The 72,089-nt window shown below is 39.9% G+C and overlaps 8 protein-coding genes across 8 annotated transcripts; 6 read left to right on the forward strand and 2 right to left on the reverse strand.

Moving 5' to 3' along the window:
* The first annotated feature begins 5,513 nt into the window (after positions 1–5,513).
* Positions 5,514–6,461, forward strand: LOC117379894 (olfactory receptor 142-like). Its single transcript, XM_033976595.2, has one exon. It carries the CDS (start codon positions 5,529–5,531, stop codon positions 6,459–6,461), a length of 933 nt encoding a protein of 310 aa, XP_033832486.1. The 5' UTR covers positions 5,514–5,528.
* A 10,215-nt stretch (positions 6,462–16,676) lies between these two features.
* LOC117380469 (olfactory receptor 49-like) lies at positions 16,677–17,600 on the reverse strand. Its single transcript, XM_033977283.1, has one exon. The coding sequence runs from the start codon at positions 17,598–17,600 to the stop codon at positions 16,677–16,679; it is 924 nt and encodes a 307-aa protein (XP_033833174.1).
* A 5,142-nt stretch (positions 17,601–22,742) lies between these two features.
* LOC117379897 (olfactory receptor 10A6-like) lies at positions 22,743–23,672 on the reverse strand. The gene has a single exon (XM_033976597.1). It carries the CDS (start codon positions 23,670–23,672, stop codon positions 22,743–22,745), a length of 930 nt encoding a protein of 309 aa, XP_033832488.1.
* Positions 23,673–25,111: 1,439 nt separating this feature from the next.
* Positions 25,112–26,044, forward strand: LOC117379898 (olfactory receptor 11A1-like). Its single transcript, XM_033976598.2, has one exon. The coding sequence runs from the start codon at positions 25,118–25,120 to the stop codon at positions 26,042–26,044; it is 927 nt and encodes a 308-aa protein (XP_033832489.1). The 5' UTR covers positions 25,112–25,117.
* Positions 26,045–28,559: 2,515 nt separating this feature from the next.
* LOC117379899 (olfactory receptor 1-like) lies at positions 28,560–29,504 on the forward strand. The gene has a single exon (XM_033976599.2). It carries the CDS (start codon positions 28,569–28,571, stop codon positions 29,502–29,504), a length of 936 nt encoding a protein of 311 aa, XP_033832490.1. The 5' UTR covers positions 28,560–28,568.
* Positions 29,505–30,454: 950 nt separating this feature from the next.
* LOC117379900 (olfactory receptor 11A1-like) lies at positions 30,455–31,387 on the forward strand. The gene has a single exon (XM_033976600.1). It carries the CDS (start codon positions 30,455–30,457, stop codon positions 31,385–31,387), a length of 933 nt encoding a protein of 310 aa, XP_033832491.1.
* An 8,123-nt stretch (positions 31,388–39,510) lies between these two features.
* On the forward strand, positions 39,511–42,712 carry LOC117379901 (olfactory receptor 142-like). Its single transcript, XM_033976601.1, has 2 exons — positions 39,511–40,444; positions 42,603–42,712. The coding sequence occupies exons 1-2, from the start codon at positions 39,511–39,513 to the stop codon at positions 42,710–42,712; spliced, it is 1,044 nt and encodes a 347-aa protein (XP_033832492.1).
* Positions 42,713–51,844: 9,132 nt separating this feature from the next.
* LOC117380471 (dentin sialophosphoprotein-like) lies at positions 51,845–53,860 on the forward strand. The gene is made up of 3 exons (XM_055225794.1): positions 51,845–51,935; positions 52,012–52,045; positions 52,154–53,860. Exons 1-3 carry the CDS (start codon positions 51,924–51,926, stop codon positions 53,653–53,655), a joined length of 1,548 nt encoding a protein of 515 aa, XP_055081769.1. The 5' UTR covers positions 51,845–51,923; the 3' UTR covers positions 53,656–53,860.
* The last annotated feature ends 18,229 nt before the right edge of the window (positions 53,861–72,089 follow it).

The following is a 72,089-nucleotide window of genomic DNA, read 5'->3' on the forward strand; positions in this document are numbered from 1 at the left end:
AGCGCGTTGACCCGGAGGAGACAGTCGGGCACGTCAGCCAGGTAGAAGGACTTGGACATATTCGCTTCATAGATTGAACATGCACCAAGGTTTTGTCCAATGTTTAACAACTCTTGACGATTATACACCAGCAGTGAGTTGACGGTCCTCTTAAAAGTAGTTAAAATCAATATAAAACATATAAAACCATGCAGAGCCAAGCGGCTGCACTGAACTTATTTTTGCCATGTTTATCTGCCATGCGTACAAGGCGGGTCTGTGAAAATAAAATCTACATTATTCAGGTCCGTGGTGCAAAAAAGGTAGGGGACCACTGCTGTAATAGACCTTACCAGGAAGGCTGAGGAGTGTGATTCCCCTATAAATGGAATACATCCTCAGGTTCTCATTCTTATACAGGGGGATCACCACCCCGGTCTGCCAGTCCAGAGGTATTGCATTTCCATCAAGGAGCTTTCTAACCACCTCGGTGACTTCAGCCAGGGTGATGGATGAGTCCGCCTCCGGGTACCCAGTCTCTGCTTACTCCTCGGAAGACGTGACAGTGGGATTGAGGAGATCCTCAAATTATTCCTTCCACCGTCCGACAACATCCTCAATCGAGGTCAGCAGCTCTCCACCCGCAATGTAAACAGTGTTGTTGAAGCACTGCTTCCACCTCCTGAGCACTGCTCCCTCCAAGCTGCGCGCGTGCGCACTTGCGCACTGCTGACACGGTCTCCATGCAAAGAAAATCTGTGCTGCGCACAAAAAAATCGAACAGGAGTTGAAAATAAAATTAACACACAACAATTCATTCTGCACTATTTTTCAGTGTGAGTCAGTGAGTGTGACCGGGGACGAGCTGTTCCAGACAATTATGTGATTCACAGACGTATTTGCGCAGCTTATCAACGTCATTGACAGGCGTCCTCATGCGCCACTATCAGAGTTTTAGCCAATGTGGCTGACGTGGAGTGAAGACTTGCTAATGATTCTAAATTTTGTTTAACCCCTTAACGTTCTGACGGCCCGCTCTTGGGCAAAGATCCGCGTGTAAAATTACGCGTGCGTAAAAATTGCGTAATTGCGTAATTTTACGCACTGTTTTGCAGCAGTTTTGCGTTTTAAACATGACGAAACGGACAAAACGACCGAGGACCCTGTGGATGTTTGTACAAGTTAAACTAGACATCTCAGACCCGGAGAGGTTTGTGGAACTGAGTGAAGATCTCATGGTGGACTCAGGAGGAGAGGACCTTATGTTTTGATGGACTGGATGCTGTTCCTGATCAGTAAGTGTGGTTTATTCTGCTGTTGAATTAATTGTGGTTCAGATGTGTATTATGTGTAATTATTAGCATTAGCTAATGCCAATCTCCACCCCTCCGACCACCACCAATCATTCACGCACACACCACTTGGGTGAAGTGTCTTGCCTAAGGACACAATGACAGAAGTTGGTCTCTATCCTCCAACCTCTGGAACAGAATGGTAGCGCTTTTCCACCTTCAAGGTGCTCAAAGCGCTTTACAACAAGGAACCAGTCACCCATTCACACACACATTCAGTGTGCAGACACTGAGGGCGAGGTGGGTTAAGTGGCTTGCCCAAGGACACAACTAGAATCGCACCGCCAACCTACAGATCAGTGGATGACAGATGATGACAGTCAGTGTGTCAGTGTGAAAGTCATTCGGGCCAGAATGACTGTCACACTGTCACATGTACAGTGTATTATTAGTTTCCAGTGTGTGTTTGTTTACATTTTGAAGTGTGTGTGTTTGTTCACTGTTTGCAGTGTGTGGTTTGTAAATATATATTTATTTTGACCCATACCACTTGTTTTGAATATATTTTATATACAAATACACATTGTATATTGTGTTTTGATATGATATGTAAATGTACAGTAATAGAGCAGCTGGGTGTGCAGATACAGATTCCTCTGTGTGTATTGGTCATTAAATACTGTCACTAGTTTATGAGTTGTAAAAATCAAGCAAAAGCTTCACACAATGGCTTATAGTCGTAATAAAAGTCAGAGCTTTATCATAAAAATGTTAAGTGTTTTCAACATTGGAGTTTACAGTTGGCTTGGTTTGGTTGGAAGCTCATGTTTTACCATAGTTAAAATTAAATATTTATACTTCCAATAGCATTAACATACTACACAGGTCATGAGCTAGATTTTTGCCATTTTCATTGTATAAGTGGCTAAAGCACTTAATTAAAAGTCTTATAACAGAAATGTAAATGCGGTAATTTGATTCTTTTAATAAACCATTTAACTTGGATGGACAGCATGACCACAGTGCGCACGTCTGTTGTTGCTCACAGTGGTCTATGGGACCGTTCAGGGAGTTTGTGTGTTTCCTCAGACTCGTGAAAAATTAGAGGGAACATTGCTTACGACCACAGCTATGAGCAGCCGCACCGACAATACAGGCAGAAAACATGGACCACTCGGAATCCATGTCTGCAGCCTCCTCCAGGATCTGGTAGAAGCTCTTCCGGAAGTGCGAGTTGAAGACCCCCCCTGACAGAGGGCTCCGCCAGACGTTTCCAGCAGACCCTCACGATACGCTTGGGCCTGCCAGGTGTGTCCAGCTTTCTCCGGAGGAGGAGGATGCCAGGTGGTGATCGGTTGACAGCTCTTTCCCTCTCTTCACCTGAGTGTCCAAGACACGCGGCCTTTCAGATCACATGACAACAAAGTCGATCATCGACCTCTGACCTAGGGTGTCCTGGTGCCATGTGGACTGATGGACACCCTTGTGCTCGAACATGGTGTTCATTATGGACAAACTGTGGCTGAGCTGCGGAGCAAGGAGCAAGCCCACACCAGCTCACTGCCTCTCCCCGCAGGCAATGCCAGAGAAAGAGAGTCCTGCCCCTCTCAAGGAGTTGGGTTCCAGAGCCCAAGCTGTGCATGGAGGTGAGGCCGATTACTCTAGCCAATAGTGTTCAACCTCCCACACAAGCTCAGGCTCCTTCCCCTCCATGACGTGACATTCCATGTCCCCAGAGTCAGTCTCCATGTCTGGAGATCTGGTCGCCGAGGCCCCTGCCTTCAACTGCAGCCCCGATCTCCTCGCACCAGCCTTCAATGGCTCCTCTCGCAGGTGGTTGGTCCATGCGAGGACAGCCCCACGTCTCTCCTTCGGGTTGAGCCCGGTCGGGCCCTGTGGGGTAAGGCCCAGCCACCAGACTCTCGCTGGCGAGCACCCACCCCAGGGCTGGCTCCAGGGTGGGGCCCCTATATAATCCTTGAATTTAAATTCAAGAATGGGACAAGGTTCCATCTCCATATGTCAGATTTATTTGCTAAGGATTGTGGGCCATAATTTGCATTTGACAATTCAGAGATGTATTTCATGAGATTTATTCCTAGGTATTTTAAAGATTCAGCTTGTACTTGACTTGTCGAGATTTAGAAATGGAAGAGTTCATAGTCATCACTTGTGTTTTAGTTATATTTCATTTGTAACTGTATAACTTCCCAAGATTATCTGTATAATCCCTCAGTCATCCAGGTTTGATCCACAGTGAAAGCCAAAAGTAAAATCTGTCGATTAGACAAAAAGTTGTGGGAGTGTTTTGCTGCTCATCCAAACCATTTCTTCAGTTCTTTCCAAGGTTGGCCAATGAAAACTTCAGCTCCACGAATTATTCGTCACGGTCCCCCAAAAAGACCAAAACATCATCAGCAGGCATTGCAACTTTTTGTTGCTCCTCAGCCACAGCAATACCTTTAATCTCTTTGGTCTGTCTGATGAGTTGACCAAGGGGCTCCATATAGAGAGCGAATAGAAAAGGGGACATCGGGCACCCCTGTCTAGTCCCTCTCTTCAGGGGGAAGAAGTCTGAGATATTCCCATTGACCTTAACACAAGCTAAAGAGATATAATTTGTGAAATTAAATTTTCTTGAAAGCCAAACTTTTTTAGTACTTCGTACAGAAAGTTCCATTTGAGTCAAAGACATCCAATTGGACCATTACTGTTTGAGTGACAGTGGCTGGTGTTCGGAGGGGTTGACACTGGTGGTCGGCGAGGCTGATGGTGCAGATCGGCAACCTCGCTATCATCAGTCAGCCCCAGGGCACCTGTGGCTATAATAGTAGCTTACTATATCACCAAGTGTGGAAGTGGATGAATAATGACTATAGTGTAGAGCTTTGAGAGTCTTTGAAAAGCCTTTATTATTATTGAGTCTTGTCCCTAATTACTTGTTCTATCACAGGTAGAAAATGTCTTACATTGTCTACTGTGTGTTTTTTCTGGATAAAACCACACTGCTCTGAATATATCAAGCTAAAATAGCTGTAAATAAATTATAGACTAGATTTAGCTGATGGACTGATAGCAGCTACAATCCTGTTGGTCTTTAACCTCCTTTGGAATGAAGGAAATAACAGTGTCTTTCCATGATGGAGGTATTTTACCATTTCAGATTATCTAATTAAATGTTTTTAACAATATGGGCGACAATTCATCTTTCAAGGTTTTATACCATCCCGGGGTATAACCATCAGGTTCTCCAAACTTCCCTATTTTTAGTTTAGAAATTGTCTTAATTTTATAATGATTGTTTGTGATTATTCATGTTTTTATTTGTTGTATTGTGATTATAACATCTTTCAAAGCACTTTGAATTACTTTGTGTACAAATTGCTGTACAAATAAACTTGCTTTGTTTGCCTTTAAATGCTAGGGTTGTTGGTTCAAGCCCTGACTCAGCCACTTTTAAATTGTCTGTATGGGCAGTCACTCTCAATTGCTTCATTCTTCTCTAGATTATTTTTAGATCCATAGTGCCCAAAGCTTTTGAAAGGTGATTGGTTATTGATTTGTTTCACTTAGAGGCGGGTCTTTGGCTGAACAAAATTAAAGCAGGTTTTAGCACCTTGATCTGGTCTAAGCTGAGATGAGTACCTCCTCTCTCTCAGCTTTTAAACAGTTGTAAATGTTATACCTTTGTTGTTGTCTCAACTCAGCAATCGTAATCCTTAAATATTTTTACAATAACGCATCTAACTGAAGAAAAGAAATCCAGTTTATTTTCCTTGTTTGTCCCAGGGTTAAGGCTGTGTTTTATAGATGTTTTAGTATTTGCTTTTTCTTTGATAAACTTTAAATATAGAATTTTACTGATGAATCTGAAATGATTGAATGTCATTGTCTTCAGTGCTGCTAAGTCCAAGAACAAAATCACTATAAAATCCTTCTTATTTTTTGAAACAAACTTCTTAGAGCTTATTTTAAAGCTGAATCCTTTCATAAAGTGTGATGTGTGTTTTTAATTGAAGTCATGTAAATGTGGTTATCAAACTATGATGTACACACAGGTTGCTGATGTTTTGGTTTACACTTATTCCTGTTAAAGCCCTTCTCTGAGTCAAGATTATGTGTGTGTGCTGTAATTTACTACTTTTTCTAGTCATTTTATGCTAATGTTGTTCTTGCTTTAGTCCCTGCTTAACTCATCTTTATTATAGTCTGCTAAAGTTAAATTTAATGGTGAGTTTTCAAACCAAAAGGACAACTATGGCTAACTTCAGTCAAGTTTCCCATTTCACCCTGGGAGCCTACTTTGACACTGGCCCTTTTAAATGGCTGTCTTTCTTCATTATAATGTCTGTGTATATTCTTATAGTGCTTTCCAACCTGCTCCTCATTGTTGTTATATGTTTGAACAGGACGCTACATGAACCAATGTATTTGTTTCTCTGTAGTTTATTTGTGAATGAACTTTACGGCAGTACTGCGTTGTTCCCATTTCTCCTGCTTCAAATTCTCAAAGATTTTCACACAATTCCAGCTCCATTTTGCTTCTTACAAATCTTCTGTATCTTTTCTTATGGAAACATAGAGTTTCTCACATTAGCTGTTATGTCATATGACCGATACTTGGCTATTTGTTTCCCTCTGCAGTATCACTCAAAAATGACTCACACCAAAGTTTTCATCCTCATTGCTTTGACCTGGCTCTTGTTATTTATAGCAGTCATTATTTTGATTTCTCTCAGTGCCCCCTTACCATTGTGTGGAAATATTATTAACAAAGTGTATTGTGATAACTATTCTGTTGTAAAACTGGCCTGTTTCGACACCTCTGTTAATAATATATATGGGCTTATTCACTTGTTCCTGATCACTGTGTTACCATTAAATCTGATTCTTTTTACTTATTTTCGTATTTTTAAAGTGTGTTTCCGAGGCTCCAAACAGACACGGCAGAAGGCTCTCAACACCTGCACACCTCACCTGGCCTCTCTGCTTAATTTCTGTTTTGGGGTCAGTTTTGAAATAATTCAGAGCAGGTTTAATATGAGTTCTGTCCCAAATCTCATCCGAATTATACTTTCTCTGTACTTTTTAATAGTGCAGCCGCTGTTTAACCCCGTCATGTATGGACTGAAAATGTCCAAAATACGGAGCTTGTGTAAAAAGACACTTTTGGGTAAACTAATTTTCTAATTTGGAAATGTCTGTTAAGCTGAGATTCATTTTTATTTCTTTTGTAAATTGTATAATGTAATTGTATGTATAAATGTTTATTTAATCATTTGTTTCCATATATGATGAAATAAATAGAATATTAAAAACAGTTTGCTGCATGGTTTGAACTTTGTCACTGTCCATTCATCATTATCTGTATGTCCTGAGTAAAAAATGATAAATAAATAAGCCTCACAGTTAGTAGTGAAAAAGATGCTATTCAAATGTTGGAGCTGAGAATATGGGAAATGTTTTCATCACCTTAATGTTGGAGGCAATAAAAAATTGTACAGTCGGGCATGATGACAGTAAAAATGTTTGAACCATGATTTTTTCATTATTTTACTTAACAGTGTAAGGACACAAACATATGAGTCATATGTTTCAATTAAATGACAAATTCTCAAACTGAAATTAATTAAAGTGGTTTTTACGTTGGTAAAGAGACAGGAGAGTGGGGGTCACTGTATGAGAGTTAATTTTGGTTGTCTTAACATCTGGGGAATCAAAGATACAGACTCGGGGTAAAGGTTTAACAGAGTTTATTACAAACAAGAGGATGGAAATGCTGGTTGAAGGAGCAGGTCATAGCTAGCTTGGTCAGAGGCTAAGGCGTTCGAACCGGTAGTGGATAGCTGGGTCGGGGGCAGAGAAAAAAGAAAAAAAAAACAGACTGAGCCAAGTAGAACCGTGGCACAGAGGATACACTGACAATCTGCCGCTGTGTGTAGGATTCTTGGTCCCTTTGTACTCCCAAGGTGAAGGCTTGATTGCTGATCAGTTGCAGGTGTGTAGTGGTTGGTGCCAGAGTCTCTTCCCAACTCAAGGCATGGACACAGAAAGCAGGGGTAAAGACAGCATGGGGATCTTGACAGTACTCCCCGCCCCCCTAAGGGACCAGGGTCCAGAATACGAGCCTTGGGCACCCAAGTGCACTCTTCTAGACCATACCCCTCCCAGTCCACCAGGTATTGCAACCCCCTATCTCGCCGGCGAACTTCAATGAGCTGCCGGACTGTGAAAGCCGGATGACCATCCATAACCCAGACGGGAGGAGAGGGTTCAGATGGAAGGCACAAGTCACTGGAGATAGCAGGTTTGAGTTGAAATACATGAACAGTGGGGTGAATGCAGAAGGAAGGTAGGTAGTTGAAGGCAAACAGCAGATGGGCTGATGGCTTTAGTGATCTTGAAGGGCCCCAAAGAGTGAGGAGAGAGAATGGATCAGCTTGGAGTACGGCTGCCCTGGTCTTTCTCCAGATCTTTTGGCAGAGTTGGAGTTGGTGCTGGACAGAGGCCACTGCCAGATCCTTTTCCTCAGCCGGGAAGTGTAGAGGCTGGTAACCGAGAGAGGCTTAAAAAGGGGACAGACCAGTAGCGGAAGTTACCAAAGTTATGGGAATATTCAATACAGGAAAGGTACTCCAGGTAGAGGGATTGGAGGACACGACACAGTGTTGGAGGACACGACACACTGGAGGACTACAGGAGCCAGTGCAGAGACCTGAGTACAGGACTTATGTGCTCGTACTTCCTGGTTCTAGTCAGGACTTCCTGGTTCTAGTCAGGACCCAAGCAGCAGCGTTCTGGATGTACTGCAGCTGTTTTAACGCACGTTTGGAGAGGCCAGTGAGCAGGCCGTTACAGTAGTCTAACCTACACAGTCTCCAGATCTTGGTTTGCCCATTCAGTTTGTCCATTAGTCTGGGGATGAAGGCCAGAAATAAGAGTTACAGTTGCACCCAACCCTTCACAGAAGTAATGCCAAACTTGAGACGCGAATTGTGTTCCTAGTGAAAGGCATACCCTTGGAAACTATGTCCAAGAGTATGCCATGAGGCCTGAAAACATGGTGAGTAATATAACCTTGGCGGTAGGTAGTTTCGGCAGTGCAATGAAGTGGGCTGCTTTACCTTGAGACGGAGGGAGGCCGGTCACAAAGTCCACTGCGATGTGTGACCAAGGGGGTTTCAGAACAGGCAATGGTTGGAGCAGACCATAGGGTGGTGTTTGGGTAGCTTTGCTCCTGGCACAACCCTGGCCGCTCCTGGCTCTGGTGCCCTTGTGGAAGGTTGGCCACCAGAAATAGCTTTTGAACAACGAGAGCATTTGGTTGACCCCAGGATGACAGGTGAATCGAGAGCAATGGACAAGTTCCAGTACCTTAGAGCGGGCAGCATCTGGAACAAAAAGGGGGTTCAAAAATGATGGGTTCAGGAGGAGTAGGAGTGTCTTACTGGGAGAACTGGCTTAGAGCACATCAGGCTTAAGGCAAGGCAAGTTTATTTGTATAGCACAATTCGTACACAAAGTAATTCAAAGTGCTTTACAGAATAAGAAAGACATTAAAATCACACAAATAAAAACATAATAAAATTAACATTAAAACAGAAGAGTGCAGAATAAAAACCTTTCAATCGTATGCACAGCTAAACAACAGTTTTGAGCCTGGATTTAAACATTGTCAAAGTAGAGGCCTGTCTCACATCTTCAGGGAGACTGTTCCAGGTTTTAGCTGCATAAAACTGAAAAGCCAATTCCCCTGACTCTGGGCACCAGCAAGAGGCCTGTCCCTGAAGTCCTCAAATTGCGAGATGGTTCATATGGCACTAACATTTCAGAGATGTACTTTGGTGCTAGGCCATGGAGAGACTTGTACAGAATCAGAGCTGCTTTAAAGTCTATTCTTTGAGCTACAGGAGCCAGTGCAGAGACCTGAGTACAGGACTTATGTGCTCGTACTTCCTGGTTCTAGTCAGGACCCGAGCAGCAGCGTTCTGGATGTACTGCAGCTGTTTTAACGCACGTTTGGAGAGGCCAGTGAGCAGGCCGTTACAGTAGTCTAACCTACTGGAGACATATGCATGGATAAGTCTCTCTAAGTCTGGCTTTGACAGTATACCTTTGATTTTTGCAATGTTTTTAGGTGGTAAAATGCTGCAGATGTTACTGATTTGATGTGGCTGTTAAAGTTCAAGTGTGAGTCCAGTATTACCCCTAGATTTCTAGTCTGATTTGAAGGTTTTAGAGAGAGAGACTGGAGGCGACTTCTAACACTTTCTCTATGTTTCTATGGGCCAAAGAGGATGACTTCAGTCTTGTCTGAGTTTAGTTGGAGAAAGTTGTTTTGCATCCACACACTGATCTGTTGGATGCAGTGACAAAGTGAATCCACTGGTCCATATTCTCCTGCTGCAGTGAGACATAGATCTGAGTGTCATCTGCATAGTTGTGGTAGGACACATTATTGCTGCGTATTCACTGGCCTAATGGCAACATGCAGAGATTGAACAACAGGGGTTCCAGGATTGACCCCTGGGGCGCACCCACAGGTCAGGGACACCTTATCTGAGGCACATTTTCCAATTTCAACAAAGTACTCCCTGTTTTCTAGATAGGACTTGAACCAGTTTAGTGCCATACCATTGATGCCCATTAACATCGTGGGACCATGAGTGATAAGTGAGGATAAAGTTAAATCTACTGAAAAAAGTGACCAGCGGGCTTGGAGTGAGTTCAGATGTTTAGTGGACTGTATATACATGTCGTAACGGGTGGGGTTGGGAGGACCAAAGACGTGCAGACTCGGGGCAGATTTACAGTGTTTATTTACAAAATGGTGAAATTCAGTCTTTAATAGTTCATTTAACACACACGGGGAGCAGGGAGCGAGAGGCAGACCAGGCGGGAGTAGTGCAGAGCAGGGACGGAAAACCAGGACCAGAACGAGGACAGGATCAGGACGAGACCAGGGCAAGCCAAGCAGGGATGTCCAGAGCGGGCACGGAGACAGCCAGGGCCGGAGCACGATGGGACCAGGGACAGGGCCAGGGAAGACCCAGCAGGAGTAATCCAGAGAGTGGGAGACAGGGCAGGAGACGGGAAGCAAGCCGGAGACCAGGAGGCAAGGCAGAGGGGTGGACTGTACCGGAACTGGAGTGCAGAGGCAGGAGCAGGAATGAGCGAGAGCAGGAATCTGGAAGGTGGCAAAAATCCAGTGAGTAACAGGCAGACAGGTAACAAAATTGCAAAAACTAAGCTGGAGCATCACGTTGACACACGGATGATCTGGCACCGAGTGTCTTCTCCCCGCTCCTCTTATCCACGGCAGGTGGTGATGATTACCCTGATGGGACACAGGTGCGCGCGGGAGGGGCCGAGAGTTCTGTCTAGCTCCAGGTTCAGGCAGGTGAGGGAGCGGGGAGAGCACACAGGGAGGCAGAACAGGAGCAGAGATACATGCCTCATGACAATACACCAAATTTTTATAGTCTGTCCAAACCAGGAAAGGATGCACAGCCTCCTCCAACCAGTGCCCTCATTCCTCCAGTGCAAGTTTCACCGCTAACAATTCTCTGCCCCCCACATTGTAATTGCATTCAGCAGGTGTAAGGCGCCGTGAGAAAAAGGCACACGAGTACAAACGATTGTGTGGATCAAACCTTTGAGAGAGTACTGCCCCAAGTTTCATCTCTGAAGCGTCCACCTCCATGACGAACTGGTGAGAGGGATTGGGCTGACCCGGGACTGGAGCAGAAGTAAACAGGTCTTTCAGCTTGGTAAAGGCAGACTGGGATTTTGGGGTCCAACAAAACTGTTTGGAGGGAAAGGTAAGTTTAGTCAGGGGTGCTGCAACACTACTAAAGTCTCTGATGAATCGTTGGTAAAAGTTTGCTAATCCAATAAACCTCTGTAACTGCTTTCTGCTGCTGGGCATCAGCTACTCAGTCACCACTTTTTCTTCTTCAGATCAATCTTAACCTGTCCACTCCCAACAATAAAGCCCAAAAAACTGACCTTATTGGAGTGGAATTCGCATTTCTCCGCTTTCACATAGAGCTTGTTCTCGAGGAGTCTCTGAAGGACCTGGCGCACATGTTGCTGGTGTTCGTGTGGGATCTTAGAAAAAATAAGAATATTGTCCAAATACACAAAGACAAAACGATTAAGAAAATCCCATAGCACATCATTAATAAGAACTTGGAAAATGGCCGGAGCATTGGTTAAACCAAATGGCATGAATAAGTATTTGAAGTGTCTCAGTGGAGTTTTAAAGGCTGTTTTCCATTCATCTTCTTGCGCACTAAATGGTAGGCTTTTCTGAAATCCACTTTTGTAAAGATGGTGGCCACGTGGAGTTGTGCAAAAGCAGAGTTAATGAGTGGCAATGGATATTTATTTTTAACGATTATATTATTGAGGCCCCTATTGTCGATGCATGGTCTTAAGGTTTTGCCCTTCTTGGCAACATATAATTTGATAATCTTTACAAATTCTTCTTCAATTACTGTCATGTTTTGAGGGTTGCAGTGCCTGTTGGAATAGTTGAAATGTTGGTTGAAGAAATCTAAAGAAGCGTGCTTGCTCCAAATCTTTTTGGAGCAAATCTTTTTAGTTGTTGAGCAGTATATTGAATAATTGTTTTTTCCCTTGCCAAATGAAGGGGGAAATCTATTTGTCCCATTCCCCAAACTCTGTATCACTCACTTCACAGGCAAAGTTCTGAACAAGTATAATAACCTTGCATCAACAATCATTTTCACCTATATAATCCTTGAATTTAAATTCAAGACGGACAAGGTTCAATCTCTGTAAATCATATTTTATCACCAAGTATAGTGGGCCAAAATTTGCATTTGACAATTCAGAGATGTCTTTCATGAGATTAATTCCTAGGTATTTTAAAGATTCAGCCTCCCAATTGAGTTTGTACTTGTTTTGTAGATATTTTGAAATGGAATAGTTCATAGTCATCACTTGTGTTTTAGTTATAGTTAATTTGTAACTGTATAGATTCCCAAGATTGTATGTGTAATCCCTTACTCATCCAGGTCTGATCCATAGTAAAAGCCAAAAGTGAAATCTGTCAATTGGACAAAAAGTTGTGGGAGTGAAGATGCTTGATTGAAGACGAATGATTCCTTACACTCCTCCAAAAAGACCAAAACATCATAAGCAAACATTGCAACTTTTTGTTTGTCTCCAGCAACAACAATATTTTTAAGCTCATTGGTCTGTCTGATGAGTTGACCAAGGGGCTCCATATAGAGAGCGAATAGAAAAGGGGATGTCGAGCACCCCTGTCTAGTCCCTCTCTCCAGGGGGAAGAAGTCTGAGATATTCCCATTGACCGTAACACAAGTTCTTGGTCTGTCATAAAGGGATATAATTTGTGAAATTTAATTTTCTTGAAAGCCAAATGTTTTCAGTACTTCGCACAGAAAATTCCATTTGAGTCAATGGCTGTTTCAGCAGCCAATCGAACCAGTACTGCTTAAGTCTTCTTCTTCTTCTATCACATGTAAAACACATCTTATATTGTCTACTGTCTGTTTTTGCTGGATAAAACCACACTGCTCTGAATGTATTAATTTGGATAAAAGAATTTCAAGTCTACAAGCTAGAATAGCTTGGTAAATAAATTATAGTCTAGATTTAGCACACTGATGGACTGATAGCAGCTACAATCCTGTTGGTCTTTACCCTACTTTGGAATGAGGGAAATAACAACATCTTTCCATGATGGATGTATTTTACCATTTCAGATTATCCAGTTGAATGTTTTTAACAATATGGGCGACAATCCAAGATTTTATACCATCACGGGGGATAACCATCAGGTTCCCCAAACTTTCCTATTTTTAGTTTAGAAATAGCCTGATGGAGTTCTTTGGTTTGTTCATTCTGTGATTTTGTTAACACTGAGTCAATAATATGATGATTATTTGTTTTTATTTATTTATTTATTTATTCATTTGTTATAATTTGTTGTATTGTGATTTTAACATCTTTCAAAGCACTTTGAATTACTTTGTGTACAAATTGCTATACAAATAAACTTGCTTTGTTTGCCTTTAAATGCTAGGGTTGTTGGTTCAAGCCCTGACTCAGTCACTTTTAAATTGTCTGTATGGGCAGTCACTCGCAATGGCTTCAGTCTTCTCTAGATTATTTTTACTCTTTGCGTGTCTTGTCTTTGAATCTGTTTTTGTTGCTATTTTTCTTTTTCTCTTTTTATTTCTGTATTCAAGCACCCTTACATTTGACATGTTAAACAACTCAGGCCGTTTTAATCAAAGTCTTTAAAAGGGAAGATCCATAGTGTCTAAAGCTTTTGAAAGGTGATTGGTTACAGATTTTTTTCACTTAGGGGCGGGTCTTTAGCTGCACAAAATTAAAGCAGGTTTTAGCACCTTGATCTGGTCTAAGCTGAGATGAGTACCTCCTCTCTCTCAGCTTTTAAACAGTTGTAAATGTTATACCTTTGTTGTTGTCTCAACTCAGCAATCGCAATCCTTAAATATTTTTACAATAACGCATCTAACTGAAGAAAAGAAATCCAATTTCGTTTCCTTGTTTATCCCAGGGTTAAGGCTGTGTTTTATAGATGTTTTTAGTAATTGCTTTTCCTTTGATAAACTTTAAATATAGAATTTTACTGATGAATCTGAAATGATTGAATGTCATTGTCTTCAGTGCTGCTAAGTCCAAGAACAAAATCACGATAAAATCCTTCTTATTTTTTGAAACAAACTTCTTAGAGCTTGTTTTAAAGCTGAATCCTTTCATAAAGTGTGATGTGTGTTTTTAATTAAAGTCATGTAAATGTGGTTATCAAACTATGATGTACACACAGGTTGCTGATGTTTTGGTTTACACTTATTCCTGTTAAAGCCCTTCTCTGAGTCAAGATTATGTGTGTGTGCTGTAATTTACTACTTTTTCTTGTCATTTTATGCTAATGTTGTTCTTGCTTTAGTCCCTTCTTAACTCATCTTTATTATAGTCTGCTAATGTTAAGTTTAATGGTGAGTTTTCAAACCAAAAGGACAACTATGGCTAACTTCAGTCAAGTTTCCCATTTCACCCTGGGAGCCTACTTTGACACTGGCCCTTTTAAATGGCTGTCTTTCCTCATTATAATGTCTGTGTATATTCTTATAGTGCTTTCCAACCTGCTCCTCATTGTTGTTATATGTTTGAACAGGACGCTACATGAACCAATGTATTTGTTTCTCTGTAGTTTATTTGTGAATGAACTTTACGGCAGTACTGCGTTGTTCCCATTTCTCCTGCTTCAAATTCTCAAAGATTTCCACACAATTCCAGCTCCGTTTTGCTTCTTACAAATCTTCTGTATCTTTTCTTATGGAAACATAGAGTTTCTCACATTAGCTGTTATGTCATATGACCGATACTTGGCTATTTGTTTCCCTCTGCAGTATCACTCAAAAATGACTCACACCAAAGTTTTCATCCTCATTGCTTTGACCTGGCTCTTGTTATTTATAGCAATCATTATTTTGATTTCTCTCAGTGCCCCCTTACCATTGTGTGGAAATATTATTAACAAAGTGTATTGTGATAACTATTCTGTTGTAAAACTGGCCTGTTTCGACACCACTGTTAATAATATATATGGGCTTATTCAGTTGTTCCTGATCACTGTGTTACCCTCAAGTCTGATTCTTTTTACTTATTTTCGTATTTTTAAAGTGTGTTTCCGAGGCTCCAAACAGACACGGCAGAAGGCTCTCAACACCTGCACACCTCACCTGGCCTCTTTGTTTAATTTCTCTTTTGGGGTCAGTTTTGTATGGAAGCCCGTTTCCGCCATGAAAAAAAAAAATAAAAGCCCCACAGAAAGTCGAAATTACGAGTTTTAAACTCGTAATTATGAGTTTAAAACTCGTAATTATGAGTTTAAAACTCGTAATTATGAGTTTAAAACTCGTAATTACGAGTTTAAAACTCGTAATTAGGACTTTTAAAACTACTAATTATGAGTTTAAAACTCGTAATTAGGACTTTTAAAAGTATGAATTATGAGTTTATAACTCGTAATTTTGGGAATGTAACATTTACAAAAAGTGAACCTTATCAATTTTGATTAAATGAATTTGGTATTTTAATAATTTCCTCAATAAACCAGCGGGGTTGTGACCAGCTGGCACTCTGCTCAGACCAGGAAAACGAGCGCTCACAGACACAGAGCACAGCTCATGAGTGGTCAGAACAGCACTCAGGGCCCACTGATTTGTTCAAGACGCCAGAAACTTTACTGGAGCTTAATTTATTCATTTTTTAAAAGTATGTAGGTGATAAACATAACAGTCCTCCTCCTGTCTCCTCTGCTCTGTACACTCAGTTGCAGTGTGCTACAAGCTCAATTAAGACTTTAAAAGTTCTAATTACGAGTTTTAAACTCATAATTACGAGTTTTAAACTCATAATTACGAGTTTTAAACTCATAATTACGAGTTTTAAACTCGTAATTTCGACTTTCTGTGGGGCTTTTATTTTTTTTTTCATGGCGGAAACGGGCTTCCATAGTTTTGAAATAATTCAGAACAGGTTTAATATGAGTTCTGTCCCAAATCTCGTCCGAATTATACTTTCTCTGTACTTTTTAACAGTGCAGCCGCTGTTTAACCCCGTCATGTATGGACTGAAAATGTCCAAAATACGAAGCTTGTGCAAAAAGACACTTTTGGGTAAACACATTTTCTCATTTGAAAAAATTGTTTGTTAAGCTGAGATTCATGTTTATTTCATGTGTAAATTTTACACTGTAATATTTTGTATAAATATTTATTTAATATTTTGTTCTCATATATGATGAAATAAATAGAATATTAAAAATACTTTGCTGTATTGTTTGATCTTTGTCACTGTCTGTTCATCATTATTTGTATGTTCTAATATGTCTTAGGTTTAAAAAAGAGAGAGAAATAAATAAGCCTCACAGTTAGTAGTAGTGAAAAAAGATGCTATTCAAATGTTGGAGCTGAGAATATGGGAAATGGTTTCATCACAATAAAGTTGGGGGGTAATAGAATTTTCTGCAAAAAAAAAAAGTACAGTCAGACATGATTACAGTAAAAAATATTTGAACAATGATTCCTTTAACAAAGATACTTTTACTTAGCACTGTAAGGACACAAACTATTTTTGAATTAAACAAGAAATTCTTAAACTGAAATTAAAGCAGGTTTTACATTGGTAAAGAAAAGGGAGAGTGGTGGTTACTGGACGAGAGACAATTTTCTGGCTATGACAGTAAAGTAGGAATTACACTGACAGGTTTTGAATAGATTTTATTTATTTAGTTTTTTACCAAGAATGTTGGATCACTGTTCATTTACATTTGCATATTTACAAATGATACAAATTTACAAATTTCAAGTTATTGGCTCACTTTCCAAAAAGCAGCATTCTAAGGATAAGTCGGACCTTGGTCATCCTGAGTCCATACAGGAGGGGGTTGGCCAGGGGCTGCACACTGAGCCAGTATAGAGACAGGAATATTCGCAGGGGGTTGGACAGACTTCCCATATTAAAGCGGCTTTGCACTATTTCGAAGAATGCCCCAAAGGAGAAGTTAATCAGGGAGAGCAGGTGAGGTGTGCACGTGCTTAGTGCTTTCTGTCGAGTCTGCCTAGACCCATTGAAACATACACGTAAGATTCGAATATATGTGTAGATAATGAGTAAAACGAGGCCCAAGATGACAGAAAACATATGAGTAAGTCCAAAGACATTATTGAGACGGGTGTCAAAGCAACTCAGTCTCACCACCCAGTAGTTATCGCAGTAAACTTTATGGATGATGTTTCCGCAGAGGGTGAGTGGAGCAGTAAGACCATATGTTATAAACAAGTTCATCATAAGAGGGTAGCACCAACTCAGAGCTGTCAGAAATGCTATTTTATTTGGCGTCATTCTTGAACCGTACTGAAGGGGGTGACAAATAGCGAGGTAACGGTCATATGACATAACAGCAAGCATTGCAAACTCAATCCCACCATAGGAATACAAGACGAATATCTGTAGTAAGCACACCAAGGTCGAAACTACATGGACATCTTGAAGGACCTGGATCAAAAGTACTGGGAAAATTGCAGCACTGCCATACAATTCATTAAAGAACAAACTACAGAGGAAAATAAACATTGGTTCGTGAAGGTTTCTATTCAAACATATAAGGACAATGAGGACTATGTTGCATAAAAGAATAGCGCTGTACATGAGCAGTAAAACTAGGAAGCATAAGTATTTTAAAGATCCAATGTCTATGTAAGCTCCTAGAACAAAATGAGTGACTGGAGTAGAGTTCATGGTCCTGTCAATTGCAGTAGGTGGAGTAGCCAAAATTTGACTGAAGTAAGAGTAGTGTTTCTTTAAAATAATACTAATCAAGTAGAATAAGTGACAACAAGAAAAACAGTTTGGAAATAAAAAGTATTTGAAATCTGATTTATGATCTATTCGTACAAACCAAACATTAAATAATGCACCGACTCTAGTATTTTCCAAAGAATGGACACAAACATTTCAAAACTAATTAAATCTGAAGGTAAGGTGTACAAAGAGCAAATATTTGAATAATCTATAGTTGTTCGTGTAAAGCTTTTGTCACTTGTAGACTCACAGTAGGAAGAGGAAACAAACTTTTCACTCAAGAGTATCGTAATATCACTGAAGAATTAAATGTATGGTGTCAAAAACTTACTCTGAAAAGAACAAATTCTTCAAAAAATAAATGTAACTGAATCACCGAATCAGTGTACATCAAGGATAATCAAAGACAACCAGGTCACACATTTGCAAGAATCAAACCAGGAAGAAAACAAGAAAGTGCTGACAATATTTTCTGTTACTTAAATAGTACTCTTAATATTTGTTAACTTTATCCACACCTTACTTTACTTACACCTTACTTTACTGAGAAGGACTTAATCAACTGAAGACACAATAAAATTGTTATATAAAACAACATAAAAACAACAACATAAAATTCCAGAATAACGTTTTAGCGTGGTCCTAATATTTAACCCAGGCTAAACCATATCATAGTTTAAATTCAAGGAGCAAACCAGAAATACAAGAGTGATAATCAAACAAATTAAAAACAGGCATGTAGTTGAACTAAATATAGTATATTAGAATTTACACACCTTAAAATGTGAAAAGGGTATGTTAGGGTGTGTTCACACTAAACAGGGATCACCCCGGAACTAAACCCAGATTAGACCAGGATTAGACCACGACTAGAACTGGACCAAACCAAATCTAAACTAGTATTCAAACTAGATCTAAACCAGGACCAAACCAGAACAGTGTGAACCCTTAAAAATCACATTTCTAAACATCAATTACCAAATCAACATATGCATTACAAGTAAAAAACACTTATAAATGCAATGAATAATGTTAGATTTTTTTTGTCTGTCTGGTTTTACTGATTTCATTGATAAAGCATTTCTTTTTTCGATATATATCAGGTAAACAGCTGAAAAGACAAGATCCAATGTAGAGAAATTGAGAGCCTTTTACATAAACAGTTCAAAAACAAAACTAAATCAATCATTTAAGACTTGATTTAAAAACATGGCTCAGAAACATGAGATATCTGCTTTGAATAGAGACCAACTGACAGACGGGACACAGGGAAAAGTGTGCACCTGATGACCAAGAGTGAGGGACTTAAAGCTGAGCCTCAGAAGTACCACGTCACCAACCAATGCACAAGAGAATAAAGCAATATCCTTGAATACATTTTTCATTTAGCAGGAATTAAATACTTCTTTCCCAGTGATGTGCGGTCAGCGCAATCAAGGCAAGTAGTGCTTGTCCAATAAAATCTAAAATCATAGTGTGTCAAAAGTATAATTAAATAGTTATGAAATATATCCAAATAATCCTGTTTTCCCTTCACTTACCTATTTAAAGGATGGTTGTGCATGTTATACGTTATACGCCATCAGAACGACATCATCTGCAAACAACAGAGATGAGATCCTGTAGTCCTTAAACTGGATTCCCTCCGGCCCCTGAATGCACCTAGAAATCCTGTCCATAAAAACTGGTTTGACCTACTGCGGGCAATGCAAACAAAGCTCCTGCTCCAAACAAACAGTGACCGGACAACCCTTAGCAAAGGGCCCCACACCCCATACTTCTGAAGCACTCCACAAAGGACATCATGAAGGACATGGTCAAATGCCTTCTCTAGATCTACAAAGCACATGTGGATGTGGCAAACTCCCATGAACCCTCAAGTAACCTATGGAGAGAATAGAGCTGGTCCAGTGTTTTGCGACTGGGACAAAAACCATAATGCTCCTCCTGAATCCAAAGATTCTCCTCTCCAGTACCCTGGAATACCTGAGGCTGAGGGTTGTGATTCCCCTGTAGTTAAAACACACCCTCCGGTCCCATTTCTTAAACAGAGGGACCACCAGCCCAGTGTGCCAGTCTAGAGGTTCTGTTCCAGACCACCATGTGAGGTTACAGAGCTGTGTCAGCCAAGAGAGCCCCAAAACATCCAGATACTCAGGACAAATCTCATCCACCCCCGAAGCCTTGCTACCGAGGAGCTTGACCACCTCAGTGACTTCAGGGTGATGGATGAGTCCGCCTCCGAGTCCTCTGTCTCTGCTTCTTCCTCAGAAGATATGACAGTGGGATTGAGGAAATCATCAAAGTATTCCTTCCACTGTCCGACAACATCCCCAGTCAAGGTCATCAGCTCTCCAGCTGCACTGTAAAGTGTTGGTGAAGCACTGCTTACCCCCTCCCACCCCCAGGTGGTGATCGGTTGACAGCTTTGCCCCTTTTTTCACCCAAGTGTCCAAGACATATGATTGAAGGTCAGATGACACGGCAACAAAGTGGATCATGGACTTCCGACCTAGGATCCTGGTGCCACGTGCACTGATGGACACCCTTGTGCTTGAACGTGGTGTTTGTTAGGGACAAACTGTGACTAACAAAGACGTTCCCTGGGTGGTGCACTGTTTAGTACCCCTCTCAGGGACTCCCCAGGAAGAGTGGGTACTCTGCACTGCTGTTTGGCCCGTAGGCCGACACGACAGTGAAAGACTTGTCCCTGACATGATGCCGCCGGGACACTACCCTCTTTTTTACTGGAGTGAACTCCAACACAAGGCGACTGAGCAGTTGGCCAAGTTTGCTTGTCTGGAGATGGAGTCGTCGAAACCTCCGCCTTCGACTGCCATACAGATCGCTCTGCAGTTGGCGGGTCCACGTTAGGACGCTGCTCCTTCGGGGAATGCCCGGCCAGCAGATGCTTCCTGATGAGCACCCACTCCAGGTATGGCTCCAGAATGGGGCCTGGTGATGCCAATCAAGGTGATGTAACTGGTGTCATTGTAGAACTCATCATCTCCATCTCCTTGGATTTCAAATATCTTGACTGCAAACACCACAGAGTTTTATGATTACAGTCCCCTCCTGGCAAACTAATTGTTTCTGATATTTCCCTGTAGATGCTGTACTCTTTATATTCAGTTATATTGTGCAAAATAGATTTAAAAAAAAAAAATAACAGAGTTTAATGAGCTCTCCTCTCCTCTTTAATGAAGTTTTATTTTGAGTGATTCATGCATGTTTGAGTGAACGGCCCATACAGTCACTACTTTGTACTTACTTGATTTTTTCATGATTTGCTTGATACCGTGACCAGCCGCTGTGGCGCTGGTGAACTAAAATCAATAAACCCGATTCTATTATTAAATTGTTTCAGATCAAGGCAAGGCAAGGCAAGTTTAGTTGTATAGCACAATTCATACACAAGGTAATTCAAAGTGCTTTACAGAATAAGAAAGACATTAAAATCACTCAAATCAAAACATAAATAATCACAAATAATCATCATAAAATTAACATTAAAAGAGAAGAGGCTGTTTTGAGCCTGGATTTAAACATTGTCAAAGTAGAGGCCTGTCTCAAATCTTCAGGAAGACTGTTTCAGGTTTTAGCTGCATAAAACTTAAACGCTGATTCCCCATGTTTAGTCCTGACTCTGGGCACCAGCAGGAGGCCTGTCCATGAAGTCCTCAAATTGCGAGATTCAGATTCAGGTTCATATGGCACTAACATGTCAGAGATGTACTTTGGACCTAGGCCATGGAGAGACTTATACACAAGCAGAGCTGCTTTAAAGTCTATTCTTTGAGCTACAGGAAGCCAGTGCAGAGACCTGAGCACAGGACTTATGTGCTCATACTTCCTGGTTCTAGTCAGGACCTGAGCAGCAGTGTTCTGGATGTACTGCAGCTGTGTTAAGGCTCGTTTGGAGAGGCCAGTGAGCAGGACGTTACAGTAGTCTAACCTACTGGAGACAAATGCATGGATAAGTCTCTCCACGTCTGGCTTTGACAGTATACCTTTGATTTTTGCAATGTTTTTTAGGTGGTAAAAAGCTGCAGATGTTATTGATTTGATGTGGCTGTTACAGTAGTGGGTGGGAGGGTCTTTTTCTGCTCTGATACTGTTTCTTCTGTCTCTGTTTCTTCTGTAAAGTTCAAGTCTGAGTCCATTGTTCAACATTGCAGTTTAAAATCCTGTAACTATCCTATTGTAATTTTAAAGTATATGTAAAACTTGTATTGACTATTATGTCAAGTAAAATGGGTTAAAAGGCATTGAGACATCAGATTTTATTTATAGAGTATATATAGAAAAAATATAACAGTAAAGTATAGAACATTACTCATTAATATTCATTAACATAAAAATACAGTTAAGAAAAGTAAGAATAGTTTAAATAAATGTTTTTAAATCCTTAAAGTGACATTTAACAGAATTTATGATATATTTATAAGTCCTCCTCATTTGGAGTTTTAACTATTAAAGCATAGATGCACAGCTAATTTATTTTATTTGTCTATGGCAAAAACAGAGAAGTACAGCATTGCTTTATGAGCAGATGATTGGAAATATAAGAAAGCAGTGGCTAAAAGTGCACCAAAAATCATTTAATTTGAGTTATCAGATTTCTGAAATGTCAAGTAAACAGATACACACAAGTTTTCTTTCACACCTGAGCAGGTTTTGACGAGGAAATTATGCAAAACAAAAATCTAAGAAAATATGTTAAAGATTAAAAGAGTTATTTTAAAATGCATTCAGATTTGTGAATACATTTATTTTGTGCATGTAAACCCAACAAAAATTACATCTAATTATGCAGTTATCTGATTATTTATGTGATGTGTGTAAATCAACCCAGTGATTTATGCTGTGCCACCCTGTAAGCTCCAAGCCCAAAATACAGCTAGTTTATCTTACTTATTTATAGTGTACAAATATGTTACAGTATTGTATTATGAGCAGGTTGCACTTGTATCAGCACAGGTTTTTTGTTTGAAATAAAAAGTTTGATTTGAAGCATATGAAAGGACTTTTGGTTGAAGAAAAAGTAGTCTATGGTTAATCCACTTCTAATTCAGAAGGTCATGCTTGCACTTTTCCAAACAGGTTTATGCAGCTAGTCTTGACTTTAGAGCTGTTTAGTCCGTACATGAATGGGTTCAGAATGGAAGGAGATACGAGCCAGTACAATGACAACAAAACTCTGAACGCATTGGGTACATGGCTCATATTAAATCTGCTCTGAAGTATCTCAAAGCACACGCCGAAGGAAAAGTTGATGAGAGAGACAAAGTGGGGCATACAGGTGCTGAGAGCCTTCTGCTTGGTCTGCGGCGATGCATGAAAACACGCGAACAGAATGCGTAAATATGTAAATAAGATGAAAGTCACTGGCACAAATACAGTTAAAAAAGTGGCAATTAATCCGTAGATATTGTTCACTCTGGTATTTGAACAAGCCATGCTTACAATAAAGTAGTTATCGCAGTAGACTTTAGGGATAATATTGCCGCATAGTTTTAACGGAGCAGAGAGAATGATGGGAATAATGTTGATGACCACAGGACATGACCAGGAGATAACGATGAGGACCAGAACCTTTCGGGTGTTCATTTGGAGGTGGTACTGCAACGGGAAGCACACTGCCACATAGCGGTCGTACGACATCACGGCAAGAGAGAAGAATTCAACTGTAGCGTAGGAATATAAACAGAATATCTGCAGGAAACACAGCGAATGAGATACAGTGTGGACATCCCGGAGCATGTGGAAAAGGAGGAACGGGAAGAGGGACGTGCTGCCGTAAATCTCGTTCAGAAAAAGGCTGCAGAGAAAAACAAACATGGGCTCGTGCAGGGTTCTGTTCATGCTAATTACCGTGATGAGAAAAATGTTTGCAAAAAGAATAACTGTGTACAAGAAGCCCAGAAAGACGAAAATCAGATACCTCAGCTGAGACACATTAAAATAGCCTGTGAGAATGAAGTACGACACGTGAGTTTGGTTAGACATGGCGTGATCTCACTGTCTGGCCCATGTGTAATGCTCGCTACAAATTGGATCCTTATCTGATATCTAGCGTTGTTAGATTACTGAAATAAACTGCGAAAATTTGATGTTAGTAATCAGATTTTTCTCCAAGCAAAAGCAAGATTTGCCTAAAAAAGACTCAAAGCAGCCATTCGCTTACAAGTAAAAGTAACTTGTTGACAATATTTTTGAAAAAGGGTGAGACTGAGGGCCAATCTTGTACAGTTATACTTCTCCACAGCTCTAAATCATGAGGTCAGTGTGAAGAGTGGCCAATCAACACGCATCAGGACTCTGGGGGCCCCCTTTATGAGTGAAGATTAAAAAATAAACATGTTTTTTTAACTTTCTAGTGTGCTGTGCCCTATGGAAAAGTTATTTATTTTAAATCAGTACAAAGACTAAAGAAGACCTCATCATTAACACTTTATTACAGACTCGTACTCCAGAGTTAAAAGACACGTCATAATTAAAAACACTGCAGTATTGATCTAAAACAATAGTACAAACGGGTCACAACAAAGTGGTGTTGATTGGAAAAACACCACTGAAATTCTTGGCCCAGAAATCAGTTATCCTCCTACAAATTTATACTTAAACTAGAATAAACTGAAGATAGATTTAAAAAGTTTGCATGATTTTATATTATTGAACTTGTCATACTTGTCTGCTACCTGCTTGTCTCCATGGCGATTATTATTATTATTATTGATTTGCCTGGAATGTTCCACAATACGACATGAAATATATCCATCTTGCAATTTAATTAGGCATTTTTATTGCTCATAATTATCACGAAGAACGTACATTCTTACTCTAACATGTAGCTTGTCCTAATGGCGTCACTTGCTAGTCAAAATTTGCTGCTTTCCGTAGCGACTAGCGAGTGGAAGACCCTCTTTAAGAGTTATTTCGTGCTTTAATTATTGCTTTTATGTTATTGGTCAGTGTAGCAGGAGCTCAGTTTGAAGAGTGTTTGGTTCATCCTCTGATCTGGCCTTTGTTGGTTCGGTTTCCCGCTCACGACGTAAAACATTGCTGGTAGAACGGTCAGATCCACTGGTCCACAGGTTGGTAGCTTGACCCCGCAGACCCCCACAGATGAATTCTTAACCCCTCCTTGCCTCCAGAGTCTGCGTACACTGGTGAGTGCCTTGAACGTAGAAAAGCACTACATAAACCTAAATATAATTGTGACTATTTACCATTTTATTGTTGAAATGATCCCTAAAGATTCCCTATGTATTCGCTTGTGTTACGCTGACGTAGCTACCTGTAAGAAAGGCCCCTCCCTGGAGTGGGACGGAGCGGTTAAAAGCGTCCATTGTCAGCGTCTTGCATCAGAGCCACCGAACCCCAGCTTGAGTGGCTCTGTTCAGGCTGTGCTGCGGGACATGAGCCGCCGTTTACAACCCAAAAGGAGAGCTATGTTCAACGCCAGTCAGGTTTCCCATTTCACTCTGGGAGCCTACTTTGACACTGGCTCTTTCCGATGGCTATATTTTTTCATCCTATTGTGTATATACATTGTGATTTTATTTTCCAACGTGCTCCTTATAGTTGTCATATGTTTGAACAGAACTCTACATGAACCTATGTACATTTTTCTATGCAGTTTGTTTGTGAATGAACTTTGGGGCAGCACTGGTTTGTTTCCATTCCTTTTGGTTCAAATGCTTCAGGATGTCCACTCGGTGTCTTATGCGTTTTGCTTTCTTCAGATTTTCTGTGTCTACGTGTACGCCTCTACGGAGATGTTTACCCTAAGCACTATGGCGTACGACAGGTATTTAGCCATATGCTGCCCTCTACGGTACAACATGCGCATGAACACTTACAAAATCTCTGCTCTGATCTTTGTGTCATGGCTGTACCCGCTGTGCGCTATTATCACTGTACAGATTTTGGCTGCGTCTTTACAGTTATGTGGCAATGCAATCCCGACTGTCTACTGTAATAACTTTTACATCGTGCAACTGGCGTGTCACGAAACACTCGTCCATAATGTCTTTGGATTGGCTAATCTGTTTGTTACTGTGTTCTGTCCTCTAAGCGTGATTTTATTCTCATACGCCTCCATTCTGCGAGTGTGTTTTAATGGATGTAAACAGGCCCGACAGAAGGCTCTGAACACCTGCACGCCTCACCTCGCCTCTGTCATAAATCTATGTTGTGGGATGCTTTTTGAGATTGTTCAGAGCAGGTTCAACATGACAAACGTGCCCAAACTCATCCGGATAGTTTTGTCAGTGTATTTTCTGGCCCTTCAGCCGTTATTCAACCCTGTAATGTACGGACTCAAGCTCGCTAAAGTCCGAGTGCTGTGTAAAAAGATGCTCAGTCGCAGCAGCTGACTTAATCAAGGATGAACGATGCATTTTTGTTGTCTTAAATTTCCATATATTTGTGATCAAGGTGTAACTATGAAAACATCTCCTGGGCAAGATCTCATAGAAATAACTGGATTCTCATAGGAGTAAACACATTTCTTTTAATATTATGTTTGAACTTTTGTCAAATGTATCTGTGAACCTTATCGACAGCTGCTCCACTGCATCGTCTACAGCTTCATTGCCGTCTTAAAGTTGCACTTCTCAAATTTTAAATCTTTAAGGGCCCATATTATACTATTTTCTGACCTATCTTGAAAACATACCTGGAGTTGTGTGTTGTTTCATTTAACAAAACACAAACAGACAAATGTCGCACATGTAGCCTGGGTTCTTCTCTCAAACTGAAAACACTCTGTTCCACCTTGTGACGTCATGTTGTAATACAGGAAGTGCTCCACTGTGTTTAAACTCCACACACCTTCACTAGAATCATTTGGATTATTTCAGCCCCAGAATTGCCAAGTCTCTACTGAACTGAAAAGGTAAAAGTAGCTGTTAACTTGAAAACTGTCTCTGCATGACATCACAAAGTGGAACAGAGCATTTTGAGCTTTGCAGATGTACAGACCAATAATAAAAGATTACTCAAACATGTGTGAATAAAACAGAACACAACTCCGGATCTCAGGATATATTTTTGATGAGGTAACAACATAATAAAGTGGCTAATACCTCACACTTTTAGAGGAGGAAGGTTTTTAAACTCCTGAGACCCGAGCTCTTGCATGACATGCTTTATTAATTTCTCTTTGTTATTTGGCCTGGCTGGGACCTGATGAGTCTAAATACAAAGAATTATCTTTTTACATTATGTAGTTTCTGAGAAAAAAATATGTAAATCAAATGTCCTCATATGTGGACATTTTACTCATTTTGATAAAACATTTGAATAATGATTTGCAAAAACTATTTATTAAGACCCTGAACACAGCAAAATTTGTCCTGAATAAAAACAAAATATGAAACAACAATTGTGCCTCTTGGAAAAATGTGTCTTATGTGAAGAGTGCTGACAGGAGCAGGAAAAAAATAAAATTAAGATAAAATATTCTAAATATTCTAAACTGTTAAAAATGAATATATATAATATATTTACATTGTTGTTGTTCTTGTATGATGTTATTCTTCATCTAATAATTTGCACTGTGGCCTAGACAAGCCAAAAACATGTTGTCCACATATGAGGACGCCAGGTCTCAGGAGGTTAAATCTGTCTAACTCAAGGGTGTCCAAACTCTGGCCCAGGAGACAAATGTGGCCTGAGACCAGTTTTTGTTTTTCTGCTGTATTGGCCCAAGTGATCATAGGCAGATTTTTTTTTAATTACAGATTTAAGTCATTCTACCACTATTACCTCAACAACATCACATTGCGACACAGACGTGAAGTTACTGTTCCAAGTCGTATTAAAGATCAGTCAAAGATACATAAAATCCACCTGTGAATGACTCACTGTATTGACACTGGTCTGTGGCTCTTCATTTAAAAAGTCAAAAATGTCAAAATACAGCCCTCGGTGAAAAAGTTTTTAGTTCTCAAACTCTCTTAAATGGGCCACAGCTGATGTTAATGTCTGAATTCGCTGCCAGATAAGTTGGATGAAAAATATATTTATAAGTGTTGTTTATTTTACGTAAATATTGTGTTTAATAAGACAACGTTGTAAATGTGCTAAATATATACATCTGATTGAAATGGAAGAAGACATTATATAGTTTTTGGGGTTTTTTTTACGTATTAAACTACATAGATCTTTATTTTATTTGTGTTCATTACATTAATAATATAAACATGGGCCGCTAATGTATCCAAAACGTCATAATAAAAGCCATGGGTGCATTGACTTCCACTTCAAAACAGCAGAACTGATAGACCCTCCTCATGGTTTAATTTCACATTAGCAAGCAGCCGATTTTTATTTCTTTTATAATAGTGATTTTGTTGAAAAATAGATTCACTGCAATACAGGATTACTCAAACATATATGAATCAATAGAAACACAACTCTGAGTAAGCTCATAATGTGGGAAACAACAATATGACATGGTTAAAACCTCATAAAAGTCTATTTTACATAACATGTCCCTTTTTAATCAACTAATTGAACACAATCAATTAAAATGATGTGCACTTCATTAAACAAACAATTGAATGTCTGAAGGAGAATCAAAGAATCCTTTACAAAATGACTAACAAAGCTGATTGGATAAACTGCACATGACGACGTGAAGAGTCCCTTTGAGTCCCCCGGGGTCTAACGTGACAGTTCAGGGACATATATATAGAGGGGACACGTCCTTCTGACTGGAGCAGGGCTGATTCATGTGATAGATTTGTACTTTATTTCATTGAAGACAAAACTATAATGACTTAATACATATTGTAAAACTTCATTAGCATATTTTAGTCCACTGATGTTTTACCATCATAAATAATCAATGTCTGGATGAACAGTCTCAGGTTTATGTCTGTCAAAAGGAAGACGATGGTGAATTTCAGTCAGGTTTCCCACTTCACTCTGGGAGCCTACATTGACCCTGGGCCTTTGCGGTGGTTGTATTTTGTCATTATATTGTCTGTGTATGTTCTGATATTGCTTTCCAATCTGCTCCTCATCATTATCATATGTCTGAACAGGACTCTACACGAGCCTATGTACATTTTTCTCTGTAGTTTATTCATGAACGAGCTTTACGGCAGCACAGCGTTGTTCCCATTGCTGCTGTATCAGATCCCCGTAGACGTCCACACTGTTTCACCTCCGTTTTGCTTCATTCAGATCTTCTGTATCTACTCGTACGTTTCTATTGAGTTTCTGACTTTAGCCATCATGTCATACGATCGTTTCCTGTCCATCTGCTTCCCTCTACAGTACAGCACCCACATGAACGTCACTAAAGTCTTCCTGCTTATAGCTTTTTCCTGGTTCTACCCGTGCGTTTCTATTCTTCTCCTTATTATATTCAGTATTCCACTACAGCTGTGCGATAACGTCATTCCCAAAGTCTACTGTGATAACTACTTTATTGTAAAAATGGCTTGCTATGATACAAAACTTAACAACATATATGGACTCATAATTACGTCCGTTATTGTTCTCGGCCCTTTAGGCATGATTTTCTTCACTTACCTTCGTATTTTGAAGGTTTGTTTTAGGGGGTCCAAGCAGACGCAGCACAAAGCTCTCAACACCTGCGCTCCTCACTTGGCCTCCATTATAAATTTCTCTTTTGGAGTGTGTTTTGAAGTCTTACAGAGCAGGTTCGACTTAAAGAACGTCCATAAAGTGCTAAAAGTGGTGTTATCCCTGTATTTTCTGGCAGTTCAGCCGCTGTTTAACCCTTTAATGTATGGACTGAAACTTACCAAAATCCGAGCGCTTTGTAGGAATCTGCTGCATTTCGGTCCCGGTCACCAATAAACACGTCCTCCAGCTCCTCCGGTGGACCCTAAGACGTTTCCAGGCCTGATACATGGTCCTTTCAGCGTGTCCTGTCATGTTTCTAAGCAATTTGCCTCAATTTTTTAAGAATTTGTACATTTTCAATATGATTTCAGTGTATTCAGTTAGGCAGAGGGACATGTTATTCACTTTTATGAATATTTTGCTCTTGTTAATACAACTTACAATGAATGCTTTTACTTTTGTTTATTTTGAACTGAACTCTGGACGTCTGGAATGCCGACATTTCACAGTACAATATCTCAACTTTGTCTTGTATGTCATATTCTTAATAAAAACATTAAACTTGAATCTTTTTGTATTGTGTTTCTTTTTTTAAATGCATGACAGGCCTTAATGGAATGGAATATGAACTGACGGAAGCTATAAAAAGGTTACATATATATTTTAAAAAGTTATATAAAAAAAAAAACTGTGACTGAAACAAAAACATTGCTTGTGTCTTATGGGAAAAACACCAGGATGTATTTAGAGATAAGAGAAGGCGGCGTTACAGTCGATGCGCGTTTATTTACTGTCCGTTTGATTGGTTCAGTTTTCATTTTTTCACAGTTGAGGATTTATTTTACTTAATTCCTTTTCAGTCACCCTTTCCATCTTAGTTCAGATCTTGTTTTGGCTGAGAGCTGGATCGTTTTCAAAGTTGTTCATTATCGTTAGCAGTCACATTTTTGTACTTTTCTGCTTCACCTTCATGGAAAAAAACACTTGTAATTTAGTTCTTGCTGTACTTTTCATTTTTGCATTGGATTCTCATGTGTTATTTAATCGTAAATCCATTGTTATTCTCCCTAAAAACACTTGAAAACAAATGCGACTGATTCAAAGTAGATTCTATAAATGTAACATGTGTGAATGAATTGTCAAGTTGGAAAAAAAAACGTATGTCTATCCCTAAACGAAGGACGATGGTGAACTCCAGTCAGGTTTCCCACTTCACCCTTGGAGCGTACTACGACACTGGGCCTTTGAAATGGCTGTATTTTGTCATTATATTGTCTGTTTATATTTTAATAGTGCTTTCCAACCTGCTTCTCATCATCGTCATATGTCTGAACAGGACTCTGCACGAACCAATGTACATTTTCCTCTGTAGTTTATTCATGAATGAGCTTTTTGGCAGCACTGCGTTGTTCCCAATGCTTTTATGGGAGATTATTCAGGATGTCCACATTATTACCGCTTTTTTTTGCTTCCTACAAATCTTCCTTGTTCACTCCTATGTCTCAATACAGTTTGTGATTCTTGCTGTTATTTCCTATGACAGATATCTGGCCATATGCCACCCCCTGCAGTATCCAACGAGGATGAACACTAAAAAAGTGTTATTTCTATTGTTTTTCCCCTGGTTCTACGCTTTCGCCATCGTCCTTGTCGTGGTTTTACTAACGTCGCTTTTACAACTTTGCGAACATAGCATTGTTAAAGTCTACTGCAATAACTACTCTGTTGTGAAACTTTCCTGCTCTGACACTTCCATCAACAACATCTACGGACTCTGTGTGACTTTCCTCACCGTCGTTGGGCCTTTGGTGGTAATGATAAGTACGTATGTCTGTATTTTAAAGGTGTGCTTCAGGGGGTCCAAACACACGCGGCACAAAGCTCTCAGCACCTGCGCTCCTCACCTGGCCTCGTTCTTAAATTTCTCATTTGGAGTGTTTTTTGAAGTCTTGGGGAGCAGATTCAGCTTGCAGAACTTGCACAGTATGGTCGCATTGGTTTTATCGCTGTATTTCCTGGTAGTTCAGCCACTGTTTAATCCTTTAATATATGGATTTAAACTCACCAAAGTTCGAGAGCTGTGTAAGAACATGCTGCATTCTGCTATTAGTCATTAACGCGCTTCTGATTCAATAAGGGTAAAGACACCAGTCAGTTATTTTAAAGTATAAATTACTTTTTAATTCTTATTTTTTGTACCGCTGGCCGTCATTTGTGTAATCTTATGTATGTAATTGTGAAACAAGAGTTTTCTCATGCATCAAATCTATGGATGAACACAGTGGATTATTGTAAACAAACAATAAACTAAAAATACCTCTAAAACTTGATTTAACCCTTGTGTGTTCCTCTCAGTAGAGTTACGCTGAAGTTCCTCTGGGCTCAATTTGACTTCAATTTGTTTCTTTTATAACTCAGCCATAAAATAATGTACTTTTTTAAAATAATTTGGGGCTTATTTTCAGTTTGACTTCAGACTAATGTACTGATACCAATTTTATTGACTTATTTATTTAATTTCAGCTAGTAGGCCGTATTTTAGTAAAAAAAAAAAAAAAAAAGTGCATTTTTTGGACCTCAAAATCTTCTGCAACGCTTATTTTCTATCACTGTACTGTGTTTGTCAAGTACAGACAGTTCTTGTTATGCAATCAACATTAATTTACTCTACAGAATTACCTCTGTACCTTTAATTTTGATAGAAATCATCAAAATGAACAGGTGGCCCAAGAGTTCTGCTGTGACAGAGTTGCTTTTGGGTCATAAATTACTCCAGGACAACATAAGGGTTAAGAGTTTATGAAAATGGCCACTGATCACTGCTTTGCACTCATTTTATGGCCCTAATGTGGCACATCTGTGAAGTGAAAACCATTTAAGGATCATTCATCATGAAGCTCGTTGAGAGAAGGACAAGCGTTTGTGGAGCTGTTGACAAAGCAAGGAAATTTAATTGAATTTATTTTTGAATTATATAACTTATTTTTCTTTTGTAAATAATCCCATATCACTTGCAGCTCATATTTGATATTGTCTGTGTGTCTAAAATGTAGAAGTAGTAAACATGAATAAAAAAACGACACTGCACGGGAAGGTGTGTCCAGACTTTTAAACATGTAACAAAACAAAACGTGAACGTCAAACTGAGATGAAGTAACATGTGCCACAATGACAGAGAGAGTGCTGAGTATTTTATTACACCACTTATGTCGACTGCTTTGTTTGTGAATGACGCACTGACTAAACAGTACTTTGTTTAATTTTATTTAATAGTGACAGTAGAGCTTGGAATGTTAATGACATCAGCTGCAAAGGATCAATAGAACAGCTCATCGTGGGAATATGGCCTTTTATATCATCGCTAAAATAATGTATTTATTATTTATTTATTTATTATTTAATGTATTTTTTCTCAGCTTTATTGAATTTCTGTTGTATGAAATGCCCTTAATAATAATAATAATAAGAAGAAGAAGAAGAAGAAGAAGAAGAGGAATAAAAATAATAATAATAATAATAAGAAGAAGAAGAAGAAGAATAAAAAGAATAATAATAAGAAGAAGAAGAGTAAAAAGAATAATAATAAGAAGAGGAATTAAAAGAAGAAGAAGAGGAATAAAAAGAAGAAGAAGAATAAGAAGAAGAAGAATAAAAAGAATAATAATAATAATAAGAAGAAGAAGAATAAAAAGAAGAAGAAGAAAAAGAATAATAATAATAAGAAGAAGAAGAAGAAGAAGAAGAAGAAGAAGAAGAAAAAGAAGAAGAAGAAATAAAGATGCCTTGCTTTGCCTTGCATGTTCAGTGTGATAATATTTGAATTTGTATTTATCATTTCAGTTCGTTGCATAATACATTCCTGGGTATTAGAGTAACACACCTGCACAAACCAGGCAGGTGCAAAAGAGTAAGTGGCGCAAACAAAATGGCCATAAAAGGCAATCGACCCCACTGAGGATGAGCACAGGCAGCAGGGCAAAGGGCACGAGTACAGGCTTTGTGGAGATGGAAATAAACAGACAGGATGAGAACGAGCAGACAAGACCAAGACATGAGAATGTGTCAGGGAGCTGTCCATAGTGGCACACAGGAGGGGGGTTTAGGCACAGGACCTGTAATTCCAAGTCATTTCATAAACTTATTTATGGGACATTTTAATTTCAACAGCCATTTTCTCAAAATGCTACTTTTGTCACCCATTTGTCCTTTAAGTAGCATTGTGGGACATTCCAGGCAAAGCAATTATATCAATAACATGGCAGACTCTTCATCTGAAAAGTTAGGGTTAGGGTGACAATTTTGAAATAACTCCTCTTCATCATTTTGACTACCAGCTAATGGCTAACTACTCAGTCCCACTGGAGGGAAGACAGTTGCAATCCTTTCGTCACTGTTTATCACTCACACTTTAGCCACAGTTTCTGCTATGCCCCATTTGAAAACAGTGTGACCATAGGGACCAATCAGATGCAGCACTCCGGTCACATGTCCACAGAGGGACAAAATAATGATGTCCCATTGGACCAATGGGCTGCAGCAGGTCATTAACTAACTATCATGTCATCAGGATGGAAACAAAGTCATTTAAACATTTATTTTACATTAAAGAATTATGACAGTAGTGACTTGGGGTGAATGGGTAAAATACTCAGTAAAAGTAGTTCTTAGACACCAAATTTCAGTACAAAAACATCTTGAATCTGTTAATTTATAGATAAATTAATCACAAATAAAGGATCTCAAAAATGTTCATTCAAATTATTCCAAGACACTATGAGCAAGGTCAAAGGTGACTTTTTTAATGCACATAACGCATTTATGTCCCCAGAATGAACTGGAAAAATATGTAACTGCAATTCCTCTGACAAGCACACAATTGCAGCTATAGTTCCCATTTATTGGATTAAGAGGACCACACTGTAAACCCAAAGAAAGTACCATCATTCGGTGTTGAATGTTAAACTCGCTTGTCCAAAAAGAACATGAATGTACATGTACAGATACAGGAAACACTACACATTTATTTTATAAACCACCACCTTAACGTGGTGGAGGGGTTTGAGTGCCCGAATGATCCTGGGAGCTATGTTGTTGGGGGCTTCATGCCCCTGGTAGGGTCACCCATGGCAAACAGGTCCAGGGGGACGGGTCAGACGAAGAGCGGTTCAGAAGCCCCTTATGACGAGTGTTCAATCAAGGCAAGCTACGTCACCCAGACTGGCATTACCAGGGCCCCACCCTGGAGCCAGGCCTGGGGTGGGTGCTTGACAGCGAGCGCCTGGTGGCCGGGCCATTCCCTGTGGGGCCCGGCCGGGCTCAGCCCGAAGGAGTGACGTGGGGCCATCCTCATGTGGACCCACCACCCGACCCGCAAGAGGATCCGGGGCGGCAGAAGGTCTGGGCGGCAGTCAAAGGTGGGGGCCTCAACGACCGGATCTCTGGACATGGAGACTAGCTCTGGGGACATGGAATGTCACCTTGCTGGGGGGGAAGGAGCTTGTGCGGGAGGTTGAGCGTTACCGACTAGATATAGTCAACCTCGCCTCCACGCACAGTTTGGGCTCTGGAACCCAACTTCTTGAGAGGGGCTGGACTCTCCATTTCTCTGGCGTTGCCCGCGGGGAGCGGCGGCGAGCTGGTGTGGGCTTGCTCATTGCCCAGCTCAGCCACTTCGTGTTGGGGTTCACTCCGGTGAACAAGAGGGTCGTGTCCCTGCGCCTTTCGGGTCGGGGACAGGTCTCTCACTGTTGTGTCGGCCTACGGGCCAAACAGCAGTGCAGAGTACCCGGCCTTCTTGGAGTCCCTGGGAGGGGTACTAGACAGTGCACCAACCGGGGACTCCGTTGTTCTCCTGGGGGACTTCAACGCCCATGTGGGTAACGACAGTGACACCTGGAGGGGCGTGACTGTGAAGAATGGCCTCCCTGATCTGAATCCGAGCGGTGTTTTGTTATTGGACTTCTGTGCTAGTCACAGTTTGTCCATAATGGACACCATGTTCGAGCACAAGGGTGTCCATCAATGCACGTGGCACCAGGACACTCTAGGTCGGAGGTCGATGATCGACTTTGTTGTCATGTCATTTGATCTCCGACCGCGTGTCTTGGACACTCGGGTGAAGAGAGGGGCTGAGCTGTCAACCGATCATCACCTGGTGGTGAGTTGGATCCGCTGGCAGAGGAGGAAGCCAGACAGACCTGGCAGACCCAAGCGTATCGTAAGGGTCTGTTGGGAACGCCTGGCAGAGCCTTCTGTCAGAGGGGTCTTCAACTCACACCTCCTGGAGAACTTCTCCCTGATCCCGGGAGAGGTTGGAGACATGGACTCTGAGTGGTCCATGTTCTCCATCTCTATTGTCGATGCGGCTGCTCGTAGCTGTGGTCGTAAGGTCTGCGCTGCTTGTCGCAGCAGAAATCCCCGAACCCGGTGGTGGACACCGGAAGTAAGGGATGCCGTCAAGCTAAAGAAGGAGTCCTATTGAGCCTTGTTGGCTCGTGGGACTCCTGAGGCAGCCGATGAGTACAGGCGGGCCAAGCGTGCTGTGGCTCGTGCGGTTGCAGAGGCAAAAACTCGGGGTTGGGAGGAGTTCGGGGAGGCCATGGAGGAGGACTATCGGACGGCCTCAAAGAGATTCTGGCAAACCGTCCGACGCCTCAGGAGGGGGAAGCAGTGCTTCACCAACAGTGTTTACAGTGCAGGTGGAGACCTGCTGACCGCGACTGGGGATGATGTCGGGCGGTGGAAGGAATACTTTGAGGATCGCTTCAATCCCCCCGTCATGTCTTCCGAGGAGGAAGCAGAGACTGGGAACTCGTCCATCACCCTGGCTGAAGTCACCGAGGTGGTTCGCAAGCTCCTCGGTGACAAGGCTCCGGGGGTGGACGAGATCCGTCCCGAGTACCTCAAGTCTCTGGATGTTGTGGGACTGTCTTGGCTGACACGTCTTTGAAACATGGCGTAGCGGTCGGGGACAGTACCTGTGGAATGGCAGACCTGGGTGGTGGTCCCTCTGTATAAGAAGGGGGACCGGAGGGTGTGTTCCAATTACAGGGGAATCATACTCCTCAGCCTTCCCGATAAGGTCTACTCCAGGGTACTGGAGAGGAGAATCCGATCGATGGTCAAACCTCGGAATCAGGAGGAGCAGTGTGGTTTTTGTCCCGGTTGTGGAACACTGGACCAGCTTTATACTCTCCATCGGGTCCTCGAGGGTTCATGAGAGTATGCCCAACCAGTCCACATGTGTTTTGTGGATTTGGAGAAGGCATTCGTCATGCTCTGGGAGTATGGGGTCCGGGGTCCTTTGCTAAGGGCTGTCCGGTCCCTGTATGACCGGAGCAGGAGCTGTGTTCGCATTGCCGGCAGTAAGTCAGACCTGTTCCCGGTGCATGTTGAACTCCGCCAGGGCTGCCCTTTGTCACCGGTTCTGTTCATTATATTTATGGACAGAATTTCTAGGCGCAGCCAGGGGCCGGAGGGGGCCTGGTTTGGGAACCACAGGATTTCATCTCTGCTGTTTGCAGATGATGTTGTCCTGATGGCTTCTTCGAGCCAGGACCTGCAGCAGGCACTGGGGCGGTTTGCAGCCGATTGTGAAGTGGCTGGGATGAGAATCAGCTCCTCCAAATCCGAGGCCATGGTTCTCGACCGGAAAAAGGTGGTTTGCTCTCTCCGGGTGGGTGGTGAGTCTCTGCCCCAAGTGGAGGAGTTCAAGTATCTCGGGGTCTTGTTCACGAGTGAGGGAAGGATGGAGTGTGAGATTGACAGGCGGATCAGTGCAGCGTCTGCAGTGATGCGGTCGCTGTATCGGTCCGCTGTGGTGAAGAAGGAGCTGAGCCCAAAGGCAAAGCTCTCGATTTACCGGTCAATCTACGTTCCTACCCTCACCTATGGTCATGAGCTCTGGGTAATGACCGAAAGGACAAGATGGCGGATACAAGCGGCCGAAATGGGTTTCCTCTGCAGAGTGGCTGGGCGCACCCTTAGGAATAGGGTGAGGAGGTCAGTCACACGGGTGGAGCTCGGAGTAGAGCCGCTGCTCCTACACGTTGAGAGGAGTCAGCTGAGGTGGCTCGGGCATCTGCTCAGGATGCCTCCTGGACGCCTCCCTAGGGAGGCGTCCAGGAGGCATCCCCGGGGCCTCCTCCCGGTGGGAGGAGGCCCCGGGGAAGACCCAGGACACGGAGGGACTTTGTCTTTGTCTCTCAGCTGGCCTGGGAACGCCTTGGGATCCCACCAGAGGAGCTGGAGGACGTGTCTGGGGTGAGGGAAGTTTGGGAGTCCCTGCTAAGACTGCTGCTCCCACGACCCGGTTCCAGATAAGCGGAAGAGAATGCATGGATGGATGGATGGTTTGTAGTTTTGTAAGGAAAATGAATAAATTAACTAAATACAGTCTTATATGTCTTAAATGTGTTCCACCGCTGTTGAAACCCAAAGTCTAGAAATTTGTGAGCAGAGAAAGTTTGGACCATGTGACGTCTGCATCCGAGATTATTTGAATGGAGTTTTGTTCTCTTTCTGTTTGAACTCAGACCACAACTCAGCCCAGGCGGAGGAGGACGGGACACACAGGTTTTATCTACTTTTTTCCTTTGATTTCTAAGGACAGTTGTGGAAAAGGTGTCATATGTAATTGCAATTGTTTTGAAGTCATCTTTTGGACTGTATATCAACATGTGTTTTGTGTTTTCAAGAAGATTTGTTTTTTAACAATATTCTACAGGTTTTGCTTTGAGTGACTGAAGAAGACACCATCATGTGGTGTCATTGGTTACTCAAAATGAATATATGAGATGATGTTTTATTGTGTAAGAAATGAGATTAAGTCAGATTCTATTTACACATGGCCTGCCTGTAGTATTTATTATTTATTAGTCTAATCAAACAGCTTAAAACCCAAATCCAAATATTAAACTGTAAACCTGTTTCTTACTCGATGACTTGATTATGATATATATCATTGTGTATGTGTTTGATTTTTTTTTTTATTTCCTTTCCTTACACTTAGGACTGAATACTCTTTTCAAAGAAATACTACAAGTGAAAAGATTATGAATTATTGTGTCTTTTCATGCAGATGCTTTTGCCATTCTGATGGCGAATCTGGCAATGTAATGACTTTACTGCCTGAGCAGTTCTTTTAGGCATTACCATCATCTACTGGAAACCCTGGGAAAGACCCATGCTTGCTTTCTAGATTTTCAGTGTGTAGGCTTTCAGCGACACAAGCAAACATGAATAGAGTGTAGAACAACATTCAGCAAAGGAATCATTCTTTAAACCAGCAAGAGCAACAGAACCCATTCAAAAACTATAATGAGCCTCTTTATTTTAGGCTAAGATGGTGAAAATGTGTTTAACCTAGAAACTCACTTGAGAGTGAGCCACTACCAGCAATAATAACATTTTGAATAGTTAAAATCTCAAGAGTTCAGTTACAATCTAATTTAAATGTTAAACATTTTGTGATGAAAATAAGAGAAAGGACTTGGTAAAGTTTTGTGCTCGGTGTGAGTTTCTTTTTTGTTATTACTAATTAATACCAGAGACTAAAAACTTGAATGTAAATGTGTTAATTACGTGTACCCAAGATTATGTTTAAAGTGCATATAGCAGGTTAGACTGCTACTTTCACTAAAACATAGTAAACATACATTTTTTGCCTAGTTCTCCCTAGTTTAACTTTTTTGGAGAGGTTTATGATTTTTCTTCCTGGTTGCACCTGAGCAGCACATGTGGAATAGGCAGAGGTGATTCTATAGAGTAAACAGAGGCCAAAGCTCATCTGATTAATGGTTAATTTAGAGTATAATTATACAATTATATTGTTATTATAATAATAATAATAATAATAATAATTATTATTATTATTATTATTATTATTATTATAGTGTACACAAAGTATAATTATAGTATTTAATTATAATTATTATTATACTTATAGTATAATTTAGAGTAGTTATTATTTGACAAATAATAACTACGATATTTTGTGTGTCCATGGCATAAATAGAGGGATTCATTTTTCAAACTCAGCACTATATCCGGTCACTTTTTAATAAAGTTTTCTTCACAAACTGCCACAACTGGTGAAAACTATGATGAATATTGACCACAGGTTTCCAACCAAACAAAGTAATAGTTAAAAAAACATGAAAACCTGTCATATGCACTAAACGTGAAGGAGATTTGTGCTTTAAGGGGAAATCCAATCACCAGATCTTACTTAAGTGCCATAATGAACTCATCTCTGTCCCACTTTCTTCTAGGCGTGTATCTACCACTGGGGAATTTTCGTTACTTTCTTGTGGTGCTAACAGCTGCTCTGTATCTGCTGATCTTATTCTTGAACTCTTTCCTCATTACAGTGATCAGTTTGAGGCCAAGTCTGCATGAGCCAACACAACTTTTCCTGTGTAATTTATTCCTCAATGAAATCTACGGCAGCACTGGCCTCTTCATCTTCCTTCTACATCAAACCCTTAAAGATGTCCACACTGTTACTGTTACCCACTGTTTTCTCCAAATATTTTGTCACTACACTTACGCCACCGTGGAGATATTGAACCTTGCTGTCATGTCTTATGATCGCTATGTGGCCATCTGCCGCCCCCTACAGTACAGAACCATCATGACCCTGAACAAAGCTGCTCTGTTTGCTGTTCTCATTTGGATCTACTCCTTCATACGGTGTTTCATTACTATTTCACTAACCTTGCGACTTACTCTTTGTGGTAACTTTATTGACAATTTGTTTTGCCACAACTACCTGATTGTGCGTTTGGCGTGCTCTGACACACAGCTGAATAACATTTATGGATTCTTTGCTACAGCCTCAACCTTGCTGTTGCCGCTTATGCCTATTTTGTTCTCATACGCTCACATACTGAGAGTGGCTCTGAGTTGCCCCCAAAAAGGACGGAAAGCTGTTCATACTTGTATACCTCACATTGTTTCACTGCTAAACTTTGCTCTGGGCTCATTTCTTGACATACTCCAGACACGATTTAATTTGAGTACTGCTCCTGTTGTTATCCGCATCGTTTTCCCACTTTACTTCTACGTGCTACAGCCTATTCTCAACCCCATTATGTACGGCATGAAGACGAGCGCCATACAAACAGCGTGCAAAGATTCCATCAAGATTAAGAAGATAATCCAAAACAGGTTGGGTACGTGTGACACCACAACATTATAGAATCCCTGTCCTTTAAAACTGAGCCGGAGACAGGTCAGAATTCTGTGGTAGAATTTGCTGTTGAACCGTCAAAGTGCAGATTTGTTTCTGATTAAAATCTCTGTAACTACTGGACTGATCCACATTAAAGTAAAACTGGCACAAAGTTCAATGTCCTCTGTGGCAGTAAAAATAAATAAATGTTACATTATTTTCACAGTTACTTCAGAATGTGGTGCTTTTATTCCCCCTCAAAGACATGATTGTTGTCAAAAGATTAATATGGAAAGTTTGTGGAACCAAATGCAGACAAATAATAAGGTTCAACATGTGTGGATCATAAGTTTGCATATTTCTTCTAAAAACAGTGAAACTCCCATAGACCTGTATAGGCCTCTGTACTCATCAAACATCATATTCTAAAACATGAATACAACCTATTATTTTAGTTATGTAACTTTTCTGGAGGAGATTCTGCCTTGAATATTCCACAGTATGATTAAAGTTATATCCATGGAGATAAACAAATTACAGCATTAGACAGATCTGTGGATACACATTTTGCTCATTCTAAGAAATAATCAAAAATATTCTCTATTCTTTTTTCTCTTTATGTCATATTATATCCTCTTTGTGGCTTCCAATGTTGTTTATTATGGTACAGTTTTTATCCAATTATATTTCAGCTAGCTTGTGATGATCATTTGCCTGAGGCCTTCACTCTAATTAGACGGACACAGTCAGTTGCAATAGCCAATCAGATCTTGATCCTGCATACCAAGGCCAGTTAGAAGGTCTTACGGTGAACTGGACATGCATGCGTCCTGTGATTGGATAAGCACTTGCTAGAGCCTGAAAGGCGGCAATTTGCAGAATGTTGAACTAAACCCGGAGATTCAACAGCTATTGCTGTATTTTTAGCCCATAATGGCTGAAGGAGGAGAAGAGACTGATCTACAGATATACTTTCTATGGCATTTTCAAGACAGGCCTTTCACAAAAAGCTGAATTTTGTGAGAAGAGGTCGGTCAACCCCTGCGTTAGCTAACCTGTCCCAGCAAGGAAAAGGTTAGTCCATCATTTCCAAGCAAGCAACTATGAATACAAAAATGTATCAAATAAATCTGATTGTCTGCAATTTATAATGTTAATGGGATGGTGCATTGAAGTGACCTCAGTTAAAACTCCACTAAAGTTTGTTCAATCTCAGCTGCGCCACATTTTCAGTTATTTACTGTTGTACAGTCTATTCTCCAAAAAATACAAATGTTCTGTTTACTTTATTTCAAAAAATAGTTTGTTTTGTTCTTGTCTGGTTGGTGTCTTATATGAAATGGTGACGCTGTGAAATTTATTGGACAGACTTGTTTAAGCGCACAGAGTAATTTTATTTTATTATTTTTCTTTTTCTTTAAATCACATTTTTATTTATTTATTTATTTATTTTTGACAGTATCTGTGAATTTAGTTTCCTACGCTTCATTGTGAATGCAATACATGCTTATTGGTTTTAAATGCTCCTGAAATTAAGTGTTGCTTGACAAGCCTATATTGAGGTGATGTTGTAATGTGTCAGTGGGACGTCACTGAAGGCCTAAGGGTGAAATGCACGGCCCAACACTGCTTGCTATCAACCCTTCAGATTGAATTGCTGACCTGTTAAGTGTTTCCCAGTCTGACACCTGCCAGTCCATGATATCCTCATGGAATCTGCGAGTCAGAGAACTTCCCAAAGCATGCATAGAATGAGCTGCCCCCCGGCATTCCAGCCTGCAGCTGCCCCCAAAACGTCCTGGCACGTGCCTCTGATGTTATTCCAACACATGCTAACTTACGATGTTCCTACTCATGCTTGTTCATGCCTCTCATTATTGTTGTCTCATGCTTACTTATGTCATCTTTTCAGATCATTTCTAGTGTCTATCACCTTATCCCGTGCAATTACTCAGTTTCTTGCCATTTCCACTCGTTATAGCTCATGTTGACTTCCACTGTTCTGTCTTACTACATCACCTCGGCCATGCTCTCGCCATCTCGTCTCTAAGTCCTGCTTGCTGTTGGCCAGTGTTCCAGCCTGCAGCTGCCCCCCGAACACTCGCAGCACATGCATCCACTGCAGACCTCTATCTCCATCGGTCCATGACTGTTCCCAGCGATCTGTGAGGCAGAGGGGCTGTCCAACCAACGTTCCCAGGACACGGGCCTCCACCGTGCACCTCTACCTCCAGAGCATGCCATCTACCCTTTGTCAACATCTCCATAGCCAACAGCATCTGTGCTCTCTTCCCAGCATGCCCCTTCAAGCTAACAAGGAAAGTTCTTCCCTCACCGCTCCATCCCTCATTTCATCCTTGTCTCTTCATCCCATCATCGCTTGCAATAATTCAACAATTTGAGCTTTGCTTCTTCCAACTGCAGGCTCGCTCCTCCTGCCACAGTGTCCACGTCGAAGTGCATGCCCTCATAACTATGAGCGCAGGGAATATCTCACTCTCACAGTTCCTGCAAATCTCTTTAATCTCTTCTCGAACAAATTTGCCATTTGAGCTGCTCTAACTCCCAGTCACTGAAACCGGATTGCCATCTCTCTCCCACCTGGTTTTACTAAATTCAGATGTTTGGCACCAAATTCTAACTTCCACCTCACACAGCCTTGTTTTGTCCCATTTAATAAATTATAAAATTAAATCTCTAACACCCATCCTCATCTATGCCCTAGCCTTAAACACGATCTCTACACTATTTTTTTCTCTTTATGAAGCTATTCTAAAAAAAAAAAAAAAAAAAAAAAAAAAAAATATATATATATATATATATATATATATATATATATATATATATATATATATATATATATATATATATATATATATATATATATATATATATATATATCCCTCACATAGACACAGTTCAGGCTCAATGTCTTCTCTGGCAGCATAAATTAAAAAAAAAAAAAATATATATATATATATATATATATATATATATATATATATATATATATATATATATATATATTTTTTTTTTTTTTTTTTTTTTTTTTTTTTTTTTATTTATGCTGCCAGAGAAGACATTGAGCCTGAACTGTGTCTATGTGAGGGATCAGGTCTGCAAATTAGCCCTTGACTAGATGCTTTATGGACACGGCATCGGTTACTATTTTAAATGCAACAATATTCTCTGTTCTGTCCCTTTTAAATAAAAGAGGAAATAAATAAAGCTTTGTCCCTCATTTTATTTCATGTGGATAGGCCCAGTAGAGATATAAACCATAAACTAGAATGTTGTGATGTGACATAGTGAATTGTACCCACTGATCAAACATCAGAGGAGAACAACAGCTGGTATTTTCATAGAGTTTAAAAAACAGAGCATTTGATGCAATAAATCATAAATTATCATACAAAAAATGGAACAGTATGGAATAAGAGGTGTAGCTTTAAATAGTTTAAAAAGTTACTTAGAAAATCAGTTGATTAAACTGAGAGAACACTGCTCTACATATACACCGTCTGTGGTCTGCCACAAGGGTCTGTGTTAGGACCAAAATTATTTATTTTATTTATGAGTTTTTGTTTAAAGCGGTATTATTTTCAGATTATACCTAATTATTTTGATATGGAGACAACATACAACAATTATATGAAATTTGAGCAGCTAAAATATGGTTTGACGTAAATAAATTACATTTAAACTTGAATAAATCTAAAGTAATGTTATTTGTTATTTTATAATGAAGACAAACAAGTACTCTTACAGATACCAAATGTACAAGGCATATACAAATACTACTAATTCATTGTTTATTAATGCCAAATTACTTAAATTGAATGATTTAATTATTCTGCCAACTGCTCAAGTAATGTATAAAGCTAAAAGCCAAAAAATATTAAACAACTTTTTGTGAAAGGGAAAGTCATTATAATGTAAGAGGCTTTTAAAACTTTACAGTTCCTTGTGCTTGAACAGCAAGAAAATGCTTTTGTATTTTTGTTTGTGGTGTCAAATTTTGGAACAACGTGAAAGTAGAACTAAAACATTGTCCAAATATTCATGCATTCAAAAGTGCATTTAAAAAAAAGGATTCTTTCAAATTACCGTGTAGAAGAAATAAATGATTAGAGCTTATGTCATGAAACGTATATAGTGTACAGTTACAGCCTATAACGTATTTTGCATATATGTTCATTACATAACATTGAAGAAAATAGGAAAAAAAGGGGCGGGGTTAAACAAGTATTTACTTCCTTCCACTCCTTTTCGGACATAAAACAGACTGTGTGACAACTGCTTTTGTTTGCTTATTACACAAAAGATGTATTTATATTTTGTATTATGCATATGCATTTATGTTTTTCAATGCATGTTTTATGAATTACTGTCCGAATAAACACTCGTTCATTCATTCATTCATACAATATATTGGAAATCTTGATTCAAAATATTATGTTTTGCATTTGACATTATTAGCTTACTCTTAGAAGAACTTCCAAAGAAAAAACTGTGGAAAATATGCTAAGACACATTTGAACAAATGACTGCCAATGAGCCAAAGCTGCTCCTGCCAAGTAAAAATTCAAGAGATACTTCACCTCATCATCAACAATGTGATAATTACTACTGCGTCATTGCAGATACTTATCATTGACATGCAGTATTATCAACTGTCTAATTATGTAGTAATAATAGCCAATGAATTACAGGTTTCCACATCCATAATTTAGGGTTACAGTGGGGCAAAATGTATACATCAGTCACCAATTGTGCAAGTTCTGTAATTTTCCTCATAGGTTCACATCACCTGTAAGAGACAAAATGAGAAAAAAAATATCCATAAAATCACATTGTCTGCATTTTTTAAGAATGTATTTGTAAATTATGGTGGAAAACAAGTATTTGGTCAATAACAAAAGTTCATCTCAATACTTTGCCACATACCCTTTGTTGGCAATGACAGAGGTCAAATGTTTCTATAAGTCTCCACAAGGTTTTCACTCACTGTTGCTGTTACTTTGGCCCATTCCTCCTGCAGATCTCCTCTAGAGCAGTGATGTTTTGGGGCTGTCGCTGGGCAACAAGGACTTTCAACTTCCTACAAAGATTTTCTGTGAGATCTGGAGACTGGCTAGGCCACTCCAGGAACTTGAAATACTTTTTATGAAGCCACTCCTTCGTTGCCCGGGCGATGTGTTTGGGATCATTGTTGTGCTGAAAGACCCAGCCACGTTTCATCTTCAATGCCCTCGCTGATGGAAGGAGGTTTTCACTCAAATACATGGGGTGTTTCCACCCTCATGCTTCACAGCGGGTGTGGTCTTCTTTGGATGCAACTCAGCATTCTTTCTCCTCCAAACATGACAAGTTTTTACCAAAAAGTTCTATTTTGGTTTCATCTGACCATATGAAAATCTTGCTTTTTTGAAGGTGACCAAATACTTATTTTACTGAGGAATTCACCAATTAAGTCATTAAAAATCCTACAATGTGATTTCCTGGATTCTTTCCCCCCATTCTGTGTCTCATATTTGTAGTGAACCTATGATGAAAATTACAGGCCTCATCTTTTTAAGTGGGAGAACTTGCACAATTGGCGACTGGTCAAATACTTTTTTGGCCCACTGTATGTAAATGTTAATATGGGCAAAATAAGAGACAATAGAGATGGTGGTAAAACTGACCCAACTCATTAGAGGTAGGTTCTACTTACAAGGTAAAGGATTACTACCCTAATCAGATTACTATTTAAAGTAATGCAGTAATAGAAGGTGTTACAATTTAAAATTGAGTAATTAGATTACAGTTACTAGCACAGGTAACTTTTAATTATTTTGTCCTGGCCAAAAATGTGTGTAATGCATATTATTGTGTAGTAAAATAATCTTATCTTTTGGTTACAGAACAGAACATATGTAAATATAGTTTATATTTATATCTGGACTATACATGTTGACTGGTGTGATATTAGGTTAAATATTAGGAAGTTTATTTAATGGGAAGATTTGATTATTTTTATAAGTTAATTCCTGTGCTGCCTAATACCACATCTAATACCTGAGAAAGTGTGTAGAATCTGTTAAAAAGCACAGTGGTCACACTCACACACACTGGGAGCTAAACCACACCTGACACTTGATTTTACCATAATACAAATCTCTTTGTACTAGCTGGTTTATCCGTTCATTGTCGGGTTGTCAAATTATCAAAAATCAGATACTAATCTATACTAAAACTAGTATTGAAACTATACTCATGTGAGCAAGTACAAATATTAAAACAAATCCCGTAAATATGATAAAATCAGACCTTGTTTTAGAATTATCTTAAACTGTATCAGAACTAGTATAAGACCACATGGTAAGTTGAAGTACTTTTTGATGTGTGTTATATATCATTAACTACACAATTCATTTCTATGAATTTGACAAAAAAAAAAAAAAAAAGACTCAAAATAAAACCACTGCGCCAACTTAGTCATGCTGAATTTAAGGTTACCAAAAGCAAACAATCATTTTTTTAAGGTGCAACCCTTTTGTCCATGGCTCCAGATTGTTATTTTTAGTTGTCAGACAACATTTTGTTTTTCAAAGTTGCGTGTGACTCTGGATAGGTAAGTGCTCATTAATGTAAATCCAATGCATAACAGGTGTTTGAACTCGCCTTACAGCTTGGATGAACTCCAGATACCTGTGATTTCAAATGAATTTGAAATATGAAAATAAAGTTGTCCGGTGTTGGGCAATTTATCGGGCGAGCATTTTAATCATTGGATTTATATAGCGTCTTTCTCACTCAAAGGGTTTTACAGTGCAGGATTCATTCACAACATACTCAGTAGTGAGAAGCTACTGCCATAGTCACAGCTGCCCTACGACAGACTGATGGAAGCGGGGTTGATAATCTGTGCCATCAGCCCCATCCGACGACCACCTACGCCAGTGTCGGGAATAATGCTGTTTAACTATAACGGTGTTAGTAATGGTGTTACTTTTACCAGTAAAAAGTAATCTAATTATTCTTTCCTCTGCTGTGACGCTCTTATAGTTACGCTGTCATTGTAACGGGGCTCATTATTTTACTGAGATCCAGCACAAAATCACAAATCAGACTCAGCTTTCTCGTCTCATTCAGAAGAGCTGCAAAGTTTTCCCTTAGTTTTGGGAAGTAAACAAGACTGAGACGAGAAACTGGAGACAGTGATCGGCCAAAACAGAGACTGACTGTAAATGTGACCAATCAGAAGCAGCTCTAGGCAGTCTTAAGTACTTTTCTGGTATTTCATTGGTTTAGCACTGGCGCGCGGTCAAATATTCCGTTTTCAACAAACATGAGAAAATATGCTGATTGGATTTTATGGATATACTTCAGAGTTTACAGATCGCTAAAAAAGATGCCAGAGTTGTGATAATGGACACAGCCAACACTGCTCGTGCTACTCATCATAAGTGCAGCTAATCTAATATGTTTGGTGGTTCACCTCTGGTTGTATCAGGTCTGTCATGTGGTGTGCACGTTTGTAATGTTCTGATATCTGTGCGTTTGGTAAATGCGGTTTGGTCACAGTCCGCTGTATAAAAGGGAATGTATTTTGTTCTTTGTTGTTATGACTGTACATTTGTAAGTCCGTATTGGTGATAGTGATCTCTGTGGAGAAGAGCCTATAATGATGGTTTTTAGTGCATCTGATGATTTGCAGGACCAATAAGGCTGAATAAAGCTTTTTTTTTTTTACTTGAAAAGGCAGCTAAGGTGTATTTTTGAGGATTTTATGTTGGTAATTTAATAGTTACTTTATCAGGCCAGTTTGTCTGCGTGGACATGTATCAAAAATTTTATGTAAACCAACAAAGTGGTTGTATACATTACACTGGGTTACAAAAAACATTTTTGAAAGTTGTCTGTGTTTTTTCAACTGAATTAGGACCATTTAGCACAGCTGAATCCAAAAATGATATCCATTTTTCTCAGTCAGGTCAGATTTTTATGCTAATTTGATTTTGAAAAATCTGATCTTCTGACTAAATTTATTACAATTTTGTGACATTATCAGTTGATTTTCTTTAATATTTCTCATCCAAAAAATGTTTTAGGAGATAAAAAATAGTTTTCTAACAGAATGTATTAATTAAATGTTACGTTATGTAAATTGATAAAGGTAAGTACATGTAAATTGAAACGTTACGTTATCATTGTGCAAAATTCAGGACATGAACTTCAGTTTTTATGAACCCCTTGAATGCTCAGCAGCAGGGACGTCTCTCTTCAGAGTCCAACAGTAATCAGCCATCATGACTGCATCCCAGCGTCCCTGATACCTGGTCTCCATCTCTTTTATGTCCTGATGGAATCTCTCCACCTGCTCATCACTCAGTGATCCCAGATTCTCAGGAAACCTGAACATTTAGCTCCTTTTGGGAAAAAGGATGTGGAGCATCATCATTAAAACCACACTGGAGGAATCTTTGTCACTGATGTCAAGATCTTCTCCAAAGACAGGTAATGGAATTTCATCACAGTGAGCTACAGGACGACGTGCTGATTCACGGTCAGGATACTTGAGGCTGCTTCGGTTCTTTCTGTTGATCCCAGTCACATCAATAGCCCAGAAGTAGCTATTGATGTCAGCTCCCTCCAAACCATGGGAATTCCAAACTTCAGACAACTCTTCTTGTCTTTAGTCCACTGACGCAGATACTCGGTGCATGACTTGCATGCCATGTGTGGCGCCCAAGCTTCATCTTGGTTACCAAGTCTAATCCCAAAATAAGCATGGTAAGCACGCTTTATGAAACTTGTGACTTGATTCCTGTTAGGAACATTGGTGTATTCACCGCAGATGTAGCAGAATATGTCAGGCTTATTTTTGCAAGATCTTCTAGTCGAAGCCATTTCATTCACATGTAATATAAAAAAAACCAATTAGTCATAAGTTGGCACATGCAAAATCTTCAGAATTTGTTTATAGCGAGAAATATAACAGAATTTTGCATCATATGACGTGAAAATACTCATACATGTAAACAAAATCGTCCAAAAACAAATATGTAGCTTAGTTCAGAACGTTGACCTGATTGAGCAAAACCAATGTGATTTTTGGATTCAGCACATCAAAATTATCCTAAATCAGCTAAAAAATATTAGACAATAAATTTAGTGATAACCAGTGTTATCAGTCAAAGTTTTTTCTTCTTTATTTCCATGATGTTTTGCATTATAGATTCTCATTGAAAGCATGAAAACTATTAATTAACACATTAAAAAAAAAAATTACTAGTATAAAAGTAGTAAACAAAGAAAAGAAAAAAAAAAACATTGAATGAGGGTGTGTCCAAACCTTCAACTTGGCAGTGTAAAAGAAACCAAAGCCATACAGAGTTAAAGAGTAAATTAATCTCAGGATTATGTGCTAAATTTACTACATCCTATGACAAGTTAATATAGGGTTGGAGACTCAAGTCCATTGTAAAAGATAAATGTTAAGGCAATTAATTGCAGTTGTTTAAACAAACAAACCTGATCCACATGCTGTGATGAAGCCGAAATGTCATGAACGAAACACAATGATAAGACATGTCCAGCTCAACCAGTTCAGACAAATCACGTCATTTCTGAGAGTCATTGATAACTAAAAATAACTTAATTATAGCTGTTTCCTCTTACATCTTATGTATTCAAATTGTATTTATTTCAGATACATCTTTTTACTTGCTTTGTTAAAATCTATTTGATAGATTTTCTGTGCATATTTTAGGTCATTCATTTAGAATGATTAAACTTATAATCAGTCTGTCCTTAATTTTTATGCCTATTATTTTTAGAGTTGCCATATTCTAGTGGAAAACCAAACCTAAATGTGCACTATATATAAGTTTTTTGAAGAAAAGTGTGCTACCTTCTTGTCTGAGATGCTTGAAATACTCCACAGTATGACATTAAACATATTTATCTCCATGGAGACACGTTACAGGTCAAAGTAACTGTTACTCTGCACATTTATTTGTATAGTACTTTCCAACAGCCAAAACAAACTTAAACACACTCATTTTGCTTACGTTATTAGGCCTGTTACTGCTCATAATTTCATTTGAAAGGTTTTAATGATTTTTATGAAGTTGACTACTGTTTTTTCTTCATCTTGAATGTTAGAAATTTAGGGGTAATACTGGACTCAGACTTGAACATCACATCAAATCAATAACATCTGCAGCTTTTTACCACCTAAAAAACATTGCAAAAATCAACTGTCAAAACCAGAATTGGAGAGACTTGTCCAGGCATTTGTCTCCAGTAGGTTAGACTACTGTAACGTCCTGCTCACTGGACTCTCCAAACGAGCCTTAACACAACTGCAGTACATCCAGCACACTGCTGCTCAGGTCCTGACTAGAACCAGGAAGTACTTCACACGTGTCCTGTGGCTCAGGTCTCTGGCTCCTGTGGCTCAGAGAATAGACTTTAAAGCAGCTCTGTGTGAAGAAATCTCTCCATGGACCAGCACCAAAGAACATCTCTGACATGTTAGTGCCACATGAACCATCTCACACTCTGAGGACTTCAGGGACCGGCCTCATGCTGGTCCCAGAGTCAGGACTAAACAGTGTTTCAGTTTTGTGCAGTTAAAACCTAGAACAGTCTTCCTGAAGATGTGAGAAAGGCCTCTACTTTGACAATGTTGAAATTCAGGCTCAAAAAGCTTCTGTTCTGTAGCTGTGCATATGACTGAAAGGGTTTTATTCTGCAATCTTCAATTTTAATGTTACTTTTATGATGATTATTTATGTTTTCTTTCTTCTATGTTTTGTTTGTATTGTGGTTTTAATGTCTTTCTTATTCTGTAAAGCACTTTGAATTATGTTGCGTACATATGGTGCTATACAAATAAACTCGCCTTGCCTTTTTATTGCATTTAAAAATGTGTCTTTACTATGAGCGGGTCTGCATCTCCATAAACTCAATAGTATTAATAATATTGAATGCAAATCGGAGGCAGCTAAAATTAATACTGTCAAAATGCTCATAGTTTTACTCAATAATAGGCAACATTTGCGCATTTCCCTTTTAGATATTTCTTGACACTAAATCACAAACTAGAATCTGAAATCCACCATGTCCACCAGTCCATGGAATGTTGTTTTAACTTCTCAGATTGTTACGTGTTTCCCAGTCCAAACAATGCAATCTATATTACATATAATCAGCTATATTACATAAAAGGATGTTGCTTATTATGGTATTTACTGTAAAATAAACCAGGGTGGGGATTCTCATATTTGTTGGTAATTAATCTACTGTCATATTGTTATTTCAAGTTGAATGGGCGTTTCTTTTTATCCTCCATAACACCTGCCTTGTTCTGACAAAGGTATTTAAAGGAAGTTGCTCTTTTCATTTCACTAAGAAGCAAAGAGCAGTAAACTCTACACTTGGCCTGAACAAGCCAGAGGACCTTCTTGATATCGTTCACTTCAGGCAAAATGAAGAAACTGGTACGGACTTACATCTTTTTAATGACATTTCCAACTATTCTCTAATTCTAATCAACATTTTCTTTATATTTTTTAGATTCTAATCCTCTTGTTGGCTGGACTGGCCTGTGGTAAGTGAAATTTAAAAATGTTTTCAGTCTCTACTATTTCATTTTCTTATTTCAATTTAGTTAATTTTACTGTTTACTTAAAATCATTCATTGTTTTGCTTCATCCAGAAACTTACCAGAGGGCGTTTCCTAGAACCAGTGCAGAGAGTGACCAGCAAGGAACCCAAGACGATAATGACGATGATGATTCGTCTGAAAGCAGTGAGGATATCATGAGTTATGATGACCAGAGTAAAAGCAGAAGTGACGAGTCGGATGATGACAGTAACAAGAAAAAGCACAATCGTAACACCAGAGAAAGCTCATTTGAAAGTGACATGAGCAGCCCTGATGAAGACATTAACAGCAGCAGTCAGCAAAGTCTTGACTCCGATGATGAGACCAACAGCAATGAAGGGGATTCCGAGAGTACCAGTAACGATACGTCCGACGACACTTCAACTGATGAGGCCGACAGCGATGAAGGGGATTCCGAGAGTACCAGTAACGATACGTCCGACGACACTTCAACTGGTGAGACCGACAGCGATGAAGGGGATTCCGAGAGTGTCAGTGACGATACGTCTGATGACAGTGCAAGTGATGAGACCGACAGTGATGAGGGGGAATCCGAGAGTGCTGGCGACGATGCATCCAATGACCTTCAAAATGCTGAGACCGGTATTGTAGAGGAGGATACGGAAAGTGCCGGCGACGATGCATCCAATGACCTTCAAAGTGCTGAGCCCGTCAGTGTAGAGGAGGATACGGAGAGTGCCGGCGACGATGCATCCAATGACCTTCAAAATGCTGAGACCGACAGTGTAGAGGAGGATACGGAGAGTGCCGGCGACGATGCATCCAATGACCTTCAAAATGATGAGACCGACAGTGTAGAGGATACGGAGAGTGCCGGCGACGATGCATCCAATGACCTTCAAAATGATGAGACCGACAGTGTAGAGGAGGATACGGAGAGTGCCGGCGACGATTCAGCCAGTGACCTTCAAAATGCTGAGACCGACAGTGTAGAGGAGGATACGGAGAGTGCCGGCGACGATTCAGCCAGTGACCTTCAAAATGCTGAGACCGTCAGTGTAGAGGAGGATACGGAGAGTGCCGGCGACGATTCAGCCAGTGACCTTCAAAATGCTGAGACCGTCAGTGTAGAGGAGGATACGGAGAGTGCCGGCGACGATTCAGCCAGTGACGCTCCAAACGGTGAGCCTGGCAATGAACAGGAGGATGTGGAGAGTGCCAGCAGCAATATGTCCGACAACACTTCAAGTGATGAAGCTGACAGCGATGAAGAGGATTCCGAGAGTACAAGTAACGATATGTCAGACAACACTTCAAGTGATGAAGCCGACAGCGATGGGGGGGATTCTGAGAGTGTCAGTGATGATACGTCTGATGACAGTGCAAGTGATGAGACCGACAGTGATGAGGGGGAATCCGAGAGTGCCGACGACGATGCATCCAATGACCTTCAAAGTGCCGAAACCGTCAGTGTAGAGGAGGATACCGAGAGTGCCGCCGATGATGCATCCAATGACCTTCAAAGTGCTGAAACCGTCAGTGTAGAGGAGGATACGGAGAGTGCCGGCGACGATGCATCCAATGACCTTTAAAGTGCTGAGACCGGCACTGCAGATCGGTGACTGGGGGGGCAATAAACAGGATGCCGGCAACAGCAGTACTGATGACGGTGGCAGCAGCATGGATGAAAGGGTCAGATAAGCACTATTGTATTTAGTAATGTATTTAGATATTACTATGTTGTAGCCTATATTTTGTTGCATATTTACATAAATAAATATTCTAAAATAAAATGGGCTTGGGTTTCAAGTCTGGGGCCTTGTAAGAATGTGGTGTGGTTTGAATGTGGTGTGGTTTGAAAATTGGTAAATTGGTGGTGGTTGGAGGGACAGATCAGTCTACTCCAGGGCAGTCGTGGCTAGTATTGGTTTACCACTACAGAATGTGGAGTGAATGAATAGTAAAGTTAATTCACTCCAATGTAAAGTTCTTTGATAGTCATCAAAAGTGCAAGGCAACAGATGTCTAGAACTAGCATTCTCCCAAGTGTCAAAAAAGGAATTACAAATTACAATGTATAGTGAAGAAGTAAGTAGATAAGCTAGCAGCTCTGCAGCTGTTTGTCAAGTGAGAACAATTAGATTAAAAGAAAAGATAAGGCACTGAACCTTTCTTATTTTGTTTCACATATTACATTCCAAAAAGACAAAACAAACTTCCAAAACCACAAATAAATATAATAAGAAAAACACAACACAAATCTTGCCTTGCTCTAAATCATGTGCAAATTATGGGCCAGGGCCAAATGCAGCCATCAAACCAGTTTTACCTGAATGGGCCCAAATTACCATAAACATAAGATCTTTTTACTGCAAATTAAAAAAGAAATCTGCATTGATTGTGTTTAATAATAGACAATGCACTTCTCTATTATTAAACAAAATGCACTGTAAAGTGAGTAGATAATGCACAGTGCATTGTCCATTCACTCCACACTCGATGATGGTAAACTACTACTGTAGCCACAGCTGACCCCCTGACATCAGCCCCTGCAACAGGGGTGCGCAAAATTTTTGACACACGGGCCACAATGGGTTCAAAAATTTGATAGAGGAAAATACTCTCCAAAACGTAACTGAATGCAAATACAATGATAATAACAATCTTTCCAAATATTCAAAAATATCAGAAAATGTGAAAATTCAACCTGGCAAATTTCAAAATAAAACATCTCATTCTGACTAGAGACTGCCAAAAGTATTTTATTTATTTTTACCAATTATTCATGGTAAGTAGTTGGCATGTAAAATTTTTGACAAAAACATTAATTAGTATTACATGCTGAATAAATACAAATAAATTAATTTGGGCATTTTTGTTGTTTCCCAAGTTCAACTGGTATTCAGGATTATCCAAAATCTGGCTCCTTCTCCCCTCAAAGAGTTTCTACATCAAAGTTTAAATGTAACAACCAGAGTCAAAAGAACTACCACCAGAGGGCAGTGCATTATTCCAAGATGCATAAGGACCTTTGCACTTTTATCAAAGGACAAAACAATGGAATAAGCTTCCAATACGGCTGATAAGTCAAAGTACTCTTTTTTCTTAATGGATAAGTATTACAATCACACTTGTTTGGATTTTTGAGCCCATTTTCCATGGGCGGAGATATGGTACAGATCAGTGCAATCTGAAGTGTTTTTACTGTCGAAAGTAAAATGTACCAGGTTAACACAAGGTACTAACTCCAAGACGTCTCTAGCCCAGACCACTCTCACTTTGGCTAAGGAGGAACTACACATTGCAGCGATATGATATAAGAGAGAATGTACAAAACATGATCTTGTGAAAACCAATGTCGTCTTGCTTAGCAAAACATAGACAGAAACAATTGTTTCTTGTTTGTTAATGTCCAGCACTACTCTAGCTTTAGTCATGTCTCAAAGTATAACAAACTTGGAAATGCTAAACATCTTATGGTGAATTGCTTTCATCTGCCGTATGATTAAACAGATGGCTAGGACTAGCATTCTCCCGAGTATCTGAGAAAGACTATAATCCATGGATGTTTATCTGCCTCTACCTGGTAGTAGACAAAAAGTCATGTGCCTCAGAACATTAAAAAACTAATAAATCAATTTAATTACACCAACTAAAAAATACAATAAAATACAGTGAAGGATTAAAAGGACATTCCAGCGGTCTTCAGCCCTTTGTCCCTTTGTCAAGTTAGAACTATTAGAACTATTATGTTACAGGAAAAGCTTAGTCCTTAGACAACAATTGTGCACATACACCTGATTTGTGGATGGATTACATTACACTCTGCCCTTTACTTAAGTTCTATCTTTAAGATGTGTTTTAACACAGACAACACTGAAACAACTGTTTTTAGTCACAGAAACTATAAAAAAAAGTGCTCCAACCTTCACTGTTTGTCTCACGCACATTCACTAACAGCACTACTTAGCAAAAATCCTTTAAAGATTATCTAAAAGAGGCTTTAAAGATTATCTAAAAGAGCCTTTAAAGATTATCTAAAAGGGCCTTAGGCAAATCTGATCAAACCGGGTTGGGCTTGAAGAAACAAATTATTGATGTTGTGATATGCAAATTCAATTGAAAGCCTCATCACACGAGATAATTGTTACATACAAAGTATCTGGAGCCAAACTAGTAATTAGGAACATTCATGACTTAGGATAACTACCCAAAGGCACCTCCTTAAAATTAATTGTAGCCTTACAAATTTCAGTTTAAAATCAAGGCAAAGAAAAACCACAGATGTTATATAACTATGACAAATAGCTATTGGCCTATTGCAATTCATCCCTAACATTGGGGTTAATGTCACTAATGTGGTTATTCGTGAGGTAAAGTCTGTAAGGAGATCCTACCACAACCCCCGCCTTTGCCCGCCATGTTACACCACCAATTGTCACGAGCACTGATCACTATACCAATTATCATAATGACTTTCCTCACAACACATAGCAAAAGACAAAATTAAATCTGTCAACTGGATAAATTGTTGTAGGAGTAAAGACGTTTCGCTACTTATCCAAGATGTTTCTTCAGTTCTGGTCAGATTACTGGTGGCCACTGCCTTATATCTATCTGAAAGGAGGGGCTAACTACACTGAAACTGTAAATAATTATTGTCTTCAGTTTCATCTTAAACAACCCTGTTCAACCTTTAATGACCCTGCTATTGTTCTCTTGTTTTTGGGTCTGAGGATGGAGTTGTAGATGGCTGAGAGATTATGTCTCAAGCCTCCATTCCTGATTAAGAAAGGATTGCCTTTCCTCACAAAAATAGCGTCTTTAACTCCCCTCTCAAACCATTACTTTCCTCTGGCTAAGATCTGAACTTGAAGACGGACTTTTGTGGAGAAAAACAAGCGGCAGAACTCTACTGGTGGTGCCAGAGTCCGGATGGTCGCTCTGGCCCAAGAACGCTTCTTTTGGCCAAACATGAAGGAAGAGATGGAGCACTATGTTATACAAGTTTGCAACTGTATCAAAAGGAAAAAGCCCAACAGAGTCACAAGAACACCACTGCAAATCATTGAAACCTCTGCACCATTCAAAATTATCTGCACTGACTTTTTACATCTGGAAAAATGCAAGGGGGGTGAGGAGTACATCTTTGTTTTAGTGGACCATTTCACCAAATATGCTCAAGCCTATGCCACCAAAGATAAGGCTGGGAAGACTGCTGCAAAGAAGCTGTTTGATGATTTCATCCAACGCTTTGGTTTTCCATTCAAGATCCACCACGGCCAAGGGCGAGAATTTGAGAACCAGTTATTTGAAAAACTCCAGAAGTACAGTGGCTCTCGTAGCTCACCATACCCCAAGGCAACCCTGCAGAGCGCTTTAACAGGACCCTGTTAAGTATGCTGCAAACACTAGAGGAAACTGAGAAGACAAGATGGAAGGAGCTCCTAAACAATGTTGTTCATGCCTACAATTTCACCATCCATGAGGCAACAGGACTCTCTCCTTTCTTCTTGCTCTTTGGATATGAACCAACTCTCTTGGTCGATCTCCTGTTTTCAAAGAAGCTCGGTGACAACTCTGAGAAACAGACCACTGCTGACTACGGAGAGAAGTGGAAGGAGGTGATGCAGGAAGCATACTCTATTGCACTGAGAAAGATGAGAAAATCTACGGGCAGGATTACTACAACCAGTGTGCCTGGAGCTCCACTCTGATGCCAGGTGACCATGTGTTGGTGAGGAATCTGACACCCGAGGTGGTCCAGGGAAGCTCCGCAGTCACTGGGAGGACACTGTACATGTGGTCATTGAGAGCCGAGGTCCAGAGAGCCCAGTCTATGTGATGGAGCCTCTGCTGCACCGAATCCTGCTCTAACCCTATCCGTCTAACCCTGGTTGAGCGAGTCCTGCGGTTGCCAGTCCAAAAAGGACAAGAACCAGGGTGTCGCCAGAGAGGAGACAAAGAGCCAGGTACAACATCCAGCCTGCAGACACCAAGAGCTCCAGTGATGAAGATTACCACCTCTTCACCCCACCTGCTGCTCTGCCACTAAACCCTACTGCCAGTGCATTCCAGCCTATAGCCCACACATCTACACAACCAGAGCCAAGAGCTGCACCTGAAGCTGAAGTCCCAGTGTCATCCCAGAGCCAGGTCCTGACGAGGGGCAAGTGCAGGAAGTAGCAGTGCCTGAATCTGGAGCATCCTCCTCGGACACCACTGATGCTGAGCCTTGTCATTCAAGACTGTTCAGATCGAGACAGCCTAGGCGCCTCTACACCTACGACCAGCTTGGTGAACAGATGGTTCAAGAGCTGCAGAGCTGTCCAGTTGGTGTGATTAGAGCAGCAAGGGTTTGAGATGGCTACCTCAGCTCATCTGCCACTCCATATCCTTTTATGACCAGTCGTAATGTAGCAACTAATGCACTTTATAAAGTAACAGTTTAAGCACCTTATAACTTGCACCTTTTAAAGTAATCATGTGCAATAGTATTAGTACCATGTGCTTTCATTATCATTATCATTATCATTATCACATTTAGTCTTGTTAGACATGGTTATTATGTTTTGCATAATCTTGGGTATTTGAGTAATTTTTCTTCAGTCAATCCTGAAGATTGGGAGGCCTACCAATGCTTCAATGGACTAATCTGCTCAGAAAACACAAGGGACTTTCTCTAGTTTTGTACTGTCATCATGCCAAGGACTATCGAGTAATTGAGTTTTGCTTTAAGTATATATATAATAAAAATACAAATAACTATATTGGTCGTAAAATATCTTTTTAAATAAAATGATAATGGAGAAGGAGGGAGGGAGGAAAGGAAACCATAGTTTATAAAATTTAGTCTCTGATTCACGAACAGTATATCAATTTGTTTCTAAATCATTGACATTGTCTTTTATCCATTGTGCATGGGGAGGAAATGCAGAGATTTTTCACTTAAGTAAAATAGCTCATCTAGCAATAAAAAAAATGCAAAAGTCAGAAGAGTTTGGAAAAAAATGAAATTAAGGTTTATAACTTTTTATGTTTTTCTTCCAAGATTCACTTTTTTCAGCAGTGGTAAACTTCAGAGCAGCAGCCGACAACTTCCATGAGAAGTTATAGTCTTTGAATAAAGCAGAGTAAGTAGCCTACTGCATAACATAAAACTTTGCTGTAAAACCAAAAAATAAGAATCATGATCTACTATTAAATAAACCATGTACGTGTTTAATTCTCAATGTTACTTGTATCTGAGTAGTTTTAATTTGCCAAACCCTCTTTCTTTATACCATTTTACAGGCAAAAAAACATCTTATTGTTCGTTTTAAAAAAAGTTTAATATTTTCTAGCGTGTAGTGCACTTGAAGGTAATGCCATTTTACAATTAAACTACTTTTTTGTGTTCTAGGCATGTGATTTTCGCTCCCAGTTGCCACAAGTAGGCTGGTAGGTCTTTCTCAGGGATCTAGAATGCACTGTTTGACATAGAAAATACAGCTGATCCAGAGAAGTCCTGGGATGAAGTCAAGCATCAAGTCAGCATAGCCCCGTTCTCAGTCCATTACGGTCAAATCAGCGGCTTGAAGAGACCACCCACTTTGGACTATTGGACCATTCAAAGTATAAAAGAGTAGACGCATTAAAAGTGTATAACATTTGTTTTAAAAGAGCTATTTGGTCTTGTCCATGTATTTTAAAATGGTAATCATGTTTTTTTCAAGACAAACACTTACATAAACCAGCAATAAAAAAAAAATCATATAGGATGGACAGTACCAAGCAAATTAATACAAACACAAGACTGTTCAGATTTCATTTTAAGTGAGTCGATATTGAATTCATCTGGTGGGCAGAGCCATGTCCTCAAATACTTGGCTCACATCTATAGGCCAGATCTGCAGTGACTGGTCAATTACATTAGGTCACAAAAGGATTTGTAAAATATGCAATAGATAAAACTGATAAATTTAACAAAACACACACACACACACACACACACACACTTTCTAAAACCTCCATAATCTGAATCATGAATCTGTACGTAGATTACAATACAACATTTTAACCCTCTGGTGCATAGCGGTCACTGCAGTGGACAGCTACTAAAACAATTTTCTCTTTAATGCGTTGGTTTATGTGGTGGAGCCTCTAGAGTGCTCTCTGCTGCCACACTCCATTGAGACCAATTCAGTGGTCAGTTGGTGTAACTGCAAGTAAATTTCCTCTGATTGGTTTTCTTCTTCAGGCCTAAACATTGCATCTAAACAGTATTGAAATTTCCCCAAAAATGTTGAAATGTTTTTCAAAGCATAAAAAGAAACATGTGTTTGTATATTTACAATAGAACAAAAGTTAATTGATATTTACAGGCAGTTCACAATGTTACAAAATCTTGACCAAGGCTTTCATAATTCATGCATCAGAGGGTTAAATAAATCAGGCTTGAATGATTGACGAGACAACACACAGGGCTACATTAAAACAATTTATTACCAGGTTATAATAACAACAAACACATGACAGTTTCTCACTACGTCTCATTTCCTCAGTCACAAGGAAACAGAAAAACAGTAATTAAAAAAATATAAAGTAATTAAAAAAAACTCACTGAGAACTGAATTCATTTTAAAAATACGTCATATTTTTTGTAAACAATACATGTGCAAAATTGTATTGCATTTACGCTTAAAAACATTTTTCTAATCTCCTTACAAACATTTTAGTGAGCCCACATGACACACAAATGAAAACGCAACGAAAGACACATACATTATGTCATCAACCTTTTCATCTGTAGAATAACTTAAGGAGAATGTAGTGAATTTTCTTCCAGGTGTTGTGCATAAAGAATATTTACAGTAGGCATGGGGCGATATTGAAATTTGGAGTCACAATTACCATAACCAAAATAATTGTGATTAACAATTATATCACGATAATTATTGAAGTTGATGAGTTTAAAAATGTTATTATAATTTTAATGTTTAAATATGAAACTTATTCATAATAACAGTGTTTTCCGGACTATAAGTCATACTTTTTCATAGTTTGTCCGGGGGTGCGACTTATACTCAGATGCGACTTAAATGTGAAATTGTTAAAATGTATCATTTCACATCTTTGTTATTGTCACACTGACAACTGACTGTAGACTTGTTTACCAGTATGATAGCCATCTACTTCATCTATTTCTGGAGCAGGCGCAGTTATTCAGAAGCAACACCAACAATGATTTGGAGTGAGATCAAGAGTAAACTTATTAGTTTGTTATGTTTTTTTATCTGATTAACTGTAACAGTCATGCCGATACCTGACATTCCTAAAGTCACAGGCTGTACACAGGCTGACCATCAGGCTTCTGTAGTCAGAACAGATTGAGAACTCGGACACTTTGGTCAATACAAATAAACTGAAAAAAATATATATGTAAAATATATATATGCTTTTGGAACAGACCCCAAAAGCAGACTGTAAGACCATTTTCAGCAGGTCACAAGTGTCTTATGAGCCACATTTGGTTTATTATTCACTATAGGGTGGTCAAACTTTAAATCTTTGGGTTATATTATTTCTTCAAATTTAAGGTGCACCAGTATGGCATTAAACTTATCTAGCTTGTATCCATCCAGTGGGTTGTATTTACTGTTAAAAGATATACTGAACAGATCTAAGCTGTAATTTAACCTGATAGTGTCACCTGCAGGCTTCTTGTCTACATGGAGATTGATAAGTTTAATTCCACACCGTGGATTCTTCAACCAGACAAAGTTACAAAGTGCACCTTTAAGTTTACTGCTACTACAAATCAACAAAACACGGGTTGCCAGTGCCTAAACTGAGCTGCAGAGGCTGCACTAGCCCTGATTAATGATTGGCTGCAGGTGCTGGGCTTTAAGTCGTGAAGAATCAGATCAGAGAGAGTCCTTTAAGTTTTAAACCAAACGGCTTTCCGTTAATCTTGAGAAAGAAAACACTCATTAAAATAAATCACCATCAAAATTGTTATCAGTTAAAGCTGTATTTGATTTGAAATCTCTGGGGATACAGATAAGTCACGTTTACGAAAGTTAAAATCTTACATACAGTGGGGGCTTAGTAGTTGTCATTTAAAACTATTAACAGAAATGAGCAAATTCAACATTATACAAAAGAAGATTCACTATTTTAAATGGAGAAATGTGTGGCTCATGATCACGCTTATTTGGATTTTTGAGCCCCTTTTCCATGAGGGGAAATATGGAGCACATCAGTACAACCTGAAGTGTTTTTACTGTTTAAAATAAACTTTACCTACCGTAAGGTACTAACTCCAAGACGTCTCTAGCCCGGACCACTCCCAGTTCACTTTGGCTAAGGAGGAACTACACATTGCACTACACATTGAAACAATTGTTTCTTGTTTGTTAATGTCCAGCACTACTCTAGCTTTAGTCATGTCTCACAGTATAACAAACTTGGAAATGCTAAACATCTTATGGTGAATTGCTTTCATCTGCCGTATGATTAAACAGATGGCTAGGACTAGCATTCTCCTGAGTATCTGAGAAAGACTATAATCCATGGATGTTTACCTGCCTCTACCTGGTAGTAGACAAAAAGTCATGTGCCTCAGAACATTAAAGAACTAATAAATCAATTCAATTACACCAACTAAAAAATACAATAAAATACAGTGAAGGATTAAAAGGACATTCCAGCGGTCTTCAGCCCTTTGTCCCTTTGTCAAGTTAGAACTATTAGAACTATTATGTTACAGGAAAAGCTTAGTCCTTAGACAACAATTGTGCACATACACCTGATTTGTGGATGGATTACTTTACACTCTGCCCTTTACTTAAGTTCTATCTTTAAGATGTGTTTTAACACAGACAACACTGAAACAACTGTTTTTAGTCACAGAAACTATAAAAAAAGTGCTCCAACCTTCACTGTTTGTCTCACGCACATTCACTAACAGTGTTTACTTAGCAAAAATCCTTTAAAGATTATCTAAAAGAGCCTTTAAAGATTATCTAAAAGAGCCTTTAAAGATTATCTAAAAGGGCCTTAGGCAAATCTGATCAAACCGGGTTGGGCTTGAAGAAACAAAATATTGATGTTGTGATAAGCAAATTCAATTGAAAGCCTCATCACAAGAGATAATTGTTACATACAAAGTATCTGGAGCCAAACTAGTAATTAGGAACATTCATGACTTAGCAAAACCACCCATAGGCACCGCCTCCTCCTTAAAATTGATTGTAGCCTTAGGAATGTACTTCCTTCAACCAGTTTAAAATCAGGGCAAAAAAACACAGATGTTATATAACTATGACAAATAGCTATTGGCAAATTGCTATGCATCAGTAACATTAGGGTTAATCTCACTAATGTGGTTATTTGTGAGGCCCAGCCATGTTACACCACCAATTGTCACGAGCACTTGTCACAACACCATGTGCACAATTATGTAACTCAGATGCCCAAAGGCCAAGATGGTGGAAAGATCTGATGTCATTTCCGGGTGAGTGCATTCTGTTTTGCAAGTTGTATATCTAACGTCTCTCTCCTGAAATTGTTAATCCACGAATCCTTACAGTTTTAAAAGCAGTTTCTAACATCTACACTAGTGCCTGAATACTTTGTTAAACCACTGAAGTTTCATTCAGCATCTATTGCTCCGTACTTCATGGATTAAGCCCCTCTATCTCTCGGTTCAGCCTGAACTAGCTTAGCCGACTAGCATCATGGCTAAACCTTCCTCCTCTTCTCTCGCTTTTCCCTGCCCTGGTTGCCATATGTGGAGTGATGACCCTGGCTTATTTGACGATGATAGGGACAGCTGCGTTAAGTGTAGTGGCAGTCCTGCAGGCCAGGGTTTCAGAGTTAGAAACGCAGATCCGCTCATTGGAGGCTCTGACCCCGAGTTACAGTCAGGTAGCAGCAGTAGGGACCGCGGACCGCAGTAGCTTTAGCATAGCTAGCGAGACTAGCCCCCCAGCGCAACCCGTGCAGCCGGGATCAGACCAGGATAGGTTTTTGACAGAAGAAAGCGTAGGACAGGCCAGGGACACAGGGCTGAGAATAGGACTGTAGCAGACCAGGGACATAGGGTTGAGAGTAGAGAGCTCCCCGTCCAGAACAGGTTTGCTCCCCTGAACTGGACCCGGGACACTTTAGTCATAGGGAGCTCCATAGTCAGGGACGTGGAACTGCCTGCAGCTTCCACACGGTGTTATCCTGGAGCCAGACTGGGTGACATCGAGGGGAATCTTAGGCTTTTAAAGAAAAGTAAGAATAGGTACCGCCGGATCGTTATACACGTGGGGGGTAACGATACTCGGCGCGGTCAGTCAGAGGTGGTTAAGTTACAGATAGCGGCAGTCTGTGAATTGACTAAGTCGATCCGTGTACTTCTCTGGCCCCCTCCCAACCTACACCAATTGTGAAATATACAGCCGCTTTTCAGCAGTCAACCAGTGGTTGACCAATTGGTGCCCGCAGAATGGTGTCATCTTCATAGATAATTGGAGGGCATTTGAGGGGAAGCCTAGGCTTATACGTAGAGACGGCATCCATCCCACGCAGGCTGGCTCCGCCCTGTTATCTCAGAATATGATTGCTAGTCTAGATTGACCAGGTAAGACTAGCACGCAGAACAGCTCAGGAAAGCACAGCTATAGTGACGTTAGGGAGCAGTTTTGCTGTCAGAAAGTATGTGTGTGCATGGAGTCATCATCTGAACTAAGCCTGAAACATAATAGATTTGTTGTAACACATTAGCTGTTAATATTCTGTCTCTTTTGGAGGTTTTAGAGTAGATTTCCGCATCCGCCTCTATAACATGAAGAGATGTTTCCACTGTGCTTCAGTGAAATGAAATACATAGAAATGAGTGCACAATTCCTTATTCAGTTGAAACAATAAGATTAAGTCTTAATAAATAATGACTGATTAAAGTGTGAAAGAATTAGGATGCTTAATATTCCTCACAATTACACTGATGTTCCTTTAAATTCATGTTACACCGACCATATCCACAAACAGCCCAGAGTTTGTGGCTTTGAATCGTTTGAGTTTTAGAAGTTTTAAATTTCTCAAACATTTAAAAGATACAAGACTACAATTCCACTTAATTTTGTATATAAGCAGACAACTGTACCAAGTTTGAAGCAAATCCAAGAAAGTAAAGTTAAATTTTTATCCTGAAATCTGTAACTTTTCCATAGAATAGCCCTGTATGCACTGATTGAGAATTCTATACATTGTTTTGGGGATATAAAATGTCAATTCTGTTCTAGCAAGTGAACCGCGGATGACACAGAGCAATTCAGTTTCAATTTCAATAAATGGTCTAATAATTTCAAACAACAATACATAAACCCCTGTCATGTTATCTTGTTGTATTCCTCGTCATGTCGGTATTCTTTGATCCAATTTTCATTACTGTGTCACACTGTATGTGACTATAGCACCACCTTTTACTCACTCACAAAATTCAGTCCATCCAAAGAGAGTTTTGGGAGTCCTGAGATCAAACGAGGCCAGGTTGAAACAAAAGACCCTGAGCTGGTCATGGCCAGACGACACTAATAAAAACTATTATTAAGAAAAAGGTCACAAAATAAAGGCAGTCCAGACTCAATGACACACTCAAAATGCATGAGTGATGCAATTATAATTCACTCACTTTATTAGAGATGTTAATGCATGCTTTTATCTCCAGCTGAATAGACTGTAATGCTCTGCTGACCAGGACCAAAGGACCATATTAAACCTAATTTAAATTGAATTGTCTCCCAGTGGACCTTCTTATTTTTCAGAACACTCTATGAACCCTTGTGGACCCTGGGCTTCTAGTCAGTCTCAAAGTCAGGACACACACTCACATTGGTGCATCTTTCCAGCACTATGGGTCATGTCTATGGAACAGCCGACCTCAGAGTTACAGAGAACATTCAACATTCATTCATTCATTCATTCTTTCTATCTTTCTTTATTCTTTATTTGTCAGGGACCATGTACAAATTCAATAATCTTACAAAAGAAAAGATGATCTGTACCAGAATTAGCTACATCATATTTATTGTATTATTTGTTTATTATTACATGTATTTAGTATATTTATTTATTTAATATTCTGTTCTTGGTGCCATTTTATATTGTAGTTTTTAGCTTTTTTAATGACATTGTTTTATCACTTTAAGGATCTCCAGTGTTTCCTCTGTAGGACTCCTCTGCGCCGGTACTTGCGCTGTGCCGCTTGTGGCTTGTGGGGCATGTTGCGTGACTCCGAGCACAGACAAGTCCTCTGATGGTGCTTTCTCAACTGGTTCATCGGTACTGAGTCACATTTTTTTACTGCACGTCACCTCTTGTGTTTTTGCGTGTGTGTGTTTACATGTGGGTGACACTGTGCTTCTGATGGCGTCTGTGTGTCGGGTTGTTTGGTTGTGTGGGGTTGGGCAGTTGTGGGGGTACGGTGGTTGGGTGGAAGAAAATGTGGAATTGTTTTAAAGGACTATAACGCACTTGCTGTTACATTTTTGGTATGAATAATGAAAATGGATTGATTTAGTAAAATATGGTCAAACGGTTATGGTGAGTGACATATTTACACATTGTATGGGTTTGTAATGCATGTAGGCAAAACATAATGATAGTGCTATTAAAATGAATTAAATAATTAATAATTAAAATTAATTGAGAATAATAAAGTGAGAGTAGAATTATAATTAGTCCCTCATGCATTTGGGTGTGTCATTGAGTCAAACCACACTTCCACATAACTCTCTCTTGACTCTTTCACTGCCAGCCGTTTTTTGTATAAGTAACCTCTAGCCCACTTGTAAAATGTGTATTCCAAAGCAAAGGACATCTACTGGATATGGATAGTGTCCCCTACTTCTCACAAACATTAACAAGCAAAGAGTTAAAATGCAATCATTTTTAAGGCAAGGCAAGTTTATTTGTATAGCACAATTCGTACACAAGGTAATTCAAAGTGCTTTACAGAATAAGAAAGACATTCAAAATCACACAAATCAAAACATAAATAATCACAAATAATCATCATAAAATTACCATTAAAAGAGAAGAGTGCAGAATAAAAACCTTTCAGTCGTATGCACAGCTAAACAGAACAGTTTTGAGCCTGGATTTAAACATTGTCAAAGTAGAGGCCTGTCTCACATCTTCAGGAAGACTGTTCCAGGTTTTAGCTACATAAAACTTAAACGCTGATTCCCCATGTTTAGTCCTGACTCTGGGCACCAGCTGGAGGCTGAAGTCCTCAAATTGTGAGATGGTTCATATGGCACTAACATGTCAGAGATGTACTTTGGACCTAGGCCATGGAGAGACTTATACACAAGCAGAGCTGCTTTAAAGTCTATTCTTTGAGCTACAGGAAGCCAGTGCAGAGACCTGAGCACAGGACTTATGTGCTTGTACTTCCTGGCCCAAGCAGCATTCTGAGTTGCTTAGTGCCTGATTTACCATATTCCCTGCTTAAATTACCTGCTTAAAGGACACTTTCTGTTGTAGTTTGAGACATTTGACGGTTCACTTTGTGTTGCATTTGAGTCCAGTTTACCAGTGTGACACGTACAAGAGATGCCCACCCAGTCCTCTAGTCTCTGTAAGAGGATCTCATGATCCACAGTGTCAAAAGCAGCACTCAGATCTAACAGGATCAACACTCAGACTTTGCCTGCATCAGTGTTCAGGCAGATGTCATTTGTCACCTTGATAAGAGCAGTCTCAGTGCTGTGGTGGGGTCTAAAACCTGATTGGAAGACATCAAAGGAGTTGTTCATTTCGAGGAAGTTAATAAGTTGTTGGTAAACAACTTTTTTGAGGACTTTGTCTAAAAACAGCAGATTTGAGAATTGTTCAATATTCTGGCATCAAGACTGCTCTTCTTTAGGAGAGGCTTGATAACCGCAGTTTTCAAAGCGCTTGGGAATGTTCCAGATTGAAGTGACATGGTAACTATGCATGTGAGTGGTGATAGCAAACTGTTGAGCACAGACTTTAGAAATTTAGTGGGTAACACATCGAGGCAGCATGTAGATGAACTCAGACTGGTGACAATCTCTTGGACAGTTTTGTCAGTTACAGGTGCAAAGTGAGTCCGCTCTAAGTGTCTGGGTGGCTGCAGAGGTGTTATTTGCGTTGTGGAATTCATGGAATTTTTAATGCCCTGAACCTTGTCATTAAAGAATACTGCAAACTCTTAGATGTGGAAAATAGTTCTAATGGCAGTGGAGCTGGAGGGCTGTTTACCGTTGCAAACAGGACACAAGAGTTGTTACTACAACTTCCAATAATGTCAGAAAAATACCTCTCCCTTGTTCTACATAAACTGTGGTTGTACATGTGCATCTTTTCTCTGTAAATCTCATAATGAACCTGGAGCTTCGTCTTGCGCCCCTTCCCGCTCGGCCCTCCGGTACTCCCTTTTCTATGCCCTGACCAAGTCATCATTCCTCCATGTCGCTTTCTGCTTATCTTTAACCATTTTAACCTTCATCAGGGTAATGGAGTCCAGAATATTTAAAACACTTGAAGTCACAGAATTCAACAAATCATCAACATTAGAACATGTCGTAACGGTGCGGGTTAGGACCAAAGTATGCGGACTCAGGGCAAGTTGACAATGTTTACACGCGGACGGTCTGGCTCCGAGTGTAGTCTGCCGAGTCTTCCGCAGGTGATGGTGATTGCGCTGATGCGCTCCAGGTGCGTGCAGAAGGAGTCAGAGACTCCGCCCAGCTCCAGACAGACAGGCAGGGGAGGGGGAGAGAGAGTACAGGAGGGCAGCAACAAACAGGCATCATGACAGAACATGAGGTATTTTCAAAGTGTGTCATTTCCATGAACAGTGCACCTGTGTTATCATTTATGTGTCTCCTTCGAAAAACTGCAGGACCAGCCACTGGTTTAGGAATAACAAACAGGTTAAAAAAGACAAAGAAATGATATGACAGAGCAACATCCACCACATTGACATTTGAAATATTTAGTCCTTTTGTAATGAGCAGGTCCAGAGTGTGTCCTCTGTTGTGGGTGGGCTTGCTGACATGTTGAGTCAGACCAAAGGTTTCAAGGACAGAACTGAGCTCTTTAGTGTTTCTGTCAAACACATTATCCACATGTACATTCAGATCACCTGGGATGACTAAACCATCAAAGTCTGAGCATACAACTGAAAGCATCTCAGTAAAACCATCAATAAAACTCAGACAGTGCTGGGGAGGTTTGTATATGACTAAGTAGAGAATGGAGGGGGATTGTTTCAGTTCCATTTTAAAAAAAAAACATACTCAAAAGATGAAAACACCCCAAATGACAACTTGTGAGTAACTAAATTAACTCTAAAAAATGCACACACACCTCCACCATTTTTGTTTAGTCGTGTTTCAGATTTAAATTTGAAGTTGGGTGGAGTTGATTCCACTAGAATTGCATTACCTGTGTTTTTGTTGAGCAATGTTTCAGTTAAAAACATAAAATCAAGACTAAACGAGGAAATAAAATCATCAATTAAAAAGGACTTGTTACATAAAGATCTGACATTGAGAACGGCAAGTTTCCGATTAGTTTGAGTAGGACTGGATGTTATCGTCTTACAGGGAACATGAACTAAATGTCTCTGATTGGACAGTCTAACTGTCCTTCTGTTAATCAGTCTATGTGGTGTAACTGTAGATATAGATATAGCTCCATCACAGGGCCTCAGCATGACTGTATGTCCTAAGGCAGCAGAGGCCCTGTGTGTCCTAGCTCTTGATAACAGCTCTGGTGGAGTGGGGGGACCAGGTGAGAGCCAAAGAGGAACAGGGGGGAGTTTGGGTGAAAGACAAGGAGGGATAGGTGGGTACGGGGAAGAGTTCAGCATAGTTGATGCCAGAACTCTTGATTGCACTATATTAGGTGTGAGGGGAGCCATCTTAATTCCTGATCTGATGAGACTTTCTAGATGGTTGGGAAAGGCCATAGGTGAAGGTGGGGAGGAAAAGGAGAGTGAGGAGCCCCTAGAGGGAGTAGATGTAGCAAAGGGGACCCAGGGCTGGTCTGTGGGCAGGGCAGGTGATGTGGGTGCTGCTGCGACTGAAACTTCTGTTGTGGCTGTCACAGACAGGTTCAAGGCCTGTGACGTGGGCCTTGGGGGAAGTGACGCTGGAGATGCATCCTTTAAGTATCACATTATTGGCTGCAGGCCAAGACACATCGTTCGTCATGAGGAAACCCAAACAAATTACTATGAAAATATTCACACAACAGCGGGGGAGGATGATCAGCTGACAGGATGGACCACGATTGTAAACATGAACATCGGAACTTGAGCAGTTGTGGGACGGTCTGTGAAAATGAAAGGGGGATACACCAGAGAAAGATGGGTTGCCTGAGACGTGCAAAACACAGGGCAAAACACGGGGAAACACACGGGGCAACACGCGGGGAAACACACGGGGCCACACACGGGGCAACAACACACAGGGTAACAACACACAGGGCAACACACGAGGCAACACACAGTGAAACACATGGGGAAACAAACGGGGCAACCTGGTGAGACCACATCAAGTACAATGTTACACTGTGTCATAGATACTAGCTTTATCTGTCAGGATAATTAGTCAAGTATAATTATATTTGATTATAACTGACTTACTTGAATAATAACTTAAAACAACATGGTTTGTGGTTACTTTTTATATTAACCACACTGGGTTATTGGCAATAACAATGTCCTCCCAGATATAATACTGCGATCATACTGTACTTAACATCAGAGCAGAGCCCTGCTCTGACTAAGGAGGAACAAAACATCACAATACTATGATTAAACATGAAAAACAAACATTGCCAACTGTGCAAAGCAGTTTCAAGGTAAACCAGTTTGGTCAAAACACAGCCGCAGAGTGCAGCCGTGTCCAATTTGAATCATGACTGACAAATTGGTTAAGCATTTTCATTGTCATGCTTATTAACTGTTTATACATACAGTCATTCATTCTAGAAGCTGTTCAATAGAAATATCATTTGAGAGATTATTTCAAGTTTTTCAGCTGGTTTTGCAATCTAGGCTGTTGTTCAAAAGTAATCCTATTGTGAAGCCCAGTGAGTTTTTCAATACAACAAAGGTTTATTCTTTGTTACAGCAGATACAGACAGGACAGGGCCCAGGCCTGCCCTGGCCACAGACTCGTACTCTAGTAATTTATACCAGAATGACAATGCTACATACATTTCAAAGCAGAGTGACTTTTGTTTCACCCCCATGAGATAATGAAATCTTACACTTAGACAGGTAGAACAACAACGAGTTTCCTGTGGGACGGAGACAGAGGCTTCACACATGTTAATGTGTGGTCTGGGTCTGACAGACTGACATAGAGCAAATGCATCTAAAGACATGCATTAAGAATGTTTTCTTCACAGCATGAATATACTTAAATTTCCATCACATAGGCTATACATTGTGAGCTGTTCTGAGAAATGGGATGAAAATTAAAAAGGCACTCTAATCTATGAAAACTACCCAAACTAGCAAAAACCTACCAAAGCAAAACAGTGAAGTGATTTTTCAGTGTTATACACTCTTCAAATCTAGTGTTTCTGATGTTAGACAGCCATCTACCCAGACAATTTTTATTTAGAACAAATTCTCTAGAGATTGTTTACCCAAGCTTGCCATGTAAAATCTGATGAATGAATTAACTTTGTTTTCATTTCAATGTATGCTTGCACACACAAATAAAAGCAATGCTGTTTCTCATCAGCTGAAAACAGTGCATCAACATTTATGATAACGAGAAATAGAATATCTGAGGATAAAAACATTAAAAAAATACTAGTACACACTCACACAGCCCTTGCACGGGGACACATCTTATTTAGAAGCCGGACAGCTTGTGGGAAGAAGCTGTTCAACGACCTAGATGTCTGACAGCTGATGCTCCAATACGTTCTCTCAGAGGGCATGACATTTTACTGACCGTTTTCACAATCCTGTTGAGCTGCTTCCTCTCTTGAGTACTATAGC

The sequence above is a fragment of the Periophthalmus magnuspinnatus genome, chromosome 13, assembly GCF_009829125.3.
Source record: "Periophthalmus magnuspinnatus isolate fPerMag1 chromosome 13, fPerMag1.2.pri, whole genome shotgun sequence".
Taxonomy (NCBI): domain Eukaryota; kingdom Metazoa; phylum Chordata; class Actinopteri; order Gobiiformes; family Gobiidae; genus Periophthalmus; species Periophthalmus magnuspinnatus.

Bases quoted from the DNA above. Each gene is read 5' to 3' on its own strand.
- LOC117379901 (XM_033976601.1), top strand. From the start codon at position 39,511: ATGAACTCATCTCTGTCCCACTTTCTTCTAGGCGTGTATCTACCACTG. The intron at 40,445-42,602 runs GTACGTGTGACA...GACTGTTCCCAG, and splicing joins GATAATCCAAAACAGGTTGG to CGATCTGTGAGGCAGAGGGG.
- LOC117380469 (XM_033977283.1), bottom strand. From the start codon at position 17,600: ATGAACTCTACTCCAGTCACTCATTTTGTTCTAGGAGCTTACATAGAC.
- LOC117379894 (XM_033976595.2), top strand. From the start codon at position 5,529: ATGGCTAACTTCAGTCAAGTTTCCCATTTCACCCTGGGAGCCTACTTT.
- LOC117380471 (XM_055225794.1), top strand. The intron at 52,046-52,153 runs GTAAGTGAAATT...TGCTTCATCCAG, and splicing joins GTTGGCTGGACTGGCCTGTG to AAACTTACCAGAGGGCGTTT.
- LOC117379898 (XM_033976598.2), top strand. From the start codon at position 25,118: ATGTTCAACGCCAGTCAGGTTTCCCATTTCACTCTGGGAGCCTACTTT.
- LOC117379897 (XM_033976597.1), bottom strand. From the start codon at position 23,672: ATGTCTAACCAAACTCACGTGTCGTACTTCATTCTCACAGGCTATTTT.
- LOC117379899 (XM_033976599.2), top strand. From the start codon at position 28,569: ATGGTGAATTTCAGTCAGGTTTCCCACTTCACTCTGGGAGCCTACATT.
- LOC117379900 (XM_033976600.1), top strand. From the start codon at position 30,455: ATGGTGAACTCCAGTCAGGTTTCCCACTTCACCCTTGGAGCGTACTAC.